General features: G+C 42.2%; 2 protein-coding genes and 1 long non-coding RNA gene across 5 annotated transcripts; all 3 read right to left on the minus strand.

The window, feature by feature from the left end:
* Window positions 1-28,476: 28,476 nt before the first annotated feature.
* On the minus strand, window positions 28,477-42,079 carry LOC141777745 (uncharacterized). Its single transcript, XM_074652269.1, has 8 exons — window positions 41,859-42,079; window positions 40,156-40,224; window positions 39,879-39,947; window positions 37,463-37,531; window positions 37,265-37,333; window positions 34,119-36,619; window positions 32,143-32,317; window positions 28,477-30,884 (listed from the first exon to the last, which is right to left on the minus strand). The coding sequence occupies exons 1-8, from the start codon at window positions 41,947-41,949 to the stop codon at window positions 30,478-30,480; spliced, it is 3,450 nt and encodes a 1,149-aa protein (XP_074508370.1). The 5' UTR covers window positions 41,950-42,079; the 3' UTR covers window positions 28,477-30,477.
* A 6,074-nt stretch (window positions 42,080-48,153) lies between these two features.
* LOC141777760 (uncharacterized) lies at window positions 48,154-49,460 on the minus strand. Its single transcript, XR_012595964.1, has 2 exons — window positions 49,223-49,460; window positions 48,154-48,766 (listed from the first exon to the last, which is right to left on the minus strand). It is a non-coding gene; the product is annotated as an uncharacterized LOC141777760 (long non-coding RNA).
* A 5-nt stretch (window positions 49,461-49,465) lies between these two features.
* LOC141777751 (zinc finger E-box-binding homeobox 1-like) lies at window positions 49,466-59,851 on the minus strand. Of its 3 annotated transcripts, XM_074652280.1 has the most exons (10): window positions 59,580-59,851; window positions 53,769-55,588; window positions 52,891-53,292; window positions 52,837-52,854; window positions 51,685-51,868; window positions 51,309-51,392; window positions 50,846-50,953; window positions 50,581-50,664; window positions 50,085-50,225; window positions 49,466-49,907 (listed from the first exon to the last, which is right to left on the minus strand). In XM_074652280.1, the coding sequence occupies exons 2-10, from the start codon at window positions 55,407-55,409 to the stop codon at window positions 49,534-49,536; spliced, it is 3,036 nt and encodes a 1,011-aa protein (XP_074508381.1). In that variant the 5' UTR covers window positions 55,410-55,588; window positions 59,580-59,851; the 3' UTR covers window positions 49,466-49,533. The 3 variants fall into 3 exon arrangements, with proteins under 3 accessions (XP_074508381.1, XP_074508379.1, XP_074508380.1); XM_074652278.1 differs by having other exon boundaries at window positions 52,837-53,292; window positions 59,580-59,850; XM_074652279.1 differs by lacking the exon at window positions 59,580-59,851 and adding an exon at window positions 55,881-57,613 and having other exon boundaries at window positions 52,837-53,292.
* Window positions 59,852-71,538: the final 11,687 nt, after the last annotated feature.

Raw genomic sequence — 71,538 nt, forward strand, 5'->3', positions numbered from 1 at the left:
CTCTGCTGTTAAACCACCAGCAGCCATTCATCATGAGTCTGAACGTTCAGTGTTTCTCATTCAGTCTGTCATGGCTGCTTCTTCCCAGAAGGCCGCAGGCTCACAGCTCGTTACCGTGTCAACTCGTTGACCAACACAACTCTGGCTGTATTCGAAACTGCATACTATACTAGTAGTATGCACTGATTTGGCCAAAATGTAGTATGTAGTATGCGAACAAAAGCAAAATCGACAGTATGCCAAAAATACCCAGATGTCGTACTGATTTGGAAAAAATCTCCAGTATGTATTGGACCAGTCTACCGTCTACTGTATCCCACAATGAAAAGCGCTGGACCGCTACAGGCTACAGTTACAACAACAGAAGCCAAAAACTACTCGTTTTTAAATTTTTCGTAGCTATTTCATCACTAAATTCACTTCTGAAAGTTTTTGAGGCGAGAAATCAACTGTGTAGATTTTTAATATCAGCAGTTTTACAAAGTTAGATGGCGGATCGAACATTTGTTCTACCGTTACCGGAGTTTAGAAGCTCCACAAATTGCCGGGACAGCTATCTAGCGCCTGCCGGAGTCGCTGTCAGCCAGTCAGGTAGTAACGCTCACAGACCGCTATGAGCAGGCTGGAGCTCTCTCAAGAGACCGGTCTCGTAGACAAGAGGCTTTTATTTCCTTGTTGACGGATTGTTTGTTTAAATATCACAACAGAGATGTCCATTATAAATGAACAGGAACCTGTGTTTATCTGCCTTTTTGGAGTTGAAAAGCTCCACGGGAGAGGAGAGGAGAGGAGAGGGGAGGGGAGGGGAGGGGAGGGGAGGAGAGGAGAGGAGAGGAGAGGAGAGGAGAGGAGAGGAGAGGAGAGGAGAGGAGAGGAGAGGAGAGGAGAGGAGAGGAGAGGAGAGGAGAGGAGAGGAGAGGAGAGGAGAGGAGAGAAAAGAGCAGCCTCTGACGGGGCAGAGAGATTCTTGCTGTGACAACGTGACCCTTTTTAACATTCCTCTAATATCTGGAGGGAGATCAGTCCACTGTTTAGTTGCTGTAACTGAAAAAGCAGTTTGAGTAAATGTTGTGGATCAATATTTTATATTTCCCATCTCCCCTCGTTGATGATCCTGTTTGTCTGACTTCATTATGAGCTGTTAGAATAAATAGTTCAAATCTGCAGTATCTTATAAAGTAAACTAACATAACATAAACAACTAAATCAAAGTTATATTGTTAGATAATATTGTAATAGTGGTACAAGTTCGTTTTTTGGTCCAGTGCTTTGAGAGCTGGTTTAAAGACTAAAGCCTTGTCTAGCATACTGCTAAATACATCGCTTTAACCGTCACATACTACATACTACTGAGGTACGCAGTATGCAGGATGTACTGTATACTGCGTTCCTCAGTAGTATGTAGTAGGCGGTATCGAATACAGCCTCTGTCTGCATGTCTCGGTACGGCCCCAGGAGGCTCCAGGGTAATCTTTCATCCCCTGTAAGTCTAGACACAGGTATCATTATCCATTGTTTAATATTTCAGCCTCACTGGTTAAGACCCAAAATGCACTCCCACTCTTAACAACAATTACTGCTTATATAATTATTATTGTCCAAAATGTAAAGCTCTCTCCAGTACTGAAGAAAATTATTAAAGTAACTATGTGAAAGAATGTTGTGTATGTTAGCTTGTGCATTGTGTACATTGAATCCACTGATACTGATCTAAATATGTATGGAATATGCTTTATTTTAAGGTTTTACCTGACCCCTGTTGTGCCACCATGTAGTACCTAAAGATCTTACAGAGTGAAAAAGACTAGTGGGTTTAATCTTACAAGCTTTGGATAGACAAAGGAGGAAGAGCAACAAGTGAAGATTTTTTTTTTTACCTGTTACTCCTGTAGTTCAAATTTAATGAGAATTACCACAAGAGGTGTTTCAGCCACATTGTTCAGCTGTCTGACAAAACAGATACACTTCTATTTTAACCCCTTCCACTCCTTGAGGATGCTGGCGTGCTCCGACGACTTTACTTTTTTCAGAGCCTGTAGCAGGTTCAGTTTTAGAGCGAGAGTGAAGGTACTGGTATATGTAACTAGAAAACCTAAGGAATCCCCGACCATGCTGTCGGGAAGAACGCTAAATAACTTCACAAACTTAACACAAACACATAATTTACCTTAAGTTGTTTCTGTCAAACAGGCTAATTCAACGGTGAGTCTCTCTTTCAAAGTTTGTGAAAATAAATATGTAGTGCGGCACACAACTCTGAATTTTATGATTTTTGTTTTATTGATTACTTTCAGGTACTTTGGCATGTCAGCAGCTCATTTGTGTTTCCTTGAATGAGACAACATTTGCAGCTGTTTCTCACCACAACAGGATATAACTTCCTGTAAACTGTACTGAACAATGTCTTCTTCCAGGAAATACAACAACTTTATAGTAAGATGTCACCAAGCTAATTAAAAACCTCTTGATTAGCTGTTCAGAGAAGCCGTTGATATTCACTTATACCTACCTCCGTAATTAAATTGTCTAATATTGGGTTACACATTGTTTGAGATTCAATCAAAATGATTTTGTTGACTGGCAGTGTGTGTATGTGTGTTGGCACATCTGGTGAGCTAATGATCAGACAAATAGCTTCAGGCTGTGGAACAGCAGCAGCTCTAATCTCAGCTTCAACAGCAGCTTCTAGAAGGAACTCTCGCTGAGGAGAAACCAGTCGAAAGCACCACGCCAACCAAGACCTATTTTAAAACAAATTCTCAGGTCCATTTTTACTCAACCCGTAAATCTCTAGATCTTCATCCTCCTAAATTCCTCACTAGTAGAGGTCAATTTTTGATAAGATTTAGGGGAACCAAATTATGTAGTAGCTTTTCACATCTATCAATAAACTGTTCATCTGTCAAATGTTTCAAAAGTCGCTTAAAGGGTAATTTAATTGCTGTCTTGTCATTGTTTTTCCCCATGTTGTCCATGTATCTGTTTTTATGTTTTTTATTTTTTTCCCACTCACAATGTTGTTTGGTTATGATTGCCCAGAAGTCTTTATAGATATTTAAATCATTATCCTCCTCACAAACACTAACCACACACACACTCTCACACACACACACACTTGTCTTTTTCTATATATATTTACTGTATTGTTATTATTGTTATTATATATATCTTTTCCTAATTGTTTGTTATCACTATTATGTAGTCATATTATTTCTTTATATCTTTATAGACAATAATCTTGTCTCTAGGTGGAGGCTTCAGATAAGCCCAGTGGGTTTTTTTACCACTTCCTGCACTGTATATTATTCATTTAGTTTATTGTTATGTTGTATAGTCTTGAATTGTGCAAAACAAATAAACAGTAAACAGTAAATAAACAGCTCCTGCAACACACAACGAGAAAGTTAAGGGAGGATGATAGATGAATAAAAGACGTGTTCCTTTTCACTACACAGTCTGTGTAAGCGTAAAAGATTAGAGGTGTAAAAGATAAATTTCTTCTTGTGCTGGAGAGTATACATACATTTAGAACGCTTCCTGACAAACATGTAGTTGTGGAGAAGTGTGAATCTGATTCTCAAATTACAGACAGACAATATTCAACCATGTAAGCACAATTGGTCGTCAAATATGTTGCCTAAAGAAATGTTTGACCCTCTTGTCCATTGTTGCTACAGTACAATTTAGCCACTGGATAACCCAGTGTTTTACAGTGTGATTCATTTGAAAATATTGACTTTTACAAGTCAGATGGATTATTTTGAAAACAAGTGGGTCTTCCAGGATGGAATTTAGTTAATGAAAATATACTGACTTCCTTCCATTTGTTATTGCTGCCAGGAATGCCTCTATTTCACCTTGTCTCTTCTGTATCACTGCTTCTTGTTTTGGACAAACATTTTGATTTACCTGAAGTTCATTTTATTTGTCTGTGATGTTTGTCTTTATCTTTCTCAACTGGTACATTAGCACAATGAGTGATCCTACATTAGGGCTCTATATTCCTTTTTTACGGTCTCGGAACTGTGACGCTTGTTTGTTTTATTTTTGTTTGTTTCGTTTTTTATATTAAGATGATTACTTGTGTATATGTGATGAACATTTAAATTAATTATTTGAGTTATAGAAAGGTGTAGGACATGATAATTGTACTGTCTACTCCTTTTCAAATAATATTTCTTTATCTAGTTTATGTAGAATTTGCTGTGTGTGTTTACTGTTAATTGTACACGTTTGAAATAAATCTAATATTGAATTTAATCAAAGGTAATGTTATTGACCATATAAGGTGTTTGGTGGCTCTTTATGCAAATTAACTGGTTCGTGGCCAAGCAGATAGAATAGATAGGTTTCAGTGTTGCTCTTTGTGTACAGGTGTGTGTGGGGTTTGATTAAGTTCTTACGCAAAGATTAATAACTTGTTTTATGGTACCTGATGTTCCAACGCGTTCGCAAACCAACTCATCACATACTGAAGCTATGGCAGATTCCTCTACGTCACTTTTCGCTTGCAGTAAATATGTGCTTAATGTTGTCAATTAAACAAAAGCCTTGGGGAAAAAGCCAAAAAGCAATGGGAAATTCATTTATCAAACCCACTGTGATCCACAAAACAAGTTGCAGAATACACGGGCACGCCAGACTTCGCTCTTTGAATTGTGCTGTCTGAAGAAATACAACACATTTAAATGATCAACGCATACTGTCATAAAGCACATTGTTTTCATCCCATTCATTTTGAAGCAAAACCCCCAAAACACAACTGTCTGCTTCATGTCTTGACTTTTGAAACCCGCATTAAATTTCAAGAGAATCTAATCACCACTTTCAAATCTCCTGAGCTCCGTGTTTACGCCGGCTGCGGAAAACAGGAAGATTGGGTCTTTGTACCGCTGTGAGTGCAAATGAATCTGAACAGCTTGAAGTGATCCTAATCAATTCAGCTGAGCGTTTTCTACAAACACTTTGTCATCGGAGCAGAATGTGGATCAACTTAAACAGATGACATGATAACGTTGTTGTTGTTGTTTTTTCTGTGACGAGAATAAATTCTGTGATTCCTGGAGGAAATGTGGCATGTCAGCACTGATAATGAGTCTGCAAATGAATTCTGGAGACGGGGGTGAAAACGGACAAATCCTCCAGAAGAGTGTCAACTGAATGCCAAATAAAAAAATACAGAAACAAAACAATAAACATGTCAACACAAATGGTGTTGCAGTTGAGTACAGTTATCAACCGTCAAATCATGTTTAACAAAAGTGTGGATGGGTGAACGCAGCCTATCTGGTTTCTGGATTAACACAAGGGTGACAAATAAATACCAGTTAGTTGTTTGAAAGTGCAGGGAGTCTAGTTTCACTACAATATGAATTCAGATGACTCTTGGAAAAGGTCTGCATGAAGGCAGCCTGGTTTTGTTGCAGATTTAGCAGCAGAGGCTCAAAGTTCAGAGTATTGGGTCTCTTCAGTAGGAAACGTTGCTGGTAGGACAGTGTTGACCAAAATGATTTTGTTGACTGGAAGTGTGTCTTGGCACATCTGGTGAACTAATCAGATCAGACAAATAGCTTCAGGCTGTTGAACAGCAGCAGCTCTAATCTCAGTTTCAACAGCAGCTTCTAGAAGGAACTCCCGCTGAGGAGAAACCAGTCGAAAGCACCACGCCAACCAAACACCAACCACCAGTCCAAAAAATAGAAACGCAGAGACCCGAATAGGGTGATGGACTCTAAAATGATTAATGGGACTCTGCTGTTTTCACATGGAAATGTTTCACAGCTCCTGCAACACACAACGAGAACATTAAAGGGGGATGATGGAGGAATAAAAGATATTCAAGGAGTGACAACACTGAGATGAGAACCAGACAAAGGGAAGGTCTGACAGAAGGCAAGGAGAGGATAGAAAAAAGAACAGAGGTGAGAGGGCAGAGTGGTGAGGAAGAGGGCTGATCCAGTTTCAGAGGCTCAGACACACAGTTGGAAATGTAGCCATTCGTCTGTCTGTTGATAGAAACATCACAGCTCCGTCCTCTCTGACTGAAGGCCTGCTATCAGCCGACTGCAGCCTGTTATGGGCAAAAGGAATAAAAGAAGGATGGATGGTGAGGGCAAGAGACAGCCAAGAATAAGGTCAGTGTATCTTTTGGTCATTCGATTTTCCTTTCACAAAAGGACATTCAAATACAAACAATTAGTGGTTATTTGATTTTCATTTTAAAATACAAAAAGTTAAATTGAAATACAAGGCGTTTTTCTTTATCAGGGACAAAAAGGGATGAACTAAACTTTAAAAAAAACGGGTTGATTTTCAATTTCTATTTCTAAAAACAAAAAATAAAATCACTAGAAGACAGGAACGAAAAAATGCCCGCATTTTCATATTCTGCGACCGGAAGTTGCATAAGAGCGCGTATGAGGACGGTGCTGTGTATGAGAGAAAAAAAAGTATTGAATATCAAAAAACGGGCGTTCAAATTTGATGGTGGAAAAAAACGTTTGAAATATCACAAAAAAATACAATGCTTGGCTGAAGTGGAAACATTGGTGGTTTATCAATAAAAACAAAATGTGACAAAGTGCAGTGGAAACAGACTTAATCGTGACATACACAAAACACTCAACTTAAACATCCGTTGAAGCTTCCACTGAAGAGATGAAAAACGGCTGCAGATGAAAACATCCGATCTGTGTGGAACAATTAGGAGATCTCAAATTAACATGTGAAACATAAATGCCATATATCCATCATGTTTTCTACATTGTTTTTTCTTTGAGCTCTGACTGGCACTCTTTTAATTACACCATCTCCTTATGCCCCCTTCTTCTGCAATGGTTTAATAAAACCCAACGAGAGAATTTGGCCCACAAGTTGTTTATCTCAATGAAACTCCTGATACTTGTAACAGCAAAGTATGGCAGATTTTCTGGAAACTGTTAACATTTGTGCTACATTTGGATAGAAGCCTGGTGATTCTCTCTCTCACAATTAGCATAGATGGTGTGAACATGAATACATTGAACTCCAAATGAATCCAAACTCTCATGCTCTTTTCAAAGCACAGGCACAAAATAGTTTAGAGACAATATATTAATTCGATGTTACTGTGTGGGAATAAAAATATATGAACTGTCTGATTGGAAACCTTAAACATCGTCCATGTTTTTAGTAATCAACAAGTTCAGTAGGAAAATTATGAATATTTAACAAAACATTTCAACTGGCAGAGGATGGTTTTAAAATTAAAATTAGGACAAACGAGAACAAACCAATGAATAATAATGGCTGGGGTCAAAATGCCAGTGAATAATTAGTTTTCCCCATAATAGCATGCATATTAATTTGCCCACTAAAGCTACGAGGGACCTTCATTTTGTGTTGATTTTGGCGGTCTCTGTGAATAAAAGCGTGTTTCCGAGCACCAGACTCCCTTTAGAAAACCTAATTTTACCACAGCATGGTCTGACAATCTGCCCTGCTCAGTCCTGGTTCTGGTTCTCCCGTGCCTCCCTTCCCTCCAGCGGGACCATCAGTATGGCCTGAGCCTCCAGCAGCGTGGTGTTGGCGTTGGCTCCCAGCGGGGACCGGCGGAGCAGCGAAACGAAGCTCAGTTCCTGACTGGAGGAGGAGCCGCTGCTGCCGGACGCAGAGCTCTCCACCTCCCGCGGGAGCTCCGATTGTATGTCAAAGGTGGCAGCGAAGCCGAATCGGGGTCTGTCCTCAGTGGGCTGGTCACATACAGAGGCCCTGTTGGAGTCTGAGCTGAAGGAGTTTCTGGTGAACCTGCATGATTTCGTCAGATTTCGCCGGAATCCAACCCGGTGGCACCGATGATAAGCATTAAAAATAACTTGGCCTGTTTAAAAATAGCCAGTCTTCTCACTGATGGTCTCGTTTGCTTATGTAGGTCATATAGAGGCATCCGAAATAAATTGAAACTGTTTCATAACCAGGTAAAAGTTCCGCACAGTAACTGAGTGGGATGGCAGGGAGTGGTAAAGGCTAAAAATGTTAAAATGCTGCTTAATATTTGCAGTGTGGGAGAGGCTGGAGACAGTAACACGGGGGGCGATTGAGTGGGACTTGTAGAGAAGAGAAAACATGGAAAGAAAAGTGAGTCGATGATGAGATTAGAGACGAAGGAAAGAAAAGAACTAAAACAATTAAGACACTCAAGGTGAAATAATAAACCACACTCGTCTTCCTGAAGTTTCTCCACATCACCTCTCCTTCACTTTCACCCATTTTTGATTTTCTCCAATTTGTGAAACTTTCTTTTAACGCCCAAGGACTTAATCTAAAGTTTGTGCCTGCACTTATCTTTTTGGAGCTTAACAACATCTCGTCTTTAATCTTTCTTTTTCTTCTGGCTATTTCAAATTTTTTTTGTCATTTCACTCAATGCTGTACAATGTAATCAGGGCGCCCACTCTGCAGCTGTCTAAAACATCTCCTTCAGACGTCCAGCAGTCTCTGAATGTGAAGCAGGTGAAAGGGAAGTTGTTGATGGAAATGCTGATTTTGAAATCCCAAATCCATTTTGTCATTTAAAGGGACTGTTTGTAAGACTCAGATATTGCTTGTTAACAACGACACCTGTGGCCGTTAAGTCAACGAAAGTCAGCGTCGGGTTTACGCTTGTGCTCGCTCTACATAGACATGAACGAGCATCGCTCAAAACAGTGAGGTGACACACGTCAGCTAAAAGCACAATATCACTCTATATTTCAGCTGCTTGGCAGTAATGTTAGCTGACCAGACGAAGGTCTCTCCATGAATCAATGCTGATCCTAGTGTTGGCTTTTCCTGCCTCAGCCTCCCGACCGCGGCCGGAGGGAACAGGGGAGACACCGGAGTTTTGGTCGGAGACGATAACGTTTCTCTCTGCGGAGCCCCGTCACTTCACAAGACACGGGAAACCTCTGTTGGTCTGGAGGAGCTGCAGCAGTTATTTCTGCACAAACGTCCATATTCTCAGAGCTAAACTAACTCTTCTGCAGTGTGGAGTGTGCGCGCATGCACGTGAGAGTGGACCGAAAGAGCGAGATCGAGCGCGGTGTGTGAGTGAAGGCAGGCAGAGGAGCAGAGGAGCAGAGTACAGCAGAGACTCCGGTCCTGGAGACCAAAGCTACGGTCTCTCCCGCGTCCTCCGACTGCGGCCAACATTGTTTAACAGACGGACTTCACTTGAGAGAACTTTGTGGTTTTGGTGCTTCCATGTAGTTTGTGTTGGAGTCTGAGTCTGAAAAGCGTAGTCACACGCGAGCGCGCATGGGACACCGACTCGGATTGATTTATACGTGTAAGAAGTTACAAACAGTCCCTTTAAGGATTTCATGCACAATCTGTTTGTTCGCGTAGGCGTCATTTGTTTGAGACACCCCCCCACCCCACAGGGCTTCTCTGATACTTCTATAATCACAAAGATCTGGCAGAGATTTAACTTAATTACTGTCTTTCCCAACAACAAGAGGAGTGTTGATGAAATGATTCAAAGAAACAACAGATGTCGTCATACATCCCTCTCATGGTTGGCTCTTTCTCACATTGCTTTGCCAATTGAAGACAATCGCACAAATGCCACAGAGCTTAAAGACTCATCAGAGAACAATAACAAACATTTCATACTCAAATAAAAGAGACACATGCTGCTAAAGGAAAATTACCAGCTTCACAAGGGTCATTTGGGTCTGGTCTCATCTCAGTTTAGGAAGATCACACAAACGCTGCCGGTAGTTTAGCTGTGATTGTTACATCCTCTCTGGGATTTCTTCACTGTGAAAATTAAGTCAGAAAATGCAAAAAAAAAAATGCTTTGTGGGTGAAGATGAACCACGTCAGAGACTCGAAACAGCCCTTCTGGAAACACAAACAAAACATGATCTGATTTGGACAGTCTGGGGACAAACGAATCACAACAACACCGAGGTATCCTGCAGTGCCTCCTCTCTGCCTGACCTGCGCTGACACGGGTCAATGGACGGGATTGTTTTGTGGTAACTTGGAAACTTGAGGAGAAGCTCCGCGGCCGACTGTCAGAGACACTAATTGGTTTTGCTGCCCGCGGTGGAAAACCGAGCGACCGGTCGGCAGCTGCAGGTGATTGACAGTTTAGGGTTAAAAGACTGGAACAGGGAGCTGGGCAGAGGGTGAGGACCGGTGGAGAGTTTTTTTCGCTTGCCAGGGGGATGCAGAGGTCTGAGGCCAGGGGTAAAGGGTGAGGTTGGGCTGGGATCAGGATTGGAGGTGAGCGCCTGCATCTGGAGCCAAGAAAGGCCATGATGAGGTTTTGGGTTAAGGCCTTATTCTCTGTGAACCCAAACTACTCTCAGGTGTCTGAGCTTGTGCCTGAGTCATTTAGAGGAGTTTGTATTTGACTCCTGACAGTTAACTCAATTATTTTTTTTCCCAGAAAAATCTCTTTTGATCTGATTTTCAGAGCACTATGATCATTTTTAACTGCACTTTTGATGAACTTTGAAATCCACATGATATTTTTCAGATTGACAACTTTTTAAAAGAAGCTACAGCTTGCAGTTGATTAGCTTAGCTTGCTAAAGGAGAACAAGGGGAAACAGCTATCATGGCTCTGTCCAAAGATGACAAAAGCAAGCTCCTCTAAAGCTCAAAACTGAATGTTATATATTGTTTTAATCCGTAATAAAATAAACTAAGTAAACTAATCTCTTCTGGTTCTTATGAGATATGAAAGTGGTGCCAATCTTCTAATCTAAAGCAAATCCACACACATTTCCCGCTGTCTCTGAGCATTTTGTCTCTCTGTCGCTGACAGTCCAACTTCCACCGATAAACTGGTTCTTTATCAGTTGCTTTACTTTCACTGCTTCAGGGTGCACACGGGTTGATGTTCTGACCAAACTCTGTTCCATTTTTCACACCTAGATTGCAAAGACAATATTATCTCTGTCACAGGCTCTCATAAATCACACACAGCGGCCCACAGGTGCAGTAGAAACATTCGTACAAAAAAATTCAACTGCACTAAAAAGATGTTTAAAGTGTAAAATACTGACGCATGCACTCTTATGGTACGTGTCCACAGAGGCGTTTTTTTTTTTATTGTGAGGGATCGCAATTCCCAGCATTGGACGCTTGATGGGCTGCCACTGGACAGTTGATTGGACGAACACTTTCCCTCGTGGGCTGCTGCTCCCAAGTTTCAAACCAGAACCAACATGGCGGCTGGTTTGGAAACTTCCTTCTCTTATATTATGAAAATGGTTCACCGAAATGTGTTTCTAAAAATATTTTAAGCCGTGCAGTTGCTGAATCTGTCTTTATTTTAGATTGACAACGGTTAGTTTAAAAGTTTCTCGAGAGTTTCCAGAGGCGGCGAGTCGCACCGGATGCCCGTGATTTGCATAAAGTAGCCTAGATCTCAACTTTATGCAAATGAGGAGCGGCCAGCGCGACGCTCCGTCTCTCGAATCGCGCCGCCACGCTACCAGAATGCATCGCACGGCTGCTTACATAGACAATGACTGGGAAGCGTGGAAAGGACGGAGGCTGTGGACACCTACCATTAGGCCCAGATCAAACGGAGATTTGTCGCTAGAAACGCGTTGACTGCAAAACCATTGTTTCCTATGGTACAGCGCGTCTGGCGCGTGATCCTTTCTGGCGCCGCGCGTTGCGTCTTTCTAGCGAGTTCTAGATTTGCATAAAAGTTCAAATATTTTCAACTTTTCAGCGCAAAGCGTGGAGTTGCTCCGGTTGTCAATGTCAAACTTGCCGCAGGCAGCCATCAAATCAAGAAAGAGAGAGAGAGAGCGAGAGAGAGCGAAACCATATTGCACCCAGCCCCGCTCCACAGGCGCATCAGCTGTTTTGCCTGATGCCTTTTGCCAAGGGGCGTTTTGAAGCGCCTGTAGCGACGCATCTCTAACTGATTGGGGTCTTTCACAAGCCAACATTTAGTCCGTTTTAATCGAACTCTCGTGCGGTAGAAGTCCGATATTTGCTCGACATCTGGGCCGAAGAGAACATTCAGAATACGCTAAATAAAGTCCACAAAAATAGTGACGTTTATAAAGTCATTAGCGATAAACTGGAGAAGGGATTCGTGTGCACAGTAGATCATTGCCAAGTCAAAGTGAAAACACTTTAACAGCAATATATCCAAGTCCGCAATTCCCTGCATATAAGTGGCAGCTCTCGAGACGAAAGAGATACATTTGCTCCTTCATACACATCCCTCAGCAAATTATATTTTTTATTTGGTCTGCTTTAATTTGTGCACTGTAATTCAGAGTAGTCAAATGGACTGTGGCTTAGCTACTGGAGGTATTTTGTGCCCACATTTAATTTCTTACTCCTTCCATAAAGTTCCAAGGTCATTTTGCACCACAGGCTGTTCATTTGTGTTCCTCAGAGGGCGGCTCACTGATGTTTCTCTCCATCAGTCATGTTTGGGATGATGACATCGGGGACTAGATTTACTCACACTGATGAGTGAAGAGGGACTGGACAGAAGCTGTAGCCTGGAGCTGGACGTAAAGGTCAGAAGACAAATGTAGCTCAAGGCCGAGAAGGGTTTGATGGAGTCTTAAGAAAAAAGCCACAGAATAACTTTTAAATCCGCTGCACTTGAAAGGACTTTCTCAACAAGCTGTTGGAATGACCGCCGACCTGCAGAAGGACTTACTGTCATATTTCTGTTTAAGCTGTAGAGGAGTCTGAACTGGTGACGTGTTGTCAGCTCTGCCTCTGCTGGTCTTCAAGCTTCAGCAGCTTCGCTTATTTCCTCTCCTCACTGGCAGGGTTGAAGAATCCCAGAACAGCAGCGCTGTGAACTGAAACATGCTGACAGTATATTTATATATATAAATATATATGGTCTCCCAGGGTCATGAGCAGGGGTCATACACAGACCCAGCATGGTGCTCTTACATGGAGACTGCCATCTTAAGAGCCGACACCCTTTAGTGGTCTCTTCAATTTTTCAACCAGGATGATAAGGTCAAAATTTCACACTTGAATTTATGACCATCTGCTTACACATCCACACACAAATAAACCAGGCAAGTATCCCTGGGCATTACGGCCATGTTGGACGCAACAATTTATGTCCATTACCAATATTGAGCGCCAATCCAGGAAGTAGTTAGTAGTGAGCGTGGATGTATTAAGAGTGGCACTTCCACTCAGCCTTGCTGCCAATTTGTCCCATTGGCCACTCATGGTACTGCCCAATAAACATTTTCCCTGTTGATATAAAATAAGACGTCTGTAAAACTTCTAAAATATTGTAAAACTGTTGTACTGCCACACACATAGGCGCCTGATCAATGGAGCAGGCTGAGCAGCTGCACCCCCCGCTAATAGACCTCGGGAGCAAACGTGATTTTGCATCCCGAGGTGACGGTGATATTGTGGTTTTAGCTGACGTGTGTCTCCTCACTGTTTTGAGCGATTCTTGTTCATGTCTATGTAGAGTGAGCCTGAGCGCGAACCCAACGCTGACTTTCGTTGACTTAACGGCCTCAGGTGTCGCTGTTAACAAGCATTTCAGATTTTTACAAACAGTCCCTTTAAAAGGCAGGATGAGACACTAGAGCTGCTAATCTAGTCTTCAAGCCACCAACAATGTAAGATTCAATTACAAGATGAGTTTAAAGAGTGAACATTCAAACATTTAACTCTGCTTTCAATAAACCCTTTTCTTGCAGGTACAATGCAGGAAACACAGTTCAAACTGAGGCATTGATATTTATATCCCTCCTTTTCCTGACCTTCTCTCCATTTACAAGACAGATTGAGACAGCAAACACTTATTTAACTCCACCTTGTACAAAAAAAAAATTGACTTTTCCTCTGAGACAAACTGATAGCAAACACTGAGAGAAGGGATTGTACTGTGACACAGGACTGACTTACTGCCTGATGACTGCAGGATGTGAAAATAAAAACGAGATGGAGCCGAGCCAACTCATTCTGTTGGAGAAAATACAAAAAATAAGACTCCTATCACTGAGGAAAGAAGGGAAGGATGAAGGAGGGATAAGAGGATAGAGGGTTAAAGCTAAGGGTTGGCAGAAGAGGTCTGAAGGAGGTGGTCGAGGACGAAGGAGAGATCTGCAGGGATGGAGAAGGGTGAAGGCAAATGAGCTGGAGCGTCAGCAGGAAAGCAGAATGCTGTTTAGTCTACTCGCACTAAAGAATGACAATCTTTTTTTTTAAAAGGCTGCAACTTTGACTAAAGGTTTCCATTAATGACTCTCACCAAAGACGTTCACATTTACTAATGACTTCTACAAGGACTTTTACTACAGAGTTCTACTGACTCGCGCTAATGACTTCTTAATGTTGTTTACTACTGACTTCTAGAGAACTCACTACCTCACAGTCTCTTTTTTTGCCAGATGTCTTTCGTCTAAGCATTTATTATTCCAATTCCAGCGCGTTCTCATTCCCGTCAAATACAGATGCTTTGTCACGGCCGTCGGCATACGATACCAAATGTGCAAGGCACCTTTTAGCAGTGGTATGAGACGCACCGGGCTTTCCATTAACTACAATGTAAACCCACTCGCGGCAACAGTAAACGCTCAAGGAAAGTTCTGTGGTGGCGTAGTTAAGCCTACTTTGAATTTTACTTTTAATTCTCAGGAAAGAAAACTGAATAATTTGCCCCTCTGGCGTGAACTTTATTACTTAGTAACGCGACGACGGCACCACTGCACTCTGAAACCCATTGTCACGGCTCGTGCCCTATGAAGTAAGATGCATGCACACACACTGCCACACCACCTCCATCAATTATTAAACCAATCTGGCTTGGAGGCGTCGGTGTTTAGTGTTACCGTAGCATGATTTCACATCGGCATCAGTTAGGGATGTCCATAATTAACCGTTTAACCGTTAAACGACATTAAGCATTTTAACCGATTAATGCTATCGGTTAAAACGGTTAAAAGAAATGTTTATAATTAACTCAAAAGCTGAGCGGCTCAGAGGAGAAAAGCTGGTCCACCTTAACAGCCCACCTTAAGAGGCGGAGCCGGAGTTGCAGGATACAGGAAGTCGGCTCCGGTCTTCAGCTCGCTTGAGCAGAGCGGAGGAGTTGTAGTTTTGTAGCATTTATTCACCGACAAATAAACTGTACACACACTGCTACAGCTAGAACGCCACCAACAACCTCACACTCACCGCCAACACACACACACGGTCTGTTGGACAAGGGATGGAATCATAAATGTATTACTGAATAACACACAGGTACAAGTATGGTTACTGAACATTTCCATTTATTGTTAAAATGTATAGTCAGTAAAGTAAATTGTTTGTCACTCGTTTGTCCTCTGCTGTAGATGGGCTCCTTGGTTTAGACCCGGAACTGCGGAAACGCACAGGAGCGTACCATTGGCTTATGTAAGGGGGGTTTACGGGGAATGTACCAAGTACGGTAGAGTTGGAGGGGTGTTTTTGGGGTGACAATAGGCAATGTCATTTGAATTGGTTTTGAATAAGGACTTGCCTCAAAATGTGATATTGAATGTTTTATAATATAACTGTAAATGTCGTCCTATTTTTTGGACCAGATATTATTCTCCTGTTGGATGATTGATTACTAATTATTATCAATGTGCCTTAGTAGGCCCCCGGTTTAATAAAGGAGGAGGCTGGAATACCTGGAGGTGGTTCAGTGGAGATCAGACTTCAAAGAGTGACAAGCCAGACTGGAGAGCTGCAAGGGCCCAAAAATTAAAGGGGCATTGCCTATGCTGCATCTTTATAGAGTTTTTCAATTTGCTAATTAATATTTTTCATTATTTTTGGAAAGAAATGTTTTCTTAAAGCCAGGCCTGCACTGTACATATTTCTGCATTGGATTGTCGGTTTCCACTTTTGTAAATAAATACACCTGGACTGCTTAACTGGAATTTTTTCTCAGTTTGTAGGCCTTAGCCACTCGACCAACCTTACACCCAATATTTAAAATGGCTTGTGTTGCGCCACGACGGCTTTTTGCTGCGTCGAGCAAAGCCCAACATTGGGCGCTGCACGCTGTGAAGAGCGGCTCAAACCACGTTGCCCCGCTAACAGCTCTCTTCCGCCAAGAAACAACATTCGGTGTAGCTCTATTGTCATCCAGCCGGAAACAGTAGGACTTATACACTCTGTACAGAGCCAGAAACAGGTTGTGATAACGAAAAGGAAAAAAAAAGGTGTGAAAAACCTTGGAAGGAAACTGGGAGAGGGCAATGGAAAAACTTGAGTCTCCCAGGAAAATCGGGAGGTTTGGCAGAAACATAGCTGTGACCATTTCACTGTAACAAGGTGGTGTATAAATGACACGCGAAAAGCCTCAAATGTGTTATCATGACAAGTTCAGGTTGGTTTTACAGACCATACATGTGACTTGTAACTCTATAGGGCACCAAATGAACACAAATTGACAAAATTAACTCTGGAAAAAAAAGTTTGGAAATTTGTGTTTGGTGGATTATTTCTCTGTTGTTACAATGCTAATTGGCATTGTATTTTACATCGTTGGAAAGCCTGTTTATTTATCTTCACAATGATGTCCAACCTGTAAGGATCATGCATTTGTGGGATGAGCGGCACAGCTGATTATGTGGGTAGCGCCCAAGAAAAATTTGCCAATGTGCTCCGTCAATGGTAAACAGTGTTTTTTTTAATTTTATTTTATTGAACTCTGGACTCTGTATTTCCGGTGAATGTCATTGGGACTTGCATTTGATTATCTTACACTTAACTCCCCAGATCCACTTTGTTTGAACCAATCCAACAGCTTCCAATCAAGTTTCAGGAGAATACCATGATGAAGTAACGTTATGTTACTGAAAACCAGTTGGATCCAGTTACTCTGCTGTTGTAATGATGTTACATTTGGTGAAGAGTGCATATGGCCTGTTTAGGACTCGAGACCTGAGTTGGGGCTTGAGTCACAGACTTGAGACTTACTTGTGCCCTGAAAAACAATGACTTGGTCTCACCTCTGGTAGCCTTTACCCAGTGAAATGTCACCATGTCAGTGAATTTAAACAACTGCTTGCAATCTGAAGTATCAAATTTGGTATGGAGAATCATTGAAATTCACTGGTATTGGTATCCACTACTAGTTTTCTGGTATTGTTACATCCCTAGTCACCGCTATACATGCACTTATACACAGTCACAATCATGTCTGTATATGATTCCAATACCAGTTGAACTCCTGCTTGATCTCCGCCTGAATGTCTCTTCAATATTGATGCAATTCGGGATAATCCCCAAAAATATGGGTATGATCGCCAATCTTCCCGCATTGTCTCCAACATAATCCTGAGGTGCTGCTGTATCTTGCTAACATAAGAGGAGTCTTAAATACTCTCATTCTAGTTTTCCATTCAAACTCCCTCCAGGTAGGGCTGTTTGTTAACTAATGACACAAGACACGTCTTTTCCCACATTTCATCAATTATAATAATATGAATTTCTAGTTCCCATTTCTGTTTTGTTTCTATAGTGTTTCCTGTTACTTAATTTTGAGGTCCTTTATATAAGTGGGACATCAGATTATTTTTTATCACTCCCTCCATAGTCAACAGGAACATCTTTTCCAAATTAGAAGGTAATTAGCATATCTGCGCCCATTCTACATGTGTCTGCAAGTAGTGCCGTATTTGAAGAAATCAAAAAAAAATCCATTCCTGACAAACCACATTCTTTCTGAACATGCTCATATGATTTCAAAACTTCCCCACAAAAAAGCTAATCCACAGTTATGAGCCCTCTATCAGCCCATTTTCTGAAACCATTGTCTATTTTACTGGGTAAGAAATCAGGAATAAGAGCTATCTTCAGTGCTCTAGAAATAGAATTTAAGAGATTTAGTTGTTTTCTTCTAACCAGCCAAGTTTTCATTGTGAATTTAATCCATTCATTATCAGTTTATAAATTCTTCCAGCTTGCTCTGCTATCAAATTTTAAAACTGTTCTCCTCTCTGCTGCTGTCAGTTGGCATTGCAGTACGAACCAATGCAACCTGCCTCCACCCATCACCTCCAGTCTTCATCATATTCAGTGCCCAGTCCTACTCTACATCCCTTCATCGGATCTTCAGCAACTCCCTTCACCACCACCACCACCAGCAGTGTCTAGACACCAGGGGGAATATATCTAATCTCACCACGGCTTATACCACCTTTGATATACAGTACTACGTCACAGTGGAGTCTAATCGCCAAAGACTTTGCACTATTCATCTTATCATGCACCATGTAATAAATTATTGTTCATTTTCAATGGAGTCTCTCCTGATTGAAATAACGTGTTCACTGTGTCCCTGACGATGAGGACAGAGTCTGAGGTCAGTGAGCTAAAACAAAATGTGACACAGAAGGTAGGGCACAATGACTGTAGGATAATGAGAAAACACCATCATCTTGCAGGTGTGTGCAAAAATAGGCATCTCCTTTAAAACACGTTTCCCTCAAATGGGTCCTTGTTTTGTTTATTATGAACTGAACTGGAGTTGTCATTGTAAAATAAGTTCTCTTTTGTTTAACAGTCGTGTTTTTTATGTTACAAATTTATAGTGAGTGTGTGTGTGTGTGTGTGTGTGTGTGTGTGTATATGGGAAGTGAGTGGTGAAGCAAGAGAGAGAGAGCGGCGGCGACAGGAGCGAGTAACGTCATCGACTCCGGTCCAAGCAGGAAAAGTTAACAGAGTTTTGGTTTGTCCATTCTGGGCTACTGTAGAAATATGGCGATGCAACATGGATGACTCTGTGAAAAGGGGACCCGCTCCCCATGTAGATATAAACGGCTCATTCTAAGCTAACAAAAACACAATTCTTATTATCAGGTGATAACACACTAAAGAAAACATACTTATTATATATTATATTACATTCCTCCCGTTAGATCCTACTAAATGTTACACACTGGCCCTTTAATTACATTAATAGTGTTTTGTTTTGGCCACTTGAGGGCAGATAAACTCAAAGAACAAGCTGAAAAAAAAATTGCTATAAATAATATAATAAAGCTGTTATGGCTAACATTAGCCAGCAATTACAGTACATATTCACAAAGCCAGGCTGGTCTCATACACTGTTCGTAGCTATACCTACAAAAAGTAATGCACTGTAATTTGTGTATATCCCACAAAGTCAAATCAGATGCAGAGAAACATTAGCATTTATTTTGACTTTGTGTCCACCTGATGAATTGGTGGAAATTTATGGAAACATCTTTTTCTGGTCTCCAAAAAGATCTTCTAATTGTCAGACTTTATTCCAGCTCGTCTCTAACTTTAGTCATTTGGTGCTGGGCAGGTAGTGTAAAGTGGGTTCGTCTTCACTTTTTGCTGTATAGCAAAGCTGCCTGAAAGTGTTGATGAAAGCGGTGAGAGTGAACCACACAGTAAATGTGCTGTAGTTGCAGAGTTGGGTGATAATTTGTCACTACCAGAGAGACCCCTTTCACATTACAGTCATTTGACCCAAAATCCTGATTGAGTCTGATGTCTCTTAAAGCTCCACTAATCAAACAGGAAGACAGACATGCAATTGGATTTTCTCCCACCCGAGCAGACAGCCTCTCACGTATGATCTCATCCATAAAAGAAAGGATCATTACATTTGAAATGTATGGCAGATCAGACGCACCCCAACAGATCAGAGACTCTGCAGAGAGGAGCTGCAGCTCAGGGATTATTCTGAAATATGGATGGAAATAAACAGGTTTAATACAGACTGGGCTGTCAGACAACGGTCCATACATACGGTAAATGAAATGTCCAGGGAGCTGCGAGGTTCTGATAAAGGCTCATAACACACAGTATACTCACTTACGTGACAGATAACGTTCACATCACGCTCATTCCAATATGCACTCTATCACAGGCTCTGTCTGTTGATGCAGCTTTTCCACCATCTTCTGTTTGAATAATGGCTCTGCTGAGGAGCCATGTAGATACAGCCTCCAGCTCCTCCCGCGGGATCCTGAAGTGTTCCCAGGTCAGGAAGGATGTGTCATGTTTTCTGATTCAGAGAGCAGATCAGAATGTATTTTAACTTAAACCATTCAGTGATTTATAACCAACAGTAGTATTTTGAAATCGATTATTTTGAGAGAAAGGAAAACAGTGTAAGGACATCAGAGCTGAAGTGATGTAATCCACTTTCTTTGGCTTAGTGAGGACTCAAACAGCAGCAGCGCACTGAATCAGCTGCAGCTGTCTAATCGATTTTTTTGAGGGAGACCTGTAAAGACTACGTTACAGTAGTCGAGTCTACTGAAGATAAATGCATAAATGCAAGTTATTCCCCTTTTTTTCGTTCGTTTTCCTACGAAAGTCCAGCAAAACGTGTCAATTTACTCTTGTTACATGCATACAGTGTTTTCAAAATAAACTTCCGTCTTCACAAGAAACAACTTCCTTTGGATTAGGCAACAAAACTACTTAGCTAGGTTTAGGAAAGGATCGTAGTTTAGCTTAAAATAACTCCAGAAGTGGCATTACTTAAGTACGTCAGTTACGTGGCAAATAAATAAACGTTGACTTCTGGTTTCACACGGGACACGAACACCAGTCTCCTGGGCAAAAGTCCAGTACTTTTTGACCCACCCATCCACCATGACCTCCTCTCTATGTGGCGTTAGCTGCTATTTATATTGCCTGGTTCACGATTACATGAATTTCACACAAATTGGTTTGTGGGATATACAGACCAGCCTCAATTGACAAACACAAGCCAACTGGTCAGGCTCTCCTCCATCACAAAACGCCGGGGTACCTTGAATACGTCTAAGGAAATGAAGCCTATCATCATACTGCAACAACTTTTTCAAAGATTCTTTAGATCAGTAACTTTTTGAAATGAGCGGCAGTCATTGAGTTGAAGCACTGTAAAAGCCCCCTGAGGACGTAATTGAGGACTGTCTGCGCCTAGTCCCTTTAAAGGAGTAACAACCAATGGGGAAACTCCCATACTGGACCGACCAAACTTCCATCACTCACACTAGCCAGGGACAGACATTTGCCGCCTAGCCAAAAAGCAGAGAGGAGAGTTGGGGTGTTTCTCTGGCATACATGTTCTGCACTAGATTGACAATGCAGGCAGGTTACATGTTTTCTGCAGACTTGTTTCATTCATTAATTCAGGATTTTTCGAAAATAAAGGTTCACTTATGACTTTGCCCTCTTTGCCTCTTCATCCATCCTGCCATTGCAGGAATGAAGGGTCCAGGTGTGAATGATTCCAATCCCAGATACTAGCCCTGTAAATAATTTGAGATTTAAATACAGCTTTAGATAAATCTTGTGTACCTCAGCTGTTCCTCTCAACCTGGAGGGTCTGTGGTTACAAGATTATTTTGCGAGGTTATGAAATGATTTATGGAATATATAAAACTTCTTACATCCACATTTATATTATACTCGTAATCTTGCTGAGAAATACATTTTGTTTGTAGAAGTAATAAGGAGCCACGAGCCACAAAGCCTTGCCTCTGAGCCCTCATGCTTGTGAGGCATAAAAGGATAATATATTTTGTATTTTTGCTATCCGTGCACTATTGGCTGGTTGGCTTGCTTGCTTGGAGATTTATCTAAGATCTCTGTTTTGCTGTTCCACTTGAGTGAGTTGCTTTGCATAAGAGCATCGATTAGACACCTAGAGTTAAATGTAGAGCCGGTGTCTGCTGCAGAGAGAGATTCAGCTCTACACAGACGATAGGAGGCAGAGAGCGAGCCGGGGAAAGCTGAACTCGGTCATCAAGGGACTCCTCCTGACAGACTGTTTCTCCCTGCTCGGCTGCTTTAATGACAGGCAGCGAACTCATTCAGCAGGACAAACAAATCACTGGGACAAACCTCAGCAGACATCTGCCATCACACACACACACACTGCTGGAAAATCTATAACTCTGCTGGGGTCTTCAAATAGGAATAAAACTGCACACACATAAAAGCTGAAGGGTTCATCTATGCAGAGACAGAGAAAAATGCTTCTCTGAGGAGTGAATGGTCATGATAAAAGCATTTAAAGAAAAGGTATAGGAAACACACACACACACAGATATATAAACCAAATGTCCTCTAATGTCCATCCAGTCAATACACGTTTCAGGTCTCTCACTCGGGGATGAGATTCAGCTTTTACGGTTTATTGGACTGGATGAGTTTTTCACAAACAATACAAAATGAAGCTTCACAGTGTGGTGGCAATTTCTGTTTAATAAAGCACAAAGTCAAAACGTGTCTTTTCTGTAACTTTAATTCAGCATCTGCAGATGGACTCACAGCACAGTCAAATGAGTAAGCTGAGCCAACGTTCTCCCAACTCGTCACATACTGACGCTTTGTCAGACCCCTCGGCGTCACTCTTTTCCATCGCAGTAAACACATGCTGAATGTAGTGAAGTAACAAAAGCACTTGCTTAGGTTCAGGCAATAAAACCATTATAGTTAGGTTTAGGAAAAAAACAACATGGTTGGGCTTAACCTTTTCATGCATGAATTATGATAACCTCAGTCAGGATTTTTTAACTAAGTGTTTTTATTCATCTTTAGGCATGAAAAAAAAATATTGACTTTCATTTTTTTTTAAACACACTTTTTCAAGGAATTTTTCACATGTCCACTTTGTTGGACAGCATGCGTTTAAGTTTTCAACTGAAGAACTGTTTTTTCCAAACCAATGCATAAAATGATAAATTGTGTGAAAACTATAAAATCATATTTATTTGTAATGCTGCTGAACTAATGTGTTCACATATTTTAACATAATCTAACACTGTTCAATGCAATGCAAAAAGGTAGAACCTCGTTCCTGATTCCTCAGCCTCTCCCTTCTCTCTTTCTGCTCTTTGCTCCTGTCTCCTCCCTTCCTCCCTCATTCAGCTTCTCACTCTTGACTCTTCAGCCCTTCCCCACCTCCCCCTGCTGAACTTTTTTTTCAATTAACATTCTCTACAAAAATAACAGAACCATATTGTCCATGGCTCTCCAAATACTCTCTTTCAGCCTAATTCAGCAGTATAGTCTCTTCAGTTTTACTGACTTTTGCATCAGTTCACCAAGTCTATCTTCTATGAAAACTGGCAAAGCACCCAGGGCACAAAGCCACAAGACTAACCCTAACCCTAACTACTACGTTTGTACAGTGAAAATGACACTGAACGAGTGTTCATAATAATAATACAATAAGCGGATTAAAATGATGCCAAAATAATGACATTATGATGTTGATTTGTAAAAAGACCGAATTCATGCTTTGTCAGGTCTGTCAGCAACACAACAAGCAAACAACTTTTAAAATGCTTGTTTTCTGAACAGAGTTCGGATCGATCAATGCCAGGCTATGCTAACATTGTAGCTACTCCATCAACACTCAATAATGTCATCTAGGCCTAAATACGGCAGCGACGTTGTTGTAAAGGGATCAAAAGTGTGCCGAAATAACTACATAATGATGTTGATAAGTAAAAAGTCTGAATTCATGCTTTATCAGGTCCGTCCGCAAGACGACAAGCACACAACTTTTAAAATGCTTTTTTTCTGAACGGAGTTCGGATCGATCAGGGCCAGGCTATGCTAACATTGTAGCTGCTCCATTAACACTCCATCTAGGAATAAATACGGCAGCAACAACGTCAGTGTAAAGGGTAAAGGGTTTTTTGAACATTAAAGCATGTAAACATGTTCTAGTAGAAACACAAAATACAAGTATGAACCTGAAATTGAGCACTATATGGGACCTTTAAGTATGCAGATGACACAACCATCCTCATCCAAGGTGGGGACGAGTCCACCTACAGGGAACAGGTCAAAAAAATCATCAGCTATGGAGAGGACAACGACCTTGTTCTCAACATAGAAAAAATAAAAGAACTCATTGTGGACTTCAGGAGGAGAGCCCCCCATCTGCAGCCTCTCATCATCCAGGACACAGAGGTGGAGCAGGCTGACAGATTGAAGTTCCTCGGCCTTCACCTGACTGACAACCTGAGCTGGGCCAAAAACACTACTGAAACAGTGAAGAAAGCTCAGCGGCGGCTGCACTTCATCAGCCTGCTGAAGAAGGCTGGACTCAGACGTCAGCCCCTCACCCTGGCCTACCGAGGACTGGTGGAAAGCATCCTCACCAGCGGCATCACGGTGTGGTTTGGGAACGCTATCCAGGCTGAGAGGAAATTGCTGCAGCGAGTCATAAAAACTTGAGAAAGAATCATTGGCTCTAACCTCCCCTCCACGGACACGATATACACCCAGCGCTGCAGGAGGACGGCACAGAGCATCCTGAGGGACAGACACCACCCAGCTCACTCTCTGTTCAGGTGGAGGGAATCAGGACACAACCTGAGGCAGCACAGGCCAGAGAGCATCTCCACTCACAGAGCACCTCTGCTTTCACAACAGTTTCATCTCAGCTACAATAAGACTGGTGGCAAAGGACATTAAAGAGGGACACTAATACCCCACACCTCACCTCCATACCATTATTGACACACAGTACACCTGAACTGAATGAACTGAAATGCTGTGCAACATGCTGCCTTCCACTGCGTAATTGTCTGAAATATATTAATTATTATTTTTTTTTTATATTTTTGAGAGTTACAAGTTCTTTTAACATGGTCATGGAGCATATATATATACTGTATATTTGTATTTGTATTCTGGGGTATCGTTCCTATGCAGAGAGTAGTTTAGTTTATTTATTGACTACACTGAGGGCGTTTTATATTTTAATAATTTATTAATTTATTGTGTTGAGTTGAATGTGCTACTTATTTTGTACTGTAATTACCTTGTGCATTTTCTACCTTTTTTCTTTTCTTAAAGCTGACTCGGTGTGAACCGCTCAGAATTCCAATGTACTTAGGTGCAAATGGCAAATAAAACTCTTGAATCTGGAATCTGGAAAATGTTACCATTTACTATTACTGAATGTCATTTGCTTCATTATAAGTTGTCTTTCAATCAAACATTAAGATATAAGTGGAAAAAACTGTTCACAAAACATTATAGACATGACCACTGACTATTTGTGTTACAATTTAGCCACAAATTCACATACTGACCATATAGGGTCCAGCCATAGACTCGGTTTTTAGCGAGTCTTGTTTTAAATGTAGTTCAAAATACACAATGACTAGGCTGTATGGTAAGGACACACGATAAATATGTCAGAAGAAATGGTGATCTTAACCGTGTTATTCCTGATCCTGAGGGTCACCTATGTGGGTGGCCCAACCTGTCATCCACTGCTCACTTGCTAACTTCTGTTTCCATGGAAACTAGATTTGTTTGGCTTTGCATAAAACTTTTACCATGCCATTTGTTCAGTGTCACGGTAAGGCGAAATGTGGGACAGGCACATTTAGATGAAAAAAAATCATATAAATAATTAGTAAAAATTTTTTTTTAATATAGTGTGAAATAATATGTATTTGAAACAATTCTATTTGAAATAATGTCATATTATATTTGAATTAACTCATTTTACATAGCTCAACATTGAGACCACAGTTGTGGGACATGAATAAAAGTGGTGTTTGGACCCATTATTTGACCCATTTGGACACATTATTTAGTAATTATTATTTTATGTAATTGTAATAACACTGTGTATATATGTATCCAGCATTGTACTGCAAATGTTAGTATAAATCCCCCAAAAAATGCCTGTATTTGCATAAAACTGAAGGATGAAGTGCTACAAACAACAACATTAAACAAACATTAAAACGTGACAGCATTCTCCAAAGATGAATGAGTTGTGTCTTTCCTGTCCATTACCCTCAACTCATTTCAGCCGTACAGCCTCCGTCAGCATCGGTATTGCTGATCAGTGGCCAGAAAGGTTGTGCTTTGATTGACAGGTGTGATGTGCTTCTGAGCATCCCGACTAATTTTGACAAATAGCTCCGCGTGTGCAGCTTCACAAACTGCAGCGGCGTGAAATGAGCTTTAATTCCTGCCAGTTATTACAGCTCTGATGTTGTTTGTGCTTTGTTTCGCTCCAGCAGATGCCGACTCGTTTGGCTTGTAGATGAGCAGAATGTGTCGTTGTTGCTGAGGATGAACATCTCTAAAACATCTTTGTAGGAATAGATTTATCACTTATCCCATGAAAATGCTCCAAGGCATCTTTGACCATCTGTGCTTTGCTGAATTCAAACATCGACTGTTTCAATTCAGGCTTAAGTAGATGTGTGTGTGTGTGTGTGTGTGTTTGTGTTGTGAAACATTGGGCTTCTTAAGGGCACAAAGTTAATGCAGAGTTCACATTTCAAAACATAAAATAGGAGAGAGCGGAATCGACACCAAATAACCTTCCATTACTCACAGGCTACTTGAACAGTAATGAAAATAATTTGATCCCTGAACAGATACAGGTGTCTACTAACAATTTATCAAGTTTTTTTGGAGCCCAACCCACAATTTTGAAAGGCACTATTTTGTTAAAGGTCCCATATTGTAAAAAGTGAGATTTTCATGTCCTTTATATTATAAAGCAGGTTTAAGTGCTTTATAAATACTGTTAAACTATCAAAACACTCAATCCATGGAGAAACACACACAGCCCGTATTCAGAAATTGTGCATTAGGAAACAAGCCGTTAGGAATTCTGTCCATTTGTGATGTCACAAATATACAATATTTAGACCATTACGCGGTTTTAAATGTAAACATTCTAAATGTGTCTCAGTTTATTTCCTGTTGCAGTGTATGTAAATAACATCAGCTGACAGGAAGTAAACATGGACCCAAACTGTTGCCCAGCAACGCAATTCCGTTGCAATTCCGTTGAAATGCGCTAAAACGGAGCATTTCAGACAGAGGGTGAATACAGGTATATTCAGGCAGACACTATGAGGAAAATAAAGTTTTTTTTTAACATTACAGCATGTAAACATGTTCTAGTAGAAACACAAAAACACAAGTATGAACCTGAAAATGAGCACGATATGGGACCTTTAAATGTACAAGGAGTGCATTTTCCCAAAATTTCACCTCCCTATGATGGTTGGGATGCCTTGTTCTGGGCTAAAATTATATAATTTAAAGGGGCTATATGTATCAGAAATGGCTTATTGAAGCATGACAAAACAGTGGAAATTTGACAAGACAAACAGAAACAAACAAAAGAGAAAAATAAATAAATAAAATACATCGGAAGTCATGACAAAATGAACGGGACAAGCCAATTCTAACAAAACGAACAAAATGAGACAAATAATTAAGAGATGTTGGTGGAGGGAGGGTGGGGTTATTGACAGTGCAGGGCAGTCTGTCATGTTTACATCCTCTCTGCTAATGTCATTCACATACACTGCAACAGGAAATAAACATGGACACATTTAGTATGTTTACGTTTAAAACCGTGTAATGGTCTAAATATTGTAGATTTGTGACATCACAAATGGACAGAATTCCTAACGGGTTGTTTCAAACGCACAGTTTCTGAATACGGGCTATGTGTATTTCTCCATGGATTGAGTGTTTTGATAGTTTAACAGTATTTATAACGTACTTAAACCTGCTTTATAATATAAATGACATGAAAATCTCACTTTTTACAATATGGGACCTTTAATGTGATTCTTGTCTCACTCTATTTTAATGTTGTGTCTGTTTATGTTACAATCACCTGTTGTGATTTACCAATGACTGGGTGTACAGTAGCACTGTTATGTCTTTACTTCCCTCATAATGCACACAGCAGTTGGCCCACAGCAAACAAAACACCATCAGGTGCATCATGAATATTCATTAGAACGATATTAAGTCCATTTACACTGAAAACACTCGCAAGCATTCTGCTATTATTGAGCAGTAGTTTGCTTTGGGTAAAAGTGCATTATGATGTCATTACCTGGACATCAGGAGGTTTTTCTCCCATTAAAAAGCTGCTTCCACTCTTTCTAATCACCTGAGGGAATACAGACAAATGAAAAAGTAACTCTTATTTTCTTGGATCTCAAACACGACGTTAGAAATCTTTTTTTTTTTTCAGGCGGCTCAGAGAAAACGCTGACTGCTTTATCTTCTCATCACTCCCCCTCAATATCATATCATTGATTTTTCCTCTAATTGCACATAATGTTTTCACACTGAAATCAGCCATGCACATAATCTGTCATTTTCCCCAAGCGAGAAAAAAACGGATGGTTAGATTTCATGGATGAATATTTGGACAGAGCTCTAAATTCTCCTCAGCACTCAGAGGACAAATTAATAACCATGGATCAGAACTCAATTATTTATCAATGATTAGCGCTGCTTTCTGCTCTCTTAATACACTGTGTTCTGCAGACTTGAATTCTTTCTGGTATTGTAAAGGTGTGTTGTGTGGTCTTCTAGCGCCACCCGGTGACAAACCTTCATTTTGCTTTACAACATTCAGTGTGAACGCTCTTCTTCAGTCAGCAAAACAAACCCGACGGCACTTTATGGATTTCTATGTTTGAGTATAAAAAGACCCTTTTGCACTTTAAGAAAAAAATATAACCTTTATTTAATAATCTCATTGAGATCAAGATCTCTATTGTGAGAGATACCTGAGTACAGCAGGAGAAATAGATCAGAGAAGACACACAAGCATCAGAAACAATCTAAAAAAGTCCAAAATGAAAAGCTTCTATTCATCCAATGGGATGAGACATTCAAGCTTGAACGGAAGTCTGCCCAAGTTCAGTATTCACTAGTGGGGTGTCAACAGTCGGCCAGTCTTGGGATCTGAACAGTAGTTTCAAACTAGAGAAGATGTGATGTACTGAGGCAGCTTTCATAAAATACATTTATAAACAAATGTTAGTGTGAAGTTCTCTTCCCGTTGCTACTGAGGACCATCCTACTTTCTCATACAGCATAAATGGTATGACCTTCTCTGTTGCATAAATCAGTCATGTCCACGTTTCTGAATGAGCATAGATCACGTTCTTTCAATGCATAGACCTAGTTGTTAAATACACTATTCAAGGTCTGTGGCAAGGCAAGGCCTGACTGGCACACTCACTTTTTCCAACAATGGCAGTATAATACAGAGGTCACACATAAAGAGACCACATTCCTGTTACCTGAAGTGTGGGACAGCTTGCCACAAGTTTTTTTTTTACCATCTGAATACAAGTGCACCAGTTTGGCTGAATTTAAAATCCTTCTGTTCTTCATTTTACTTGAATCTTGGTTTTGTATATTGTAGATTTTTTCCAGAGTTGGAGGACATTGCCTGCATGTTTTTAAGCTTTGAATATTTCAATCTGCCTTAACACAATATTTTCTGTTTCTAAACATTATTAAAATTCTGACTTGTGACATTCGAACAAGTCCAACATATTAACTCACATTTTTAAAAACATTTAAAAAAAGCACAGATAAGCCAGAGAAATGCAGTCTGGACTGCATTTCTCAATGGTTCCACACCCATTCCTCCGCTTCCAAACATTAAAAGTCTTATAAAATATGCAACTATAGCTATCAGGACCAAAAGCGTTTTAAGATATACTATATAGAGCTGAAATTATGAGTCAATCAGTTAGTTGATCTGCAAAAATAAGCGGCAGCTTTCTTTGATAACTGCTGAATTATTTCTGTCATTCATCAAGCAAAAATGCCAAAACATTCATTTGATTTGCCGCTTTTGTGTTTGTTTGTTTTTTATAATTGTGAACTGAACATCTTTGGGTTTTAGATTTCTGTTCAGACACAATAAGACATTTAAAGGCCCCATCTTGGGCTCTGGGAAATTAAATCGTTCCTTTTACACTATCTTCTGTCATTTTATAGACTTAATCAAACAAAATGATGAATTATTAGTTGAAGCCCTAATACTGAGTTTCCCAGCTTTCCTGTGTGGTCCAAAATACTTTATAGGCCTTGAAAATATTCCAATTAATTTCAACTCATCTTTATTTGTATAGCACCTTTCACAGGAAGCATCTTTCAGTAATTGTGACAAATTAGCTGTTGTGTGCAAGTCGACAAACATTGGTCAATATGGGTCTCGTGTTAGTAACAGAGGGACATAATACTTTTGAATCTTTACCTGACCTGATGAAAATGAATAATAATAAAGAAAAACTGGGATGGCTCAGTAACAAGTTGATGGGTGAGTTCTGCTTTAAAATCTATAAAACAACACTGATATTTCATTACCACAAGAAAAAAAGTAATTGTTTTGTTTTTTTCTGTATTCAAGTTCAGGCACATCTGGGTTTTTGTACACAGTAGTGGACCGTTAAGATCAGGCAACCGCCGTGACTTTCTTTTACTTTTCTGCGGTTTTGTCTTAATGAACTCAACTTCAATAAGCGAGGCATTCGCGCTGTCCCGAAGACATTTTCCATCCTCTATTTGGCGTTTGTCATCTCCTCCTCTGTGGGTTCGACGCTGTCTGACCCCTCCCTGAGGCTTTTATCCGTATTCGCTTCACAGTTTGCAGTTTCCTCTGTATCTGCACATGTCCTCCTTTTCTTCAATTGTTTCCTCCATCTATTCGTCCGCCACCATGTGTTCATCCCCAACCACGATCTCCATCACATCACTAAATGACTCCTCGTCCACCTTCTCTCCTTCCGCCTCTTCCCCCACAGTCTCCTTCTTGTCTGAGTCTTGTTGGGAGGGCGGGGATGTGGTCCGACCGTCTGACTGTAATACAGCGCCGGGGCTGCCGAGCTCCGACTGAACCCTTTGTGGCCCCAAACCCGAGCCAGAGTTTAGCCAGCAGTAGTCAGAGTGTTTATTCATGTGCTGGGAGTATGAGCCAGAGTGAGAGAATCGCTTATCGCACCTATTGCACTGGAAGGGTTTCTCTCCGGAGTGTGTCCTTGTGTGTTCGACCAGGTGGTGTTTGTGTTTGAAGGCCTTGTTGCAGGTGTTGCACTGGTGGGGCCGTTTACCTGCAGATGATAGAACAAAGAGTAAGACAGAGTAAAAACTAAAAAGGCCCTGTGAAATGTCCCCGGAACTTAATTTAGACCCTGGTCCCTGTGGTCATAACGAAATTAGTTCCTCAAAAGGTTCTAAGTTCTAGGGAAAGTTCCTGCGGTGAAAACTATCACCAGTAAGATACATGACAAACTGACCTTAACAGTTAGACTACACAGCCTACTGCCAGCTTTAGTTTCAGTCTTGTGTAGCCGAGGATTACGCTGCTCCTATACTTTATGAAGATAATAAATTAATAACACGGAGGCTCCGTAGCCTGCAGCGCATCACGTCTTCTGTCCCTTCACAATAAACTCCCCGGACACATACACTGAAACACGGCTTACTAGAGGCAACTAAAGTCATTCACAAATCAACTAAATAACTTACAAGTGTTTACAGTTAGCTGTTAGCCGCCGAGCTAGCGCGCTCTGCTTGGTAAACATGGCGGCGGAGGATGAGAGACTGCGGACAGAGCGGATTAACCGTTTCATCGTGTTTATGCTTGTTGAACAGGTGTGATAACGTATCTTTGCTTTACACTTGCAAAGTTTTATTGCCGCAACGAGCGGCAATAAAACGTCAACGTCAACTGGTCTTTCCACCGCGGCCTCTCTGATCAGCTGTTCACTGACTGCGCTGTGTGTGTTGGCCTGTGAAAGGAGGCTGGATCACGGGCGGGCATGGCTCCAGTGTAACTCAATTTCTTTTTTGTAACTTCAATTTCGTCAAGGGCACACCAAATTTTACTGCGCATGTGTTGTACCCCAAAGATATCACGCATACTCAGCCTCCTTCAAGACGCCTTGCAGAGCAGCAGGAAGAGGCTGCAGCTTTAGCTTAGGAGCCCGCATGTACGTAATACCTATTATGCACCGATATTGCGATTCAGTTTTCCGTCTCGACGATGCATATCGTCATGTTTTTATATCGCGATATTTCGTGGCACGATATTTCGTCACACCCCTAATAAATACTGATGTCAAGTCTTTCTGAGCTGGTACATTTACAGGCCAGCTGTCCTATAAAAGTTACAATCAAACTAAGTAAAACATATTTAATGAGTGATGTCACATTTAAAGTCACGGCCTTGAAAACAAGAACTACCTTTGGACAAAAAAAGGTAAACAGAAACTAGAACACCGTATACTCAATTTAGTATATTATAAGTATAGTACAAGTAGTAAATGTGTTCCTATGTCTGAGCCAACTTCTAATTGTAAGGCATACCTGTGTGTTCATATTTGTGCCTGAGCAGGACAGAGTAGTTGCGGAAGACTTTGGGGCAAACGTCACACCGGTAGACGGTGCGGTCTTTCAGCTGTTGCTTCTTCATCAGTGCGGCCGTTTCTGGGTCAATCAGCTCCGAGACGCCATCAGAGCTTCTGTCCAGCCTCTTCTCGTGCTGTAAATGGAAGAAATTACTTTTGATTGTGGTCAAATTATTTTATGTGATGTGTCAGGTGAAGGCAATAAAGAGATCTGGATGGTGTCTGAATGTTAATTTCTTCCTTTGATTGATTTGTCCTTGAAAATTTAAATATACAAAATTATCGGCAGATAGGAAAAATGCGGACTCCGTCCTGGCCGTGGAACAACGGACCAGCTCTTCACTCTCGCAAGGATCCTGGAAGGGGCATGGGAGTATGCCTATCCAGTCTACATGTGTTTTGTGGACTTGGAGAAGACGTATGACCGGGTCCCCCAGGAGATACTGTGGGGGGTGCTGCGGGAGTATGGGGTGAGGGGGTCCCTTCTCAGGGCCATCCAATCTCTGTACGCCCAAAGCAAGAGCTGTGTTCGGGTTCTCGGCAGTAAGTCGGACTCATTTCCGGTGGGGGTTGGCCCCCGCCAGGGCTGCGCCATGTCACCAATCCTGTTTGTGATATTCACAGACAGGATATCGAGGCATAGTTGGGGGGGGGGGAAGATGCAGTTCGGTGTGCTGAGGATCTCATCGCTGCTTTTTGCAGATGATGTGGTCCTGTTGGCATCATCGGTCTGTGACCTCCAGCAATCACTGGATCGGTTAGCAGCTGGGATGAGGATCAGCACCTCTAAACCGGAGGCCATGACTCTCAGCAGGAAACCGATGGATTGCCGACTCCGGGTAGGGAATGAGTCCCTACCCCAGGTGAAGGAGTTTAAGTACCTCTGGGTCTTGTTCACCAGTGAGGGGACAATGGAACATGAGATTGGCCGGAGAATCGGAGCAGTGGGGGCAGTATTGCATTCGCTTTACACTAAAAGAGAACTGAGCCTGAGGCAAAGCTCTCGATCTACCGGTCAATCTTCGTTCCTATTGTCACCTATGGTCATGAGCGCTGGGTCATGACCGAAAGAACTAGATTGTGGGTACAAGCGGCCGGAATGGGTTTTCTCAGAAGGGTGGCTGGCGTCTCCCTTAGAGATAGGGTGAGAAGCTCGGTCATCCGTGAAGGACTCGGAGTAGAGCCGCTACTCCTTTGCGTTGAAAGGAGCCAGCTGAGGTGGTTCGGGCATCTGGTAAGGATGCCCCCTGGGCGTCTCCCTAGGGAGGTGTTCCAGGCACAAACAGCTGGGAGGAGGCCACGGGGAAGACCCAGGACTAGGTGGAGAGAATGTATCTCCACACTGGTCTGGGAACGCCTCGGGATACCCCAGTCAGAGCTGGTTAATGTGGCCCGACCCGAGCCCAGCCCCGGCCCCGGATAAGCGGTTGAAGGTGAGTGAGTGAGTGATGAGTGTGTATTGGCAGATGCTTTTAGCATCCAGGTGTCCGTAACCAACAATGTTATTTGCACCCGACCCGAGCACACATTAGATACTGTACATGTATTTTTCCTAGACCTAACCAAACTGCGACTGAAAATAATAATTAAAAAAACAGAAAATAATAAGTGAACTAAGTGAAAAATAGGCTTCTCACGGGACTCAAACCCCAGTCTCTAAAGGTGATAGTCCTGAGTTTGACCCACTGATCCACCACAACCTACTCCTTGCATGTACTCGGTCGCTCTTTATATTACTACTACTACTATTACCAGGTGTAAATAGCCCAAAAGTTGCATCCGGTCGCAAATAGAAACGTAAATTATACTATACGCTGTGGTCAGAGTAGTAGTAGTAGAAGAAGAATAGATATAAGAGCTTGATAGTTAGAAATCAAAATAAATTGCCCACAGAGGAAATATTGTTTGGTAAACATAATGTTTAACACTACCAACCTTATTGCTGTTCAGTACATTTGCTCCACTGACGTTGCCGGCTGTAGTGACGTAGACGTAGGTAAACTGGGGGCTGAGGATGGGGCGTTTTGTCGTGGTGTTAATGGCGCTGAGACAGCCCACCGTGCCTTGACCAGCAATGGCCGCTAATGTGCACAGCTGTGCAGCGGCGACGATGTTGACAGTTTTTCCGGTCTGAGGCGTGGTGACGTAGATGGTTCGACCCTCCAACTGCTCCTTCCTCAGGCAGGTCAGGGGCTGTTCCTGCTGCTTGGCGGGAGGTGTGGTCGTTTCCAATGATGCTGCGTTATGTTTAGGAAGGGAGAGGTCAAGCAGATCGGCTTTGGAGTTCGGGAAGTCTGGGTCTTCTGGCTCGCACTTAACGATGACGAGGTCTTCGGTGTTGAGGCTTATAGGTGAAGAGTCTGACGGAGAAGCGCTGCCAGATTCTGATGAATCTCCATTCTGACTCGAGATGTCCTCTGAGCTGGAATTTGTGTTTTCAGTCTTTTTGCAAACCGCTGTAGCTTCATTGCGGTATTTGCCCACATTTTTCCCAGAGTTCATCTTTGCAAACCACTTTCTGACCACATCCACGGGAATACTGACGGACTCTGAGATCTTTGTCAGCCCCACTTCGCTGGGGTTGGCATTGGAGGCGAAGTAGGTCTTGAGGAGTGAGAGGACGTCGTCCACAGGTGGCTCCTCCAGCATCACCCCCGCCCCACTTAGCAGACCAGCAAACGAGGGGTCCAAAGCGGCGGAGTCAATGGCCTCCCCGTTGGCTGCTTTGTAGTGCTGGAGGAGGTGCAACGCTTCCAAGTTGTCGGGACATTCATCGCATAGTAAACATGTACTGGTGCTGTTGACTTTTGGCATCTGAGCTGTTGGGGTGTCTGAAGTCATTTGTGTCTGTGTAACAGCAACTGATTCTGGCTCTGCCTTTACAATGGAGAGGTCAGTCACCTCTGGAGTTGAGGGTTTATCTATCTTGGTGGGGGTGGGGGCAGCAGCAGTGGTGACAGTGGGAGGGGGAACAAAATTGGTTCTAATAAAAAGCGGTATAGGCTGGGTAGTGGCAGTGGTGGCGGCTGCAGGTCTGATCTTGTACTTGATGATGATCTTCTTGGTGCCGTTATGAACCACTAAGACTGGCGGGTTGACAAGCTGCCTCTGGACAATTCCCTGCTTCCCCTGCGTCACCACGCCGTTAGCTGTGCCCAGCACCTGCCTAAGCACGTTTTCGCTCATTGCCAACTTGAGCACATTTTGCAAGACGTTCAGATTGATGCTCATGGGCGCCCTGACTATTGGTAGGGACAAAGCCACACCCTGAGGCACGGTTGTAGCTGGAACAAGAGCTGGGTGTACCGCCCCTCCGTTCACCACTCCGTTGGTACCAGATGAAGTTGCGGGTGCCGCCATCACAGGCTTGCACTCGTATTCCACAGGTTCAGATTTGATCTGAGTGACGGGGAGCTGCTCCTGGAGGGGTTTGCTTTCAGTCTTCTCTTTAAGAATCATGCGGGCCGGAGCAATTACGACCGGTGCGGTCTGGGTGGTGGGTGAGGTGGATTTTATCTGGGTGACGGGGAGTTGCTCCTGGAGGGGTTTGCGTTCAGTCTCTTTAAGAAACACGCGGGCCAGAGAAATTACGACCGGTGTGGTCTGGGTGCTGGGTGAGGGGGATTTTATCTGGGTGACGGGGAGCTGCTCCTGGAGGGGTGTGCTTTCATTGTCCTCTTTAAGAATCATGCAGGCCGAGGAACTTACGGCCGGTGTGGTCTGGGTGGTGGGTGAGGTGGATTTTATCTGGGTGACGGGGAGCTGCTCCTGGAGGGGTGTGCTTTCAGTGTCCTCTTTAAGAATCATGCAGGCCGAGGAACTTACGGCCGGTGTGGTCTGGGTGGTGGGTGAGGGGGATTTGATCTGGGTGATGGGGAGCTGCTCCTGGAGGGGTTTGCTTTCAGTGTCCTCTTTAAGAATCATGCGGGCCGGAGCAATTACGACCGGTGTGGTCTGGGTGGTGGGTGAGGTGGATTTTATCTGGGTGACGGGGAGCTGCTCCTGGAGGGGTTTGCTTTCAGTGTCCTCTTTAAGAATCATGCAGGCCGAGGAACTTACGGCCGGTGTGGTCTGGGTGGTGGGTGAGGGGGATTTGATCTGGGTGACGGGGAGCTGCTCCTGGAGGGGTTTGCTTTCAGTGTCCTCTTTAAGAATCATGCAGGCCGAGGAACTTACGGCCGGTGTGGTCTGGGTGGTGGGTGAGGGGGATTTGATCTGGGTGACGGGGAGCTGCTCCTGGAGGGGTTTGCTTTCAGTGTCCTCTTTAAGAATCATGCGGGCCAGAGAAATTACGACCGGTGTGGTCCGGGTGGTGGGTGGGGGGGGTTTGATTGATGTTTGAGTGATGCCATTGGGAGGTTCTGCACCCACACACTTCTTACTGCTGATGTGGGAGAATCGCTTATTGCAGTTTGAGCAGTCATATGGTTTCTCACCTAAAAGGGGCACAGAGAAATAACAAAAACTGTTATTTGATTTTTATTTAAATTAATCTTTATGTTTCCATGTATGTCACTTTCCTCTTTGTACAGTTCAATTGTAAGTTAGGCTGGGTATCAAATCTCAGGACTTTAATGTTTATGTGTCACAGTGTAGGTGCAACGACTTAATTAGGCATTCAATATAAATACTGATAGCCGTCTTGATAACAGAATTTAACTCATTAAATATACCTCAGCACCAACCTTTTTGACAACAGGAAAATGACAATTAATCAATTAACTAATTTAGTCTCTTAAAATATACTAAACTATCAATGAATAATTAAAGGAACTTTCAGTTCATTTTGTGTTGATTTTGGCGTTCCTGTAGCCAAAGCGGTGGTGTTTCCGAGCACCAGAGTCCCTTTAAAAAAATCTAATTTTACTGCAGCAGGGTCAGACGGTCTGCCCCGCAGAGTCCTGGTTCAGGTTCTTCTGTGCCCCCCCTTCCCTCCAGCAGGCCCAGCAATACGGCCTAGGCCTCCAGCAGCGTAGTGTTAGTGTTGACTCCCAGCGAGGCGAGCCGATGCTGCCAAATCTGGTGACCGGATGAGCCGATATACCGCCCAGCACGATAGGAAAGTATGAGTAATGAATTACCTGTGGCCCCTGGCAGCTCCAATGACTTGGCCTTGGTCCTTCGCTGACGAATGTGCTCATGGTGCTCAGCTGAAAAGTCAGATAGTTGTTTGAAATGAGAATCACAAAGCAGTTAGTTATCCATGTATTAAATTGTATTGCGTGACTGTAGTTGAGTACATAAATGGAAGGGTTGATAGGAAAGCATGAGTCATTTACCTGTAGCCTCAGGTTGGTCCAATGACCTCTTCCGTGTCATTCGCTGCTGGCTATCCTCACGGCCCTTAGCTGAAAGTAAATATTTCCAATGGGTTTTCATATGCCTACTTAATTTGAAATTAGAGCCACAAAACCAAAGCAATGTTAGACCATGTCTGAATAAGATGGTATATGTAACTGATAATTGTTTTTGTGGGGTGAAACAGCTGGACTCTTTACTAGCATGGTAATGCTAGCAGCTAGCTAAGACAGCAAATCTGTAATATATTAAATTTAGGGCAATCAATTAAAATATTTCATTAGGATTAATTGCACGATTGTCCATTGTCAATTGCAATTAATCGCAAATTAATTGCATATTTTTTATCTGTTCAAAATGTACCTTAAAAGGGAGATTTGTAAAGTATTTAATACTCTTATCAACATGGGAGTGGGCAAATAGGCTTGCTATATGCAAATATATGTATATATTTATTATTGGAAATCAATTTACAACACAAAACAATGACAAATATTGTCCAGAAACCCTCACAGGTACTGCATTTAGCATAAATAAATATGCTCAAATCAACAGGCAACAACAGCTGTCAGTGTGTCAGTGTGCTGACTTGACTATGACTTGCCCAAAGCTGCATGTGATTATCATAAAGTGGGCATGTCTGTAAAGGGGAGACTCGTGGGTACCCATAGAACCCATTTACATTCACATATCTTGAGGCCAAGGGGACCCCTTTGAAGATGGACATGCCAGTTTTTCCTTGGCAAAATTTAGCGCAAGTTTGGAGCGTTATTTAGCCTCCTTCCTAACAAGCTAGTATGACATGGTTGGTACAAATGGCTAGCTTTAAAACTGTGCCCACTACAACCTAAAAATCGTAAATTGTGTTAATGCGTTATGGCGTTAACTTTGACAGCCCTAGTTAAATTGCGTTCTACGACTATAGTTGAGTCCATAGTAGGGATGTCCATAATTAACCGTTAACCGACATTAAGCATTTTAACCGATTAACACTATCGGTTAAAAGAAATGTTAATAATTAACTCAAAAGCTGAGCGGCTCAGAGGAGCGGCTCGTCTCTTTAAGGAGAAAAGCTGGTCCACCTTAACAGCCCACCTTAAGAGGCGGAGCTGGAGTTGCAGGATACAGGAAGTTGGCTCCGGTCTCTGGCTCGCTTGAGCGGAGCGGAGGAGTTGTAGTTTTGTAGCATTTATTCACCGACAAATAAACTGTACACACACTGCTACACCTACGATCACAGCTAGAACGCCACCAACAACCTCACACTCACCACCAACACACACACACTTACACTCGGTAAAGTTACGTCACACTAACAGACTGTATGTGCGGCGGCGGCGAGCACGAATCCTCCGGCAATGCTAGAGCTGCTAACGTAGCACAAACACACACAAAACTAAACTAAACTAAATGTGCGGTGGAGACTTTTACTGGGAAAATGGCTGCAAGTCTGCAACACTACACGCAACATCGTAGCTGCTAAGTTAACGCTCCCAGACTGAGTGAACTGAGGACTCCCATCAACCAATATCTGTTGTGCTCCTGCAGCTGGTACACCGCTGCATGCGAGGCTCAAATCTTGTCGGTTACTCAAATCTTGTCGGTTGTCGGGACTATTTGTAACTTTCAGAAATGCTTCTTAACAGCGACACCTGTGGCTGTGAAATCAACAAAAGTCAGCGTCGGGCTCGTGCTTGTGCTCGCTCTAAATGGACATGAACGAGCATCGCTCAAAACAGTGAGGTGACACACGTCAGCTAAAACCACAATATCACTCTATTTCAGCTGCTTGGCAGTAATGTTAGCTGACCAGACGAAGGTCTCTCCATGAATCAATGCTGATACTGTGCTTGCTTCTCCTGCCTCAGCGCAGGCTTCAGCAGCGGGGCTCAGCAACGAGAAACTCGTCTCCCTCCGCCCGAAGCCGGAGAGAGCAGGAAGACACCGGCAACCGGTCGGTAACGAGACGGTAACTTTCTCTCTGCGGAGCCCCGTCACTTCACTAGACACGGGAAACCTCTGTTGGTCTGGAGGAGCTGCAGCACTTATTTCTGCCCAAACATTCACTAGATATTCTCAGAGCTAAACTAACTCTTCTGCAGTGTGGAGTGAGCGCGCGTTCACGTCTAGAGGTGGAGCGAGTACGCGAGAACACGCACGCTGTCTGAGTGAAGGCGAGCAGGCAGAGGAGACGAGACAGCGGCCACACGCGAGCGCGCATATGCGAGCGCGCATGTGTGCCAACCCGCTACATTTATACGCTTAGAAAGTTACAAACAGTCTCTTTAACGGTTAATAATCGGTTAACGAGGGTCGGTTATCGGTTAAGAACATTTTTCAAAATGAACATCCCTAGTCCATAGATGGAAGGGTTAATAGAAACGCATGAGTAATTACCTGTAGACACGAGCGTCTCCAATGACCTCTTCCGTTTCATTCTCTGCCGACTATCCTCACGGCGCTCAGCTGAAAAGTAAATATTTTCAATGGGTTTTCATGCACTTACTAAATGTGAAATAGACCCACATGTAAATGTTATTACTGTGGGATGAATCAGCTAGACAGCTATGGACTTTATTAGAATGGTAATGCTAGCAGCTAGCTAAGACGATGATTCCACAACATGTTCGTGTTGATTTGTACATTCTAAAAAAAAGGTTAAAGGAGTATTTACCTGTAGCCTGGGGCAGCTGCGATGACCTCCGCTGTCTCATTCTCTGGCAATTGTCCTCAAGACGCTTAGCTGAAAAGTCAGAGAGTTGTGTGAAATGAGACAGTGGTGCCTACACTTTTGGTAAATATTTATGTAGGCTATGACACACGGACTAAATTATAACGTAACTAAAGTGGGCACCATGCATGAAAGTAGGCTTTACATGCATAATCCCATTGTGAACTATGAGGTGGTTACTTGTGGAAACACAATGGAATAAATGGAAGTATTAAAGTGGCAGTAGGCAGCATATGTTTGGCATCATTGGGCAAATATTATAAGTGTTCTGAGAGAAAACTAGACTTCTACTCCTCCTCATGGCTCTGTTTTCAGGCTTCAGAAAAATCTTGTTTATTTCAGTTCCAGCCTTGGTAATGAAGTGATATTTTTCACTGGTTGTCCACGTTAGGTCAGATAATCCTTTATTATATGTTGATTTAAAGTGTTCCAGCAGCAGAAGGACCGGCGGTATCTCTCTGTCACACACCGCGGGTGAAACAGCACTGAGAGAGCTATTTAAGAACGTACGAGGGGAATCAGCGCCTTTTGTAGTCCATCTTCAGAACATTGTAGTTTCACCACGGCAGACCCGCGTCACTAACATCTGTCGCCTCATAATCACGGAGCCTAGTGAAAGAGCAGTCGGATTCTCTGAACACCACGGTTGTCTTTTCCTAAGTCCTTCTGAATTCTCCTTCTCATCTTTCCTTGACCTCATGACGTTTTCCATGGAGGTCGAGGAACAGTGGTTAGGAAAAGACGTTAGGACATAGTTTTTTTTTACTAATCGACCACAGCCGTGATTTTTCTTTTTTTCAGATTGCCTGTCTCATGCACTACTGTCAGGATATAATGACTGTTGTATAAAAAATAACTTTTTAAATCATATTTGCTCCATTTCAACCCACTGCAGCTTTAATTTCTATATCTTTGATTAGACATCAACAGTGTTTTACTCTTGAAATGTAATAGATCACAGATTATTAGTTACCCTGTTTAAAAATGTAATAGGTAATGTAACTATTTTAATGACTTCAAAGTTGTGAAATTTGATTCTTTTATAAGAAATGTTTAAAAACTGGCATTAAAGCTGAAAAGCCCTAAAACCATTAAACTTAAACCAGGAAGTGTAAACCTCACCAAAGTACTCAACACTGATTACTGTCAAACTTGTATTAAAAGTTCATCAATATAACTTGAATGTTATATTATGTATATGCGATTTTAATAACACATTTTGATGTAACCCCTTTGCAACATTTTTATTAGTAACTATGATTTAATTAATTATTATTGTTTGTCAGTAAATGAAACTGATTGTTCGGTCATAGTTTCTCCCCAATACTGGACATCAACCATCACACTGTGAACTGTGAGACAGCTGCTAATGAAAACACAATCACGTGTTGGAAAACAGTTGTTCTAGATCTCTGATCAGACATCAATCATCACACTGTGTACTATGAGAGAGTTACTAATGAAAACAGTCATGTGTTGGAGAACAGCTGCAGCACTGATGTTGACGTGATCTCTCGGATTGAGCATCGACGCACGGAGAGATCGTGTGCGCCGTCTGGACCGTGAAGACGCATGAACTGCTAAGCTAGCTAGCTAGCTCCTTTATTAGCATGCTGGCAGTGTAATCAGGTGATTAGAGAACTCACCTGCCTCCTCTGCAGACTCGGTACTGCGCAACAACCTCTTGCGTTTGGCGTAACGAGTTCCCAACAGGAGTCTGCGCTTCTTTTTAGGCATGGTGTGTAACTTAAGATCCCAGAGAGGGCAAGAGGAGCAGGAGAGCAGGAGAGCAGCGAGCTAAGAAGCTAACTCTTACAAACAACCAAACAACCAAACCCCGGATGTACAAAGACAACAGTGGCTTACTACTTCCGGGTTCATCACGTGACGCCATCTGGCCCCTTAAAGACCTTTCCCTTTCCCCCCTAGGAGAGACACGTCTGTCCCCTAGGAGAGACACGTCTGTCCCATAGGAGAGAGACGTCTGTCCCCTAGGAGAAACACGTCTGTCCCATAGGAGAGAGACGTCTGTCCCCTAGGAGAGACACGTCTGTCCCATAGGAGAGAGACGTCTGTCCCATAGGAGAGAAACGTCTGTCCCAGCGGAGAGAGACGTCTGTCCCATAGGAGAGAGACGTCTGTCCCAGAGGAGAGAGGCCTCTGTCCCATAGGAGAGAGACGTCTGTCCCATTGGAGAGAGAGTCTTTCCAATAGGAGAGAGACCTCTGTCCAATAGGAGAGAGACCTCTGTCCCATAGGAGAGTCTGTCCCATAGGAGACAGACGCCTGTCCCAGAGGAGAGAGACCTCTGTCCCATAGGAGAGAGAGTCAGTCCCCTAGGAGAGAGACGTCTGTCCCATAGGAGAGAGACGTCTGTCCCATAGGAGAGAGATGTCTGTCCCATAGGAGAGAGACGTCTGTCCCAGAGGAGAGAGACCTCTGTCCCATAGGAGAGAGACGTCTGTCCCATAGGAGAGAGACCTCTGTCCCATAGGAGAGAGACGTCTGTCCCAGAGGAGAGAGACGTCTGTCCCATAGGAGAGAGACGTCTGTCCCAGAGGAGAGAGACCTCTGTCCCAAAGGAGAGAGACCTCTGTCCCATAGGAGAGAGACCTCTGTCCCATAGGAGAGACATGTCTGTCTACCAGCAGGTATACTGGGTTTAGATAAATCAACACTCAAATAGCCCTTATTTAAATCATTTGGTCCTAAAAGTTATTAGATGCAGTTAACAGACGAAATATTTATATTCTAGACACATTTTTTTAATTCCTCATCTATAGACTGATATCTCCTTAATGGAGGAAAAAAGGACACGTCCCTAATATTCCTTTATACATTTTCAAAACAAGAGATATATTTTGTTTTCTGTTAATATTAAGTTGTGTGTTTTTTCCGAAATTAAAATATATATAAACTCTGAAGAAAAAGTTTGGAAACTCGTGTTTGGTGGATTATTTCTCTGTTGTTACAATGCTAATTGGCATTGTATTTTACATCGTTGGAAATCCTGTTTATTTACCTTCACAATGATATCCAACTTGTAAGGATCATGCATTTGTGGGATGAGCAGCACAGCTGATTATGTGGGGAGCGCCCAAGAAATATTTGCCAAAATGCTCCGTCAATGGTAAACAGTGTATTCTCCTGTTGGTATTGACTCTTGTTTTGAGTTGTTTGGTGGATTGGATGATTGAACTCTCCATCAGTAACAAGGAACAAAAAAGACATATTGGCTATTTTACACTTTATTCATTTAATACACCGTCAGGAGCTTCAGTAGCGGTGGAAGATCCATACGCAGCCACAACAGCCTGGCACCTCCTCCTCATGCTGGTCACCAACCTGGTCACATGTTGCTGTGGGATGGCGTTCCATTCCTCAACCAGGATTCGTTGCAGGTCAGCCAGCGTGGTTATTATATATATAATTGTAATTCTAATTATATATAACCATTTCCTTCTAGATCTTACAAGAGCTCCTCTTGCCTTATCTTAGTATATTTGGTCTGACCTATCCTTATCTTGTTGATATAGACTTACATCTTAGTTATTTCTATCGTTATAATATCTTCTTTTATTCATTTGGCTGCTATTTCCTTCCCCTTTTTGGATAGCCAATCTTCTGATTATAAATTTCACAAACGCCCAGTGTCTACCATAGGATTTCAATACATTAGCCTTATTCCAAATTGCATCAATAATCAATTTAGCAGCACCCATATGATATACTGTTATCTAACTTAAAAAAACGATTAAATTAAATGATAAATACATTGAAAACAAACTATGCAAAGTTTTGGAGGGGGTTGGGGGAATAGGAGTGAAGGAGTAGTGGGACACACAAACTGCTCTCCATTTATAGTAGTGGGATGGGACGAGATATAAATCAACGACAAGAATGCTTCCACCGGAAGTGTCTATAGGATGTTATTGTATTTTTTGCGTGCATTTCCTGTCCTGACAATTGAGCCAAGAGTATAGAACGAAGCAAAGAGGCGAAACTCTGGTGCTTTTTTTACAAGAGCCACTAGATGGCGCTGCGGTAGCACATTACCATTTCCAGTGAGTCCATTGCCATGGATATATAAAGAGACGTCTGTATATCAGAGGATTTTTTTTTTTGATAAATCAACTTCCCAGTATGAACACTTATATATCCCTCATTTAAATCGTTATTTCCTAAAAGTTGTAAATTTAACTAACAGCTGCATCCAGAGTTATTTTCCTCAGCATAATAAACGTGCATCAGACCCACTGGACTGCACCGCCCTGCACGCTCATATGACATATCCAGTTCTGCCAGCTTCCTGCTAGCTGTATGCCGCTATAATAATGGAGAGATTGGCTGTAATTCATCACTTTTATTATCTTATAATACACCGATGGGCTGTATGCTGTAAGCCTGTACCGTGGTGGATGTATTAACGTCTCTGTTCCCAAACAACCGGCTATCAGCCAGTAGCTAGTAGTGCTAGTAGCATGACATAAACAGAATTTAATGTAGTTATAGACTATTTACTAACACGCAGGACAAAAGCACAGGACACAACTTCTTCTACATCCATGGTCTGTGGTCTATTGGACCCTCTTATAAATCCATGGTCTGTGGTCTGTTGGACCCTCTTCTACATCCATGGTCTGTGGTCTATTGGAGCCTCTTCTACATCCATAGTCTGGTCTATTGGACCCTCTTCTACATCCATGGTATTGCAACAGAATTGCGTTGCTAGGCAACAGCTTGTGTCCATCAGTACCTCCTGTCAGCTGATGACATTCACATACACTGCAACCAGGAATAAACTGGGACACATTTAGAATGTTTACGTTTAAAATTGTGTGAAGGGTCATGAATGGGCAGAAATCCTGACAGCTTGTTTCAAATGCAGAATTTCTGAATACTTTCACAGTATTTATATAGGACTTAAGCCTGCTTTATAATAAAAAAAAACATGAAAATCTCACTTTTTTATAATATGGGACCTTTAAGGGACAACTGGTTAAATTCTGTGTTTTACCTCTTAAACTTATGTCGTGTCCATCATTGTTGCTGCAGAGCTGATTTTTCTTTTCATGTCTTCACTGCACAGAGATCAGCTGTCAATCAAACATTATGGGCAGTACTTTAACATCGTCTCATGAGTTGTTCTGTAAATGTTTGAGTGTCTTTAGGTAGGCGCTCCTTCCTGTGTCTGTTCAGCAATGGAGGCTGTCACTGCTCATAATGATCTCTGTTTACCTGAACTGACATTTCTCTGCATGAAAATGTTAACTTCTCTGTGCTCTAAATGTCTGTTGGATTTTTGTATTGATGTATTTGTATGTTGTTGTTTCTCTTCCACTGCATGGGTCTTAAGAGAGAAAGCCCCAGAGCTTCCTTTATCCTAGATATTTTGCTCTCACCACTTATTCTAAAGATAGGCTATCTATAATTAAAGGTCCCATGTTGTGCTCATTTTCAAGTTCATACTTGTATTTTATGTTTCTATCAGAGCATATTTACATGCCGTAATGTTTTTTTAAAAACCACACTATTTTCCTCGTACTGTCTGCCTGAATATGCCTGTATTTACCCTCTGTCTGAAACGCTCCGTTTTAGCACATTTCAGCGGAATTGCGTTGCTAGACAACAGCTTGGGTCTGTTTACTTCCTGTCAGTTGATGTCATTCACATACACTGCAACCAGAAGTAGGTTGCGTCCGAAATTCCATACTAACATGCTATTTAGTAGGCTAAAACAGTATGTGAGATATTTTAGTATGTCCAAAACCTTAGTAGTACGTGAATTGCATACTATTCCCGGTGAAATATTACAGGATCTATGCAAAGCTAGACACTACGGTGGCATAAATATCCCACAATGCAATGCGGTAGTGAGAACAACGTTCGTAACGGACGTTGACAGACAGCTCTGTAACATCAATAACACTTAAATTTAACTGTAAATATAAGATTTCACTATGCTGGGCGAAATATATATTTTAAATTAATTCAGACTTTTATCCTCACAAACCTTCATTTTGGTCCCATGAGGTTGGAACGGGTTACCATGGTTACACGTCTCCAACCGGCAAGGGGGCTCTCAGGAAGTGACGACGTAAATTACTGCTCAGTGCGTCCGAAAAGATCCATACCACTGTTTATTCACACAAAAGTACATTGAACGATAGTACACCTGTTGAGTATGTAGTGTAGGATGATGTCGTAATATCGGCTACATTTAAAATCCATCTATCCATTATCTGTAACCTCTTATACCATTCGGGGTCGCGGGCGGGCTGGAACCGATCCCAGCTGACATTGGGCGAAGGCGGGGTACACCCTGGACAGGTCGCCAGACCATCCCAGGGCTACATCTTTGGTCGAGATTTTATTTAAATACCAGGAAGTCAACTCAGTCCCTCTGCCATCCCACCTCCTTTCTGCCCACCACCTTCAAACACACCTCTGCCTAACATCTGTCTGCTTCTGTGTGTTTATCGAAGGTCCCATATCGTGCTCATTTTTCAGGTTCATACTTGTATTTTGTGTTTCTACTAGAACAAAAAAAACAACTTTATTTTCCTCCTACTGTCTGTCTGAATATACCTGTGTTTACCTCTGTCTGAAACGCTCCGTTTTAGTGCATTTCAATGGAATTGCAACAGAATTGCGTTGCTAGGCAACAGTTTGGGTCCATGTTTACTTCCTGTCAGCTGATGTTATTCACAACACTGCAACAGGAAATAAACTGGGATACATTTAGAATGTTTACGTTTAAAACCATGTAATGATCTAAATATTGTAGATTTGTGACATCACAAATGGACAGAAATCCAAACGGCTTGTTTCAAACGCACAATTTCTCAATACGGGCTGTGTGTATTTCTCCGTATATTGAGCGTTTTGATAGTTTAACAGTATTTATAAAGCACTTAAACCTGCTTTATAATATAAAAGACATGACAATCTCACTTTTTACATTATGGGACCTTATTCATCCTCATTCTTTCTTTTTTCCCCCCTTATATTGTTATTGTACATACGTCCTGTAAAAGTAAATTTACGAACCCACATACACACAAAAAAGGCCATTTCCTCTCCTAACACACGTATCTCATCTTAATATGCTTTGCTGCACCATATCAACCTCCCGTCTTGCACTATCCTCTGGTAATGCTTATCTCACTGTATGTTATGTCATGTATCCTGCTGTGTTTTGTCTTGCTTCACCAATTGAAATAAAAGTTTACATCCCTTCATAATGCACACAGCAGTTGGCCCACAGCAAACACAACACCATCATCAGGTGCATCACGAATATTCATTAGAACGATATTACTGAAATCCCTTTGCTTTGGGTAAAAGTGCATTAAGATGTCATTACCTGGACATCAGGAGGTTTTTCTCCTGTTAAAAAAGCTGCTTCCACTCTTTCTAATCACCTGAGGGAATACAGACAAATGAAAAAGTAACTCTTATTCTCTCGGATCTCAAAAACGCTGACTGCTTTATCTTCTCATCACTCCCCCTCAATCTCATATCATTGATTTTTCCTCTAATTGCACATAATGTTTTCACACTGAAATCAGCCATGCACATAATCTGTCATTTTCCCCAAGCAAGAAAAAAACAGATGGTTAGATTTCATGGATGAATATTTGGACAGAGCTCCAAATTCTCCTCAGCACTCAGAGGACAAATTAATAACCATGGATCAGAACTCAATTATTTATCAATGATTAGCGCTGCTTTCTGCTCTCTTAATACACTGTGTTCTGCAGACTTGGATTCTTTCTGGTCTTGTAAAGGTGTGTTGGGTGGTCTTCTAAAGCCACCCGGTGACAAATCTTCATCTTGCTTTAGATAAAAAACAACATTCAGTGTGAACGCTCTTCTTCAGTCAGCAAAACAAACCCGACGGCACTGTATGGATTTTTATGTTTGAGTATAAAAAGACCCTTTTGCACTTTAAGAAAAATTTATTTATTTATAGAATTTATTTAATAATCTCATTGAGATCAAGATCTCTATTGTGAGAGATACCTGAGTACAGCAGGAGAAATAGATCAGAGAAGACACACAAGCATCAGAAACAATCTAAAAAAGTGCAAAATTAAAAGTTTAAATTCATCCAAATGGGATGAGACTTTCAAGGTTTAATATCCTAGAAGTTCATACCATTTATATGGTGCAAAGAACTGAAAGGCAGTCTACCCAAGTTCAGTATTCACTAGTGGGGTGTCAACAGTTGGCCAGTCCTGGGATCTGAACAGTAGTTTCAAATGAGAGAAGATGTGAAGTCCTGAGGCAGCTTTCATAAGATACATTTATAAACAAAAGTTAGTGTGAAGTTCTCTTCCTGTTGCTACTGAGGACCATCCTACTTTCTCATACAGAACAAATGTTATGACCTTCTCTGTTGCATAAAGCCGTCTATTTTACAGAGCCATGATCTCATTCTTTCAATGCATAGGCCTAATTATTTTTTGATAACTGATTAATTTCAGTGATTTTTCAAGCAAAAATGCCAAACTTTCTTGGTTTCCGGCTTTTCCTATGTGATGATTTGCTGCTTTTGTGTATATAGCTTAATAAGATATACAGTATCTAATCATCTTAAGATTGCTGTTCGGACAAATCAAGACAGGGCCAATCTTGGGACTCTGGGAAATAAATTGTTCCTTTTACACAATTTTCTGTCATTTTATAGACCTAATAATTAATTGATTAATCAAACAAAAAAAAAGAAAATTCTTGTCAGATTAATCAATAATGACAATAATCATTAGTTGAAGCCCTAATACTGTGTTTCCCAGCTTTCTGTCCAAAATACTTTACAGGCCTTGTAAATATAGCAATTAATTTCAACTCATCTTTATTTGTAGAGCACCTTTCACGGGAAGCATCTTTCAGTAATTGTGACAAATTAGCTGTTCTGTGCAAGTCGACAAACATTAGTCAATATGGGTCTCGTGTTAGTAACAGAGGGACATAATACTTTTGAATCTTCACCTGACCTGATGAAAACAAACAAAAAAACAACCTGGGAGGGCTCAGTAAAGTATGAGTTCTGCTTTAAAATATATAAAATAAAAACAATTATTAAAAAAAAACTATAAAACAATTTTAAACACAGAAACTTAACTTCTGTCTCACAAGAAAAAGTCACTTTTGACTGTTTCTTAAGTTCAGGCACACCTGTTTTTTTTGTGTAGTTTTGTCTCAATTAAAGTGGCAACAGACTTTCTACCCCCCCCCCCCCCCTCCTTACTTTTCTTCAGCTGTTTCTGCATCTATTTGTCCACCATGTGTTCGTCCCCGACCTAGATCTCCATCACATCACAAAATAACTCCTTGTCCAGCTTCTCTCCTTCCGCAATCTTCTTGTCCTCCTCTCCTTTTCTCTTCCTCTCGTCTGTCTCCAGTTGTGAGGGCGGGGGTCGTGATCTGACTGTCCGACTGCAGTACATCGCGGAGGCCGCCGAGCTCTGACTGAACCCTGCGAGGCCCCAAACCGGAGTTTAGCGAGAGCTTCCTGCAGTAGGGGAACTGTTTTTTCACATGGTCAGAGTGTGTGCGAGATGTAGTAAAACGCTTCCCACACTTATCACACTGGTAGGGTTTCTCTCCGGAATGCATGCTCGAGTGTTGGATAAGGTGGTGTTTGCGTTTGAAGGCCTTGTTGCAGATGTTACACTCGTAGGGCCGTTTTCCTGCAGATGATAGAACAAAGAGTCAGACAGGGACTCATACTGCCTTTGCCTCCAAAATAACACTAACTAAACTGAAACAGTCTGATTAAAGCTAGAATTGGTAATCTTCTTCTAAAACAAGTACACATAATTTAGGGGGGGGGGGCGCAATGGTAGGGGAAACACTGTAAGACATACCTGTGTGTTCAAAGTTGTGCCTGAGCAAGTTGAACTTGTTCAGGAAATATTTGGAGCAAATGTCACACCGGAGTTCGGTGAAGTTTTGCAGCCGTCGCTTCTTTTTCAGTGCGGCCGCAACTGGGTCCTTCGGCTCCTCCCCTGTGGAGACACCATCAGAAATGGTATGACCTTCTCTGTTGTATAAAGCAGTCTTTTTTACAGAGCTAAGATATCTTTCTTTCAATGCATAGACCTAATTATTTTTTGACAGCTGATTGTTTCAGTGATTTTTTTCAAGCAAAGATGCCAAACATTCTTGGTTTCCGGCTGTAACTGTAACTTGACTTCAATAACGGAGGCATTGGAGCTGTCCCGAAGAGATTTTTCATCCTCTATTTGGCAAAGTTTAGCCAGATCTTCCTGCAGTAGGAGTAGTGTGTTTTCATGTGGTCTGAGTATGAGCCAGAGTGAGAGAAACACTTCCCACACTTATCACACTGGTAGGGTTTCTCACCGAAGTGCAGCGTCAAGTGTTGGATCAGGTGGTAGTTGCGTTTGAAGGTCTTGTTGCAGACGTTGCACTCGTAGGGCCGTTTTCCTGCAGATGATAGAACAAAGAGTCAGACAGGGACTCATACGGCCTTTCTCTCCAAAATAACACTAACTAAACTGAAACAGTCTGATTAAAGCTACAGTTGGTAATCTTCTTCTCAATCAAGTGAACATTATTTAGGGAGGGGGGGGGGGCGCAATGGTAGGGGAAACACTGTAAGACATACCTGTGTGTTCAATTTTGTGCCTGAGCAAGGTTGACTTCTTCAGGAAATATTTGGAGCAAAGGTCACACCGGAAGTCGGTGATGATTTCTGGGTCCTTCTGCTCCTCCACTGTGGAGACACCGTCAGAAATGGTATGACCTTCTCTGTTGTATAAAGCAGTCTTTTTTACAGAGCTAAGATATCTTTCTTTCAATGCAAAGGCCTAAATATTTTTTGACAGCTGATTGTTTCAGTGATTTTTTTCAAGCAAAGATGCCAAACATTCTTGGTTTCCGGCTGTAACTGTAACTTGACTTCAATAACAGAGGCATTCGAGCTGTCCCGAAGAGATTTTTCATCCTCTATTTGGCAAAGTTTAGCCAGATCTTCCTGCAGTAGGAGTAGTGTGTTTTCATGTGGTCTGAGTATGAGCCAGAGTGAGAGAAACGCTTCCCACACTGATCACACTGGTAGAGTTTCTCACCGGAGTGCAGCCTCGAGTGTTGGATCAGGTGGTGTTTGTGTTTGAAGGCCTTCTTGCAGATGTTACACTCGTGGGGCCGTTTTCCTGCAGATGATAGAACAAAGAGTCAGACAGGGACTCATACTGCCTTTGCTTCCAAAATAACACAAACTAAACTGAAACTGTCCGATTAAAGCTAGAGTTGGTAATCTTCTGCTTAAAAAAAAGAATCTGGTATCTGTGGCTATTGCAGGACTGTAATAAGCCCGTCCAATTATAACTCTTAAACTGAGCTGAAATGAAACAAGTGCACATAAATTTGGTAAATAAAATATTTTCTTTCTTTCTTTCAGGCTGGGCGCAATGGTAGGGGAAACACTGTGTAAAAGGTGCATACCTGTATGGTCATATTTGTGCCTGAGCATGATGTACTTGTTCACGAAGACTTTGGGGCAAAGGTCACACGTGTAAACGGTGCCTTTTTCCAGCCGTCGCTTCTTTGTCACTGCGGCCAAATCTGGCTCATTCTGCTCCTCCACTGTGGAGACGCCGTCAGATCTGCCGCCGAGTCTCTTTACCTGCTGTAAATGGAAGGAAATTACATTAATCATAGTGGTTAAATTATTTAACGCCATGTGTCAGGTAGGGCTGGGACGATTCACCTATCTCCCGATTCGATACTATCACGATACTTGGGTGCCGATTCAATATGTATTACGATTTTAAAGTATTGCAATTCGATATTGTGATTTATTTTGATTTTTGTTAACTTTTTTAACACTAGACCATGGGGAAAGAGTTGAATCATACACTTCTAGGGACTTTTACTTGGGAAAATATCTAAATTAATACAGTAAGAATGTTTGATTTTGCATGTATGTAGTCAGAGATGTCCTGAAGTCAAATATATCAGTCATTGTCAGGAATTATTTATTACATTGTTTCCAGCAACCCCAAAATATAAAAGAATAAAGACATTTCCCTCGAAATGTAGTGGTATTTTCTTTTTAATTTATAAAGGGACATGTAATGTTTTATACTTCTGAAATATAATCCAATCAATCTTATTTCTATAAATGTATTTTGTATATACAGTTCCCTTTGTTAACACCTTATTTTGAAAACCGGAAGTAGTCCCACATGTATTATTCCGCAAACTTCTCCAAATCAGCTCCGTTCTCTTTATACATCCACGGTTGTTTGAATCTGTAATGTGTGAAACCCAAAGTGTTTCCATCCTTTACTGGATGTGTAGTGTTTACCACGCTGGATTTAACATGGGAGGGTGCAGGTCGTATCCATGCAGACCCTCTGCCGTTTTTCACTTTGGCTCGCTGCGGCCAGCTGGTTTGTTTTGGTTGACGGATACGGAACGGATATGACGTCACGTCACTCAGACTACAACAATAAAAGCGGAAAATTCCTTCTACCTCTGAATAGACTCAAATGGAGCAAATATATCGATTTTGGGATTAAAAAATCTATTTAAAAATCGTTAAAAAAAAAAATCGCAAATCATAGGTGAATCAATTTTAGGGCACTATTGCACCTTGGGCACATTCTGCAAGTCGTTCAGATTGATGCTGATGGGCGACATGAGGCCGACTGTTGGTACAACCATAGCCACATCCTGAGGCAGGGTTGTAGTTGGAACCACAGCTGGCTGTGCCGTCCCTCCGTTCACCACTCCGTTGGTACCAGCTGAAGTTGCCGGTGCCGCCATCACAGGCTTGCACTTGTATTCCACAGGTTCAGATTTGATCTGGGTGACGGGGAGCTGCTCCTGGAGGGGTTTGCTTTCAGTCTTCTCTTTAAGAATCATGCGGGCCGTAGCTATTACAACAGATGTGGTCTGGGTGGTGGGTGGGGGGGGGTTTGATTGGTGTTCAAGGGACGCCACTAGGAGGTTCTGCACCCACACACTTCTTACTGCTGATGTGGGAGCTGTAGGAGCCTGAGTGGGAGAATTGCTTCTTGCAGTTTGAGCAGTCATATGGTTTCTCTCCTGAGGGGGGCACACAGAGAAATCACAAAAACTGTTAAAAAAAGAAGCTTGATCATGTTATATTGGGTTGATTTCTATCTAATTTAATTTTTATGTTGCGCATGCACAATAGTCACAACACAGGATGGGTGATGTCGGCAAATTAACTCAAACATGTCATGCTACAACTTTTTTGCTGCTTGATTAAAGTCATGGAAAACTTGCACGTTTTCTAATCCAGTGTTTCCCATTAATTCTTTTCCTGCTGTATTTATCATTGTTGTCATGTTATTTAATGTGATGTGTCGGGTGAAGGCAATAATCTAAAAGTGAGGAAAGTTTGCTCAGTCATCCCGGTTTGAATTGAACTGTCCGAGAGGTCTGGACGGTGAATGTTAATGTCTTCCTCTGATAAAAGAGCTTGATAGTTAGAAATCAAAATAAATTGCCCACAGAGGAAATATTATTTGGTAGACATAATGTTTAACTCTACCAACCTTATGGCCGTTCAGTACAACAGTCTTTGCTGCAGTGGCGTTGCTGGCCGTAGTTGCGTAGACGTAGGTGAGCTGGGGGATGAGGATGGGGCGATTCGTCTCGGTGTCAATGGCGCTGAGACAGCCCACCGTGGCCTGACCAGCGATGGCCGCTAATGTGCGCAGCTGTGCGGCAGTGGCAATATCAACAGGTCTTCCGGTCTGAGGCGTGGTGACATAGATGGTTCGGACCTCCTTCCTCAGGCAAGATGGGTTCAGGGGCTGTTCCTGCTGCTTGGCGGGAGGCGAGGTCGTTTCCAATGCTGCTGCGATATGTTTAGGAAAGGGGAGGTCAAGCAGCTCGGCCTGGGAGTCCGGGACGTCTGGCTTGCTCTCATCGATGACGGGGTCTTCTGGCTCGCTCTTAACAATGACGGGGCCTTCTGGCTCGCTCTTAACGATGACGGGGTCTTCTGGCTCGCTCTTAACGATGACGGGGTCTTCCGGCTCGCTCTTAACGATGACGGGGTCTTCCGGCTCGCTCTTAACGATGACGGGGTCTTCTGGCTCGCTCTTCACGATGACGGGGTCTTCTGGCTCGCTCTTCACGATGACGGGGTCTTCTGGCTCGCTCTTAACGATGACGGGGTCTTCTTGCTCGCTCTCAACAATGACGAGGTCTTCTTGCTCGCTCTCGACAATGACGAGGTCTTCTGGCTCGCTCTCAACAATGACGAGGTCTTCTGGCTCGCTCTTGACAATGACGAGGTCCTCTGTGTTGAAGCTTATGGGTGAAGAGTCTGACGGAGAAGCACTGCCAGATTCTTCCTCTGCCTCTCCATTCGGATTCGAGATGTCCTCTGAGCTGGAATTTGTGTTTTCAGTCTTTTTGCAAACTGCTGTAGCTTCATTGCGGTATTTGCCCGAATTTTTCCCAGAGTTCACCTTAGCAAACCACTTTCTGACCACATTCACGGGAATACTGACGGACTCTGAGATCTTTGTCAGCTCCACCTCGCTGGGGTTGGCATTGGAGGCGAAGTAGGTCTTGAGGAGTGAGAGGACATTGTCCACAGGTGGCTCCTCCAGCGTCACCCCCGCCTCGCTTAGCAGAGCAGCGAATGAGGGGTCCAAAGCGGCGGAGTCAACAGCCTCCCCGTTGGCTGCTTTGTAGTGCTGGAGGAGGTGTAACGCCTCCAGGTTGTCGGGACAGTCATCGCATAGTAAACATGTACTGGTGCTGTTGACTTTTGGCATCTGAGCTGTTGGGGCGTCTGAAGTCATTTGTGTTTGATTAACTGCCTCTGTCTCCATGTCTGTGATGGCCACCGATTCTGGCTCTGCCTTTACATTGTAGACCAGCCTGAGCACGTTTCCGTCCATCACCACCTTGAGCACATTCTGCAAGTCGTTCAGATTGATGCTGATGGGCGACATGAGGCCGACTGTTGGTACGACTATAGTCACACCCTGAGGCAGGGTTGTAGCTGGAACCACAGCTGGCTGTGCGGCCCCTCCGTTCACCGCTCCGTTGGTACCAGCTGAAGTTGCCGGTGTCGCCATCACAGGCTTGCACTCGTATTCCACAGGTTCAGATTTGATCTGTGTGACGGGGAGCTGCTCCTGGAGGGGTTTGCTTTCAGTCTTCTCTTTAAGAATCATGCAGCCTGGAGAAATTATGACCGGTGTGTTCTGGGTGGTGGGTGGGGGGCATTTGATCAGCGTTCAAGGGACGCCATTGGGAGGTTCAGCACCCACAGACTTCTTAATGCTGATGTGGGAGCTGTAGGAGCCCGAGTGGGAGAATCGCTTCTTGCAGTTTCATTCATATGGTTTCTCTCCTGAGAGGGACACACAGAGAAATTACAAAAATTTAAAAACACACAAAAACGGCCATCAGTATTTACATTGAATAACACCTCGGGGGACCACCCTTTTTGACAAAGGGAAAATTAATTTATGAATTGATAAACTTAGTGGAACTCTGATTAATAATTAAATAATAACTACAACCAAATATATACAATATATACAATATACTGTAGCTAGTAAGAGTCGAAGGGTTTTCGAGTTCAGCATAGAAATTGGCAGTATTCACTCTTTTGCAACGTTAAACAGACCAGCAGACCTTACCTGACCAGCTATGGTTGGTTACACAGAACCATCCAAGAAGCCGTCATTGGAAACTGTTTGGAAATGGGCAGGCACTATCAAAAAAAACGTGGCAGGTGATTGGATGAACCATCTGTTGCAAAACTAACTGAAGGTGAAAATCTTAAGAGTACTTTGCTCTTCTTTCAATAAATAAATTCTCTCCAGTTTTGATATAACTGATGTTATTGCAGCATCTACACTAACCTCTTCAGGAGCCGCCGTTATTGTTTGGAACGAACAGTCGCCTCTCCATGGTGGTGTCTAAAAGGTAACCCGCAAATTGCGAAATCTGATCGGAGATCTACAAAAACTTGCAAAAACTCTTGCGAGACTCGCTACCCGACAACCTATCCTAACCTTAACTATTCGAGATCAATGCCTAACCATAACCATCTCACGAGAGTTTCCCCAACTTGCGGGTTCCCTTCTAGACACTACCCCTCTCCGTGTTGTCTAATACTATGGTCTCACCGGGTCTCACACACCTAAGCCATGCCCATAGCGACCAGTAGCTCATTACAGGAAGCTGATTGGTCTGTGATCTGGCATTCCGGGCACAAACACATACTTGAAGCCTGCCAAAGTTCCCCGGAAGAGCGCCGAAATGTTCGTGGTGGCCAATGGGCGGTACTACAACTTCCGTGTCATCACATGACATCATTGGGCCCCAAAAGACTTTTCCCCACAGACTTACATTGGGAAAGAGACGTCTGAAACTCAGCGGACACATTTTTTTTTTAGGAAAATCAACTCCCCAGTATGAACACTTGAAAAGCCCCTTATTTAAATCATTGTTTCCTAAAAGTGGTAGTAAGCACTAATAGCAGAATCCGGAGTTGTTGTTTTTTTATTTATAACGAGCCCCGGAACGAGGCTGGAGCGAAGGCTGGGAAACAAGTTAAAGGAAACGCTACGGCGCCTGCTCTATGGGCCCAATGGATGCGGAAGATTGCCGGATGATCCGGAAACGTTATCACACGGCAGTGGAGCCATTTTGGCTTCATGCGCCACTGAACAACTCTCATAGAAATGAACGGGAGCCCGCCTCCAACGCTGCATCCCGTTCTCTTTATACATCCATGAGCCTGCTAAGATGAATCTTCGTATGACATTTGATCCTGCGATTCTCGCGTGATCTTGTGACATCGCGAGATGAGTGAATTGAATCAGGCTTCCAGAAGTGGAAGTTTTGTGAAGAAATTACAGATAGCAAAGGGTATTTGGGATACTGTGTACCGAATGGACAAGCAATGACTTTGAATACAAGTTGTAGTGCACTACTATTGTGATATGCTGTGTTTGTTGAATAAATGGCAACAAAACGTTTGATCATTTTGTCAGATTGTTTTTTGCTTTACTTTTAAAAATACACTGATTATACCACGAAGAACACAGAGCTAAGTTGGTGTCTTTTAAGATAAGCTTTTTATTGACCCCCACCCCCCCATCCCAAGGGCAAAGTGAGGTGTTCCAGCAGCACAAGGACAAGAATAGCACAGACAATAAGTACCAAATACTAAATGAATGGTGGCAGTGTTGGAAATTCACTTTTTTGTCCACCTGCCACTGTGGCTGGTAGATGACAAAATCTACACTCAATAGATTACCATTGTTTTTTTGGCTGGTGAGTGAAGTAAATCTAGCAACCACTTGCATATTTTGCCAGCATTTAGCTGGTGGTTGGTGATAATTTCCAACCCTGAATGGTGGTCAAGAACAAGAAGAGAAAATAAAATACACAAGGGAAGCTAAAGTGAAATAAACAAATATTGAAGTGTGCATATTAGCTATACATATACTGTATTTTATATATAACTAGGCTAAATGTTGTTTCTAGAGCAGCAAAAGTAATGTTTACAACAGCAAAGCCACCATATAAACTCCTTAATATCTCACTGGAAACAATCTAACATGTTAATAAAAAAAAATCATATTCCTGACATGAAAATACTAAGTGAAGTTTATAAAGACTGAAGAACACAGACATCAGTCAGTATCAGTCCTTCCTCCTGTCCTCCTGTCCACTGTCCTCCTGTCCTCCTGTCCTCTGCTGCAGGTAACATTAGAGCTGATAGAGGGAAGAGATGCTGCTTGGTTTCAGCCAGCTGATGAGTTTACCATTAAGAGATGTGACAAACTGACCTAAACATTGAGACTACACAGCCTACTGCCAGCTTTAGTTTTAGCTAGTGTAGCCGAGGGTTTATGATACTTTATGAAGGTAATAAATTAATAACACAGAGGTTCAGTCTGCAGTGCATCACGTCTTCCGTTCCTTCACAAGAAACTCCCCGAACACTGGATCACTGCTGACCAGGGAACTTAAAGGGACTATTTGTAACTTTCAGAAATGCTTGTTAACAGCGACACCTGTGGCCGTTAAGTCAACGAAAGTCAGAGTCGGGCTCGCGCTTGCTCGCTCTAAATAGACATAAACGAGCATCGCTCAAAACAGTGAGGCGACACACGTCAGCTAAAACCACAATATCACTCTATATTTCACCTGCTCGGCAGTAATGTTAGCTGACCAGACGAAGGTCTTTCCATGAACATGATTTAGATCTGATCTTAGTGATGGCTTTTCTTGCCTCACCCTCCGGGGCTCCGCAGCGAGAAACGTGAACCGTCACACCGGTACCCGGTGTCTCCCTGGGAGGCGATAACGTTTCTCTCTGCGGAGCCCCGTCACTTCACAAGACATGGAAAACCTCTGTTGGCCTGGAGGAGCTGCAGCATTTATTTCTGCACAAACTAGATATTCACTAGATATTCTCAGAGCTACCAACTCTTCTACAGTGTGGAGTGTGCGCGCGTTCACGTCTAGAGGTGGAGCGAGAACGCGCGCGCTGTGTTAGTGAAGGCGAGCAGGCAGAGGAGGAGAGGCTACGGCCACACACGAGCGCGCATGTGTCCCGACCCAGTACATTTATACGCTTAAAAAGTTACAAACAGTCCCTTTAAGTCAGTCACAACTCAACTAAATAACTTCACGTGTTTACAGTTAGCTGTTAGCCACCGAGCTAGCGCACTGTGTCTATCTAAAGCGGCGGAGGATGAGACAGCAGACAGAGCAGATTGAAACGTTGCTTTCCTCCATGTTTAACCGGTTCATCAAGTTTATGCTTGTTGAACACAGCGGCCTCTCTGCTCAGCTGTTCACAGACTGACTGACTGTGTGTTGATGTGAGTGGAGAGCTCCGACAGAGCAGCAGAGGAGAAGATGAAGTGTTAACCATCCCTAAATATAATGATTGTTCTGATTCATCGTGTTTCAGACGATGTGTTCATCGCGCATGTTCGTATGATGACGATGCAAATACGATTTATGGGTCAGCCCTATTTATTATGAAATTTTAAAAAATATTTTGGAGATTCATCCGCGTACCACTACAGAGATAATGTGGTACGCGTACCACTAGTTTGAGAACCACTGGTCTACACGATTTTTATTTTGTATTTCTTACGTGCATTTCCTGTCCTGAGAGCAGTGGCGCCTGCACCGGAAGCGGCTCCACAGAGGAGCCCTGCTGCCGAAGGCAGAAAAACTACAACAACATGACAACAATAAAGCTGATCAGTGAATAACGTTAAACCAGACCAACACATGAACAATGACAACAGTTAATCAGTCCTGTGTTTAGCCGTGTACCGCTACGCTGTGTAGCAGTTAAACCTCACCGGTCCATGAGGAGAGAGCCTGCGGTCAGCTTCAGCTGCTCGGTCAGCTACAGCTGCTCATTCCACCGGTTGTGGAAGAGCCCGGTTATAAAGAGTCTGGTGCGTCTGCTCCAAGCAGACTACACGGTCAGAGAGGCATCCGGTAATGGCGGAAAAGAGAGAGGAGAAGAAGGCCCAACTCCAAACCAGCCCTACACCCTCCGAGGAGCCATGAGCGAGGATACTCCAGCGTATCCTTCCCGGAAGTCTTTTGCCGACCGACACGCCCCTTATTGGATATCAGCTACTGATTGGACGCTGCTGCCCACCGGACTGATCTGATAACTTTACTTCTCAACATCTCTGGATTTCATACCGGAGTGAAGACAGATCACAGATTAAACGTTTTATAGTTTAGTCGTCTTCTGATATACCGTCTAGTTATAATCTGTGTTAACTGTAGCTCTGAACAGCAGCAGAAGGACCTGCAGTATCTCTGCTTCACACACCGCCAGTGAAGCAGCCTGACACTGAAAGGGGTTTAAATTACCTGACAAATGAACTTAAAATAACTTTTGGGATTTATTAGAAAGATTTTTCTTTTTATGATCTGTTATTTCCCCCGTTAACTTTTATTAATGAAACTATTAAAGTCAGAGAGAGAAGGAGAGTCTGTCTGTCAGCAACAAACACCTTTTACATCATTTATCCTCATTTCCATTCAGTCACATGAGGCTGATGATTCCTGAACGTCGGGTTTGATATGAGTTATATCATTTACATTTTCCCTCAAGCATTCAGCCTAATAAATAATGTCCAGTGTTCAAAATACACCATAGTCATATTCTGGGTTATTAAATAATGAATTCACAATCAGAATATCAATAACTACAGACGCTAATAATGAATACATAATATAAAGATATTGTGCCAGTAGAGATGGTTCCTGGTCCTCTAAGCAGGACTCAAATACAGACTGCAGCTGTAATTCATGTGCAGGTGTTTGTTAAACAGGTAACAGGCCACACAGAGAAAACACTGCTGCTCTACCACTGAGAAGAACTCTGTGTCTTTATTAGTAATAAGTTCAGATAACAAACTCCATCTAAAGTCTCTACAGCAGTTAAAGCTGACTGACAGCTGATCCAGCTGTGTTCAGCTGCTGCTGTCATCAGAAACAGACGTCGCTTCACGTGACGCTTCAGAGGAAATGACGTCTCCGCCCAACTCCACCCCCCTCGTGTTTTCCTCGCCTCCTCCGCTCGCAAGATGCGAGGAGGAGTCGAGGAGTATAAAATAAGAAATGGGAAAGGCCTCATGACTCAGTGAAAAGCCTCATGACGCAGTTAAAAGCCTCATGACTCAGATGAAAGTATCCTTTAACTGCCCCGCCCCATCTGACAACAGAAGAATGCCAGTGGGACAGACACACTCAGAGCTGCTAGCTCGTCTGCAAACACGTAAGTAGCAAAAACATCCTGTATGATTTGCCATTTGTGCTTTAATTGTGTTAACGGTGGTAGCAGGCATTTACTGCTGTTTACCCGTTGCTGACAAACAGACAAACACATTAGATAAACCGGCCAACCTCTAATTTTAAGACTTATTGTGACTTTCAGTTATATACTGTATATATATAGTTATATATGTATATATATATATATATATATATATACATATATAACTATATACTGTATATAAAACTATATATATATAGTTTTATATATATACATATATATATATAACTATATATATATATATATATATAAGTGCTTTAGTTTTCGAGATACCCCTACCAGAGGTAGAACAAAGCACAACAATGTTTTTCATATTCTCTTAAGTCTCCTATATATGAAATTGATTCTTGTATAAAAATATTTTACTGAAAAAGTGGTTAAATTGACAGATATTGTGACACACCCCATAAATAAAAAAAATGCAAAATAAAGCCAAGCCGAATGGGAGATGATGCACCTAAACTCATGTTATTTCATAATGCATGCTCTGATTGATCCCAAATGTGGTGTGATAGTGGACAGGGGGTGCCTCTACATGTGTGAAGAAACAGAATGTGATTATATTGATGCATTGAGAAAATACAGTACTACAAACACATAAGTACGATAAGTAAGTATGTATTAATTTACTTTTAGGTAGCTTTGGCTGGGATTGTCCCAGAAACTGGGGACGTGCAACGCCGTTTTGTGTTCATCCTGGAACCAGGGCTGGACTGGCCATCTACCAGGCGTTTTCCCGGTGGGCCGACGTATGCCTTTTTTTTATGCCCATAAAACAGGTAATCGGCCCATTTCTTTTCCTTAATTGACACTGGGCTGGCCCAATCACTCTGTGCCGGGCGGCCACAGTGAGGAGGAGAGAGATGAGGGAGAGATATGAGGGAGAGAGATGAGGGAGAGATATGAGGGGAGATGAGGGGGAGAGAGATGAGGGCGAGAGATGAGGGGGAGAGAGATGAGGGAGAGAGATGAGGGAGAGATATGAGGGAGAGAGATGAGGGAGAGATATGAGGGGAGATGAGGGGGAGAGAGATGAGGGCGAGAGATGAGGGGGAGAGAGATGAGAGAGGGAGATGGGAGAGAGTGGAAAGTTTGCAGTAAGCAGCTAGCTGGCTCATGCGTACCGGAGCTTCTCACAAGCTGCCGGATCTCCTCTGCCCTCTCCATATCAGGTTCTCTGGAAGATTCATAATGGAGATACATAACGGCGCAGAGCCAACGTATTTGCACCACGTGGGTTCCCGTAGTGAACGAAAGCGCCGCGCTATTAAACTCTGCACGAGCTGAAGCCTGTTCACATCAGAAGAGCATTTCTCTGCTTCTTCTGATCCTCTGCTGTTTACTATCCATCTCTCTATCTGTGTCTCTGTGTCTGTCTCACTGTCTGCTTACGTCTGTCTGCCAGGGGCGGGGCCAAAGTGAGGGTTGGGGCTGGGGCTTCGATTCATCTGAGACTTAATGTGTTTTTTGTTTCCTGTTTCCAGGATCTTTGTTTGCCTGTTGCCTGCCTGCCTTCCCTGCTCCACCTCAGCCTCGACCTTATCTTGCCCATGCACAATCTCTACTTTTTGGCAATAAAAGCCTTTTTGTTACATCGCCAAATCCACTGTCTGTATCTGCATTTGAGTCCAATATATTACTGATCGTAACAGAATATTAGTTTATGCTAAATATTCACACGCAAAGTTTATGCTAGAGGGGCAAATTATTCAGTTTTCTTTCCTGAGATTTAAAGGTAAAATTAGAAGTTTAACATAAAAATGCTGTTGCAGTGTACTTATTATTTTGTTATTTTCATTGTTTTAAAGGGGGCCGGTCTTGGCCAAAATGCCGGGGCCGATTATTTGTCCCAGTCCAGCCCTGCCTGGTACACGATCTAATGTAAGTTCCGTGCGACTACCGGTAAAAACATTTACTTGTAAACTGCTCAAACTGATAGGCATTTAATTTATTCTACTTAATGTCATATAGATGTCAACAACATAAATAGATTGTATTTAAGATAAAATACACCTTTGTCCAGTCTAGAAAACAGTAGATATGTTCATTAAATTGTTGTATGTGTGTATATATATATATATATTTTTTTTTTTTATTTATTTTTTTTTTTATATATATATATATATATTTACCCCTTTCAGAAGCTATAACACTGATTTATTATATCTTCAACTGTGCAATACTGACTAAACAGTACTACAATTCAGCAGTGCAATAATCTGGGACTGTAGCAAAAATACAGTAGTGTCAGTCTACTGGTCAGTCATGTGTAATCAGTAGCACAGAGGAAGAAGTACTGTGAGGACTGAAGACAGACTGTAGATTGTCTCTGTTCTACCTGTAATAACTGAACTTCTATCTGATGTGTTTCTGTCTCCTCTCACAGGGAGAAGATGATCTGCAGCATCCTGCTGCTCCTCAGTCTGACCTCCTGTGTCTCTGGTTAGTTGACCTTCACTTTATTATCCACAAACACTAAATACACTTTCAGACAAACATCTCTAGATGGAGTTTGACATGTTCAAGTTGTCAGTTTGTCTGCTCCTCCATTTCCTTCTCCGTCTCCTCAACAGGATCATTTGTAGTGAATGTGACACAGACCTCCTATCAGGCAGAGGAGAACCACAACATCACACTGGAGTGGATGTTCACAACCAGCACCGGCAGTTCGCCCAACTCACTTTTTTTCTTCTGTGAACTGTTAGCTGATCTCAAACCCTTAGTCCTGTTTCATCTCCATGAAGGTGTTGAGGTCCCAGAGTCTCAGGATAAACAGTTTACAGGATGAGTCCGGTGGGACAAAGACGTCCTCAGAGAAGGACGAATCAGACTTCACATGTCCAGACTCAGGATTAATGACTCTGGTGTGTACCGGTGTGAAGTGCTCACAGGTTATGGTACGAGCTCTAGGATATGTCGCCTCAATGTCACAGGTGAGATGATTCAGTTGAACTCAGTAAGTAAAACCAGACTAAGAGTCTACAGTCCTGATAGAGCTAAACACATCTTAGTTTAGTTTGTTAGCATGCTGCAGGGGTCATACAGTACATAGGGTGACCATATTTTCAAACCCCCAAACCGGGACCCTTGAAGGTACTATATGTAACTTTCAGAAAATCCTTGTTATTAATGACACCGGTGGCCGTTAAGTGAACTACAGTCGGTATCCTGTTGTTTGTGCACATGCTCGCACTCTGTAAGCACGAGAAATCATCCTGGGCATCGGCCAAAATAGTGATGAGACATTACATTACAATCATATATCACCACTACTATCTGTAATGTCCAATCTCCGTGATATCAAATAGCTCGCCATTTGCAAATTACTTCATCAGCTAACGTTACGGACCAAAACCGTCCCGAGTCCTTTACATAGAAATCAGTCCACAGGCTGTTATAGGCAACCGAGAAAGTCGGGGAAGATCTCAGTTTTTAAGTTACATTACAATCTGTTCACACATTGGCAATACAAGGCAATTAATACATGTAAATTGTTACATATAGTACCTTTAAGTGTACCGCACATGCACGCACATGCGCGAGGATGGTTAACTTGGTGCACCTGTGGTGCATTTGAGTACGGAGTGGGATCAGAAAGAAGGCATTATTATAGGGAGGTGCATTGGAGGCTGTGACAATCAGGACTTATCACATTCACTACTTTCTCCCCCTTTAATCACAGGGCTGTCCTCCTCATGACGCACTGACAGTTTGGGAGTCCTGTATAGAGTTTTCCTCAGAGGAAATTGTTGTCTGGGCCTACATACATTATTTTTCAACTTTAGTTTTGAACCCCAACCATCTCTATCACATCACGTTGCTCACCACAGCCACAGCCTCAGACTGTTATAATGAAAAATGTGGAGCTCAGACGACATTTTGTCCAGGATGGAGACACCGTCCGGGTGAAAGACAGACAGGAACGGCCGGTCCTGAGGGAGTTACAAAGGAAACGGGAAACAAAAAAAATACAAATGCAAATACAAATAAAGACCAATATATAAAGACAAAATATGATAACATAACATTGTCGGACTATGGGATATTATGAGCCACCCCTGCCACGAAAAATACTCAACCCCCCACCCCATCCCCTCTCTCTCTTTCCCGCCCTTTTCTTTCTCCTCTTTAAATACAAACAAACACCCTACAAACCCCACACTGCATACATACAAACACACACAACTGTACACACACACTAGAACCTTACACAACAGACTGCCCTGCACTATCAATAACACCCCCCTCCCTCCACCAACATCTCTTATTTATTTGTCTCATTTTGTTCGTTTTGTTAGAATTGGCCTGTCCCGTTCACTTTGTCATGACACCCGATGTATTTTATTTTTCTCTTTTGTTTGTTTCTGTTTGTCTTGTCAAATTTCAACTGTTTTGTCATGCTTCACTACATAAAAAAAGAAAAAAAAGAAAAAAAAGAAGAGAGTTCCTGTTTCATTGGTATGGTTATCCCCGCCTCCTACACATTTAATTAGCCCTGCTCCTTTTCATAACTCATGAACCGTTTGTCGTAGAGTCTTGTGGCAGGCGTCATTGCACTCATCAGAGTTTTGGTTTCATTGTGCCTGGCCGCGTCCAGTCCTGGCAGTACCCCTGACGCGCGGGAAGGTGCGAGGGCCGGTTCAGCGCTGCTTGCAGCTTTAATATAATTATTTTAATTGTGGTGAAAACCGGGACATTTGAGTATTTTACAGATATTTGTCGGGACTCGGGACACATCAGCTTGAAACCGGGACAGTCCTGGACAAAATGGAGCATCTGGTCACCATATGTTAGCTAGCATACCTACCTAGTTTAAAAGTTGCGTCAGCTACATCCCTGCCGGAGCTGTACCAAAGAACGCATATTGCTAAGAAATGAAAGTCAATTGGTTGTTCCATTACAACATCAGCGCCCAGCAGCAGAGCTACGCTTCCGCCATTTTGGACTGAAAGCGACTACCAGACGCCAGTAAAACGTGTGTCACGGCTACCGCTGATGAAGAATAGGATTCAATTTAGTCTTTCTTTTGTCAGTCTGCTGGGCTTATTTTGTTTCCTGTTAAAGTAAAATGGTTCCACTTCATATAATCAGCCACATTTCATTTTCTGTCCTTTACAGCAGCTGCTGATGAGCCCAACTCTCCGACACCAACAATGAGAACACAACCAGAGAGTCGTGGGTTGGATCGGCCTCTACGTTGGACTGACAGCAGCTCTACTGGTTCTCTGTGCTGGACTCTCTGGACTCTACTTTACCTTCTTTCATAAATCTACTGGTAATAGGGGCAACTGTGGCTCAGAGGGTAGAGGAGGTTGTCCACCCATCGGAAGTTTGGTGGTTTAATCCCCGGCTGACATGTTGATGTGTCCTTGAGCAAGACACTTAACCCCAAATTGCTTCCGAAGGCTTAGCCATCGATGTGTGAATGAGTATTTAGATTAGATCCTGATGGGCAAAGTTGGCACCTTAGTAGCCTCTGATATCAGTGTATGAATGTGTGTGTGTGAATGCTGACATGTAGTGTAAAGCGCTTTGAGTGGTCGGAAGACTAGAAAAGCGCTATATAAATGCAAGTCCATTTACCATATATCAATAGAGGAAACATCTATAGAGTCGTCCAGATGATGAGTTTCTCAGAGAAACAACCCATCAGGATTAACCAAGTGGTAACCTCTGCTGCTAAGATAAGGTTGTGTCTAGAAGGGTAACCCCCAAGCTGCGAAAACATGCGAAAACTCTTGTGAGTTTCGCTGCCCAACGACCTATCCTAACCTTAACCATTCAAGGTCAATACCTAACCTTAACTATTAGAGATCAGTGCCTAACCTTAACTATTAGAGGTCAATTTCTTTATAATGTCTTTAAAACAGACAGTTTCTTTGTATAACAGACCGTAGCTATGGGCACAGTTCTGATGTCGGACTCTGGCGGACCGTTTTTGTGTCAAAATATTGATTTCTTCAGTAAGTAGCCGTGTAATAAGCGGGATAAGAACAGGCTGGTGAGGAGGGCTAGCTCTGTGGTTGGATCTGAGCTGGACAATCTGGAGGTGGTGGCAGAGGGGAGGATGAGGAGGAAGCTTGACGCTATCCTGGATAACCCCTCCTACCCCCTCCATAATGAGCTAGTCAAGATGAGGAGCACCTTCAGCCACAGACTCATCCCCCCTCGGCACAACACAAAGCGCCTGGGTCAGTCCTTCATGCTGGTAGCCATCAGGCTCCACAACCAAGGCTGACCCCCATATGAGAACTATTAGGACTTTAAGAACTTTAAACATGCACTATCTACCTTTTAACATGCACTATCTGCCTTTTAACATGCATTATCTACCTTTTAACATGCACTATCTGCAACCATCTTGGACTCTAACCACTGGCGCACTTTACACTCACTTTACACTATACATCCTATATACCACTTTATAGACTGCACATATGTACATATTACATTTATTTATTGCACATTCTACATTTATTTATTGACGGACTGTACACACTATGTTCACCCATTCACTCTGTATCTTTTATATCTCTATTATTGTCTTCATCATTTTTGTATACCTTTACCTCTCCTGTGATTCACTCTGTTTGCTGATGTTGCTGCTTTGACACCTGAATTTCCCTCCGGGGATTAATATAGGTTCATCTTATCTTATCTTATCTTATCTTATAATGTACAGCTAGCGGGTCATTGTTTTGAAATAAACCCCTTCAGGGCCATGAGAGACCCCTCCGCTTCGTGTTAATACAGCAGATATAACTAATGTCAGGGTAAATGATGCTTCCATCGTCCCAGATGTTTGATGCCTAAGACAACACGTCTAAACAGTCACGTCTGGTTGATGTGACTCCATCAAGATTCTCTATTGTAAAATATGTAAACTGTTATATTTGTTTCAGTCATCATCACTGTATGAAGGGTTTATCATTAAGATTTAGCTGTAAGTTGGTTCAGTTTTCCCTCCAGCTGTTATCAATCATGTGTTTTATGTCCTCTGCCTACTGATGGATAGTGTTTCTATGCACTGAATCTCCTAATATTAACTTTATAATGTGTTCATACATATAAATGTAGTGATTCCTTCACTGCAGCCCTTTTGAGTTTTTAAGATTTTCATTTGTAACATGTTCATTTTTTATGGTTTTCATCACTTATTCTTATACTAAATGTCCTGACTGCAATTTACAGTAATGTTCTTTTTCTACATTTTCCTTATTTAAATTCTATAATATTTTTAAGACGTTTGAATTCATTTTCATCAAGCTTTGTGCATCATTGTAAATATTGATATAAAAACGTTTTCTCTACATCCTGAAAGATGAAGATGCTAATATTGCAGATAAATATCAGCTAGCATGGTCTGCTACGTTAGCTTTGACTCTTAGCATCTAATATTCATGAATTCAACAGTAGTATTAATATATTGTTTAAATGTTACTGAGCTAGACCTGAGAAGAAGAAGACAAGATGATCTTCAGCGTGTTTTTCTGGATCTTGAGGGTCACCTATGTGGGCGGCCCAACCTGTCATCCATGTGCTCACCTGTTAACTTCTGTTTCCATGGAAACTAGATTTGTTTGGCTTTGAATAAAACATTTACTATATGGTATATGTTTATTGGTTTTAGTTGTATTATTTCAGAAGTGTGGGACAGGCACATTTAGATGGAAAAAAAATTATGCAAATGATTAGTAAAAAAATAAATAATTTGAATATAGTGTAAAGTAATATGAATATGAAACAGTTCCATTTGAAATAATTTCATATTATAATTGAATGAGCTCATTTTATGTATCTCAACATTGAGACCACAGTTGTGGGACATGAAGAAAGTGGTGTTTTGACCCATAAAATACTCCATCAATTTTATTAAATCACATTATTTAGTATGTGAAGATGGGTAATAACAGAGTGTATATATTTATTAGTTTTTAACAAATGTTACTCAAACAGGAGGAAGTAGTGCATTTGTTGGGGACTATGTTCAGCTGTGGATTAATACACATAGAGTGACTATTTACAACAGCAGGATGGAACCATTCAGTTCCAATTTAATGGTAGCTTAAGAGCTCCTTGTGGAGTGATTAAAGAAAATTTTGAATTGCTATAAAAAAAACAAATATACTATAGATAAGTATTGATCTATACAGATGTCTGCTATATCGCCTTGCTTGACCGTTTCCCAGGAAGATAGCCTACAGTTTCAAAAATTGTTGTTGTTTTAAAGTGATTTACAGAAACAGTAGCTTGTATATCACACGCCTTGAGGTGGTTTCCTTTCACAGCTGCACAGAGGAAGTGGCGAGCAGACCGTGTACAAGTCAGCTGTGACGCCCTGGACGGCAGACTCCAGATCAGCTCTTACTGCTTGTTTTCCTCCGGTCCGTGAAATCTTGCAGATGCCGTTAGGAGCACCGGAGGACACAGAGGCACATGATTTTTTTCAGATTACCTGTCTCATGTACTACTGTCAGGATATTTTATAAAAATAACTTTTTTAAATCATATTTGCTCCATTTCTACCCACTGCTGTCTTCATTTTGCTTTAGATAGGCCTATAAAACAGCATTCAGTGTAAACTGTCTTCTTCAGTTTTTGACAGTTTGAAGTTTTCTGCTCAGCAAAACAAACCTGATTGCACTGAGCATAATATACCCTCTGCATAAATATAATATTATTACAAACTTTATTTAATAATCTCATGGAGATCAAGATGTCTTTTGCAAGAGATACCTGAGAAGGTTACAGCAGGAGAGATGGATCAGAGAAGATGAGACACACAAGCATCAGAAACAATCACACTCCTCTCTAAAAGGTCCAAAATTCACCCAATTGGATGAGACTTCAAGCTTTAATATCCTAGAAGTTCATACCATTTATATGGTGCAAAGCACTAGAAGGCAGTCTGCCTAAGTTCAGTATTTACTTGTGGAGTGTAAAGAGTTGTCCAGTCCTGGGATCTGATCTGATCCGCTCTTCTTGTTGCTTGTGAGGACCATCTTACTTTCTCATATAGCACTAATGTTATGACCTTTTCCGTTGTATACATCAGTCAAGTCCAGGTCTTTCAATGTATAGCCCTACGGTGTGTTCCAATCCGCATACTTCTGTACTACATACTCATTATTTTGAGTGCATAGTGCGTTCCAATTGGGTAGTACGGCAAATGCAGTGCACTCAAGGTACTCATTTTTTTCTTCAACAAAGCAGGCAGATATTTTGGCGGGTAGTTGACGGGTAGGACCTAAAGGAGGCAGCAGCGCAACACAAAGGAGGCCAGCTGCCGTAAAACCCCGAAGAAGAAGAAGATATTTTGGCGGGTAGCGAGCCGCGGTGAAATGTTGTGATCGTCATTTCCGGTCAGTGCGCCACAGAGTATTCGATTTGAGACGACCCTACCCCGTTGAAATTTACGCATTACTCAAGTGAGTACAGAGTGCACATAGTGCACTACATTGAAGTGTACTTCAGGAAGTACGTGGATTGGAACACACTTCTAGTTATTAAATACACTATTCGAGGTCGGTGGCAATGCAAGGCCTGACTGGCACACTGTTATTATTTTATTTTAATTCCTCCAGGATTTTACCAGGTCAATCCCTGTCACCTGGGTGTTTTTGCTTTCAACTCTCAGGTCATATACTTAGTAGGGCTGTCAAAGTTAACGCTATAATAATGCGTTAATGTAAATTCATTTTAACGCCGCTAATTTCTTTAACGCATTAACGCAACTTACAATTTTTAGGTTGTAGCAGGCTCAGTTTTAAAGCTAGAGTGAAGATACTGACATCATACAAAACTAGAAAAACCTGATGAATCCATCGGTATCAACCATGTCATACTAGCTTGTCGCAAAAGAGGCTAAATAACGCTCTAAACTTGCGCTAAAGTTTGGTGGGGAAAAACTGTCATGGCCATTTTCAAAGGGGTCCCTTGACCTCTGACCTCCAGATGTGTGAATGTAAATGGGTTCTATGGGTACCCACGAGTCTCCCCTTTACAGACATGCCCACTTTATGATAATCACATGCAGTTTGGGGCAAGTCATAGTCAAGTCAGCACACTGACACACTGACAGCTGTTGTTGCCTGTTGGGCTGCAGTTTGCCACGTTATGATTTGAGCATATTGTTTTATGCTAAATGCAGTACCTGTGAGGGTTTCTGGACAATATCTGTCATTGTTTTGTGTTGTTAATTGATTTACAATAATAAATATATACATACATTTGCATAAAGCAGCATATTTGTCCACTTCCATGTTGATAAGAGTATTAAATACTTGACAAATCTCCCTTTAAGGTACGTTTTGAACAGATAAAAAATGTGTGATTAATATGCAATTAATCACAATTAACTATGGACAATCTTGTGATTAATCATGATTAAATATTTTAATCGATTGACAGCCGAAATGTGAGTGAAGTCTGGCGTGTCCTGGTGGCCTTGGTATTGTTGCATG

This window comes from Sebastes fasciatus, chromosome 11, assembly GCF_043250625.1.
Source record: "Sebastes fasciatus isolate fSebFas1 chromosome 11, fSebFas1.pri, whole genome shotgun sequence".
Classification (NCBI taxonomy): domain Eukaryota; kingdom Metazoa; phylum Chordata; class Actinopteri; order Perciformes; family Sebastidae; genus Sebastes; species Sebastes fasciatus.

Excerpts from the sequence above, each read along its gene's own strand:
- LOC141777751 (XM_074652278.1), bottom strand. The coding sequence starts at position 55,409 with ATGATTCTTAAAGAGAAGACTGAAAGCAAACCCCTCCAGGAGCAGCTC. Across the intron at positions 51,869-52,836 it reads ACTTGCAGAATGTGCCCAAG|CAGGTAAAGAGACTCGGCGG; the intron begins GTGCAATAGTGC and ends TTCCATTTACAG. Across the intron at positions 51,393-51,684 it reads GCACAAATATGACCATACAG|GAAAACGGCCCCACGAGTGT; the intron begins GTATGCACCTTT and ends TATCATCTGCAG.
- LOC141777745 (XM_074652269.1), bottom strand. The coding sequence starts at position 41,949 with ATGCCTAAAAAGAAGCGCAGACTCCTGTTGGGAACTCGTTACGCCAAA. Across the intron at positions 39,948-40,155 it reads GCAGCTGCCCCAGGCTACAG|CTGAGCGCCGTGAGGATAGT; the intron begins GTAAATACTCCT and ends TTTACTTTTCAG. Across the intron at positions 32,318-34,118 it reads ATGTACTGAACAGCAATAAG|CACGAGAAGAGGCTGGACAG; the intron begins GTTGGTAGTGTT and ends TTCCATTTACAG.